This window comes from Brassica napus, chromosome C7 (assembly GCF_020379485.1).
Source record: "Brassica napus cultivar Da-Ae chromosome C7, Da-Ae, whole genome shotgun sequence".
Lineage (NCBI taxonomy): Eukaryota > Viridiplantae > Streptophyta > Magnoliopsida > Brassicales > Brassicaceae > Brassica > Brassica napus.
The window spans coordinates 24764118-24835057 of NC_063450.1; the positions used below are offsets into that span (position 1 = coordinate 24764118).

General features: G+C 34.6%; 8 protein-coding genes and 2 pseudogenes across 11 annotated transcripts; 4 read left to right on the top strand and 6 right to left on the bottom strand.

Moving 5' to 3' along the window:
* The first annotated feature begins 6153 nt into the window (after positions 1-6153).
* On the top strand, positions 6154-13724 carry LOC106369444 (annotated as a pseudogene).
* Positions 13725-15414: 1690 nt separating this feature from the next.
* LOC106371048 lies at positions 15415-16727 on the top strand. The gene has a single exon (XM_013811068.3). The coding sequence runs from the start codon at positions 15473-15475 to the stop codon at positions 16589-16591; it is 1119 nt and encodes a 372-aa protein (XP_013666522.1). The 5' UTR covers positions 15415-15472; the 3' UTR covers positions 16592-16727.
* A 19-nt stretch (positions 16728-16746) lies between these two features.
* On the bottom strand, positions 16747-22646 carry LOC106371051 (spermidine synthase 1-like). Its single transcript, XM_048762681.1, has 9 exons — positions 21517-22646; positions 21347-21423; positions 21147-21269; positions 17787-17891; positions 17628-17700; positions 17474-17545; positions 17203-17398; positions 16987-17110; positions 16747-16884 (listed from the first exon to the last, which is right to left on the bottom strand). Exons 1-9 carry the CDS (start codon positions 21668-21670, stop codon positions 16819-16821), a joined length of 990 nt encoding a protein of 329 aa, XP_048618638.1. The 5' UTR covers positions 21671-22646; the 3' UTR covers positions 16747-16818.
* Positions 22647-22886: 240 nt separating this feature from the next.
* LOC106371049 (spermidine synthase 1-like) lies at positions 22887-25313 on the bottom strand. Its single transcript, XM_013811069.3, has 9 exons — positions 25012-25313; positions 24810-24886; positions 24599-24721; positions 24063-24167; positions 23871-23943; positions 23719-23790; positions 23435-23630; positions 23234-23357; positions 22887-23146 (listed from the first exon to the last, which is right to left on the bottom strand). Exons 1-9 carry the CDS (start codon positions 25133-25135, stop codon positions 23081-23083), a joined length of 960 nt encoding a protein of 319 aa, XP_013666523.1. The 5' UTR covers positions 25136-25313; the 3' UTR covers positions 22887-23080.
* A 677-nt stretch (positions 25314-25990) lies between these two features.
* On the top strand, positions 25991-27712 carry LOC106371052 (F-box protein SKIP22). The gene has a single exon (XM_013811071.3). The coding sequence runs from the start codon at positions 26114-26116 to the stop codon at positions 27521-27523; it is 1410 nt and encodes a 469-aa protein (XP_013666525.1). The 5' UTR covers positions 25991-26113; the 3' UTR covers positions 27524-27712.
* Positions 27713-27923: 211 nt separating this feature from the next.
* LOC106370120 (uncharacterized protein At4g28440) lies at positions 27924-29123 on the bottom strand. Its single transcript, XM_013810184.3, has 3 exons — positions 28980-29123; positions 28312-28546; positions 27924-28183 (listed from the first exon to the last, which is right to left on the bottom strand). Exons 2-3 carry the CDS (start codon positions 28532-28534, stop codon positions 27996-27998), a joined length of 411 nt encoding a protein of 136 aa, XP_013665638.1. The 5' UTR covers positions 28535-28546; positions 28980-29123; the 3' UTR covers positions 27924-27995.
* A 531-nt stretch (positions 29124-29654) lies between these two features.
* Positions 29655-32819, bottom strand: LOC106370121 (beta carbonic anhydrase 3-like). 3 transcript variants are annotated; one of them, XM_013810185.3, is made up of 9 exons: positions 32766-32819; positions 31782-31846; positions 31553-31693; positions 31195-31243; positions 30694-30810; positions 30505-30558; positions 30294-30382; positions 30093-30198; positions 29655-29998 (listed from the first exon to the last, which is right to left on the bottom strand). In XM_013810185.3, exons 2-9 carry the CDS (start codon positions 31832-31834, stop codon positions 29831-29833), a joined length of 777 nt encoding a protein of 258 aa, XP_013665639.1. In that variant the 5' UTR covers positions 31835-31846; positions 32766-32819; the 3' UTR covers positions 29655-29830. The 3 variants fall into 3 exon arrangements, with proteins under 3 accessions (XP_013665639.1, XP_013665640.1, XP_013665641.1); XM_013810186.3 differs by having other exon boundaries at positions 32705-32790; XM_013810187.3 differs by lacking the exon at positions 32766-32819 and adding an exon at positions 31944-32087.
* A 3824-nt stretch (positions 32820-36643) lies between these two features.
* LOC106370122 (peroxisomal fatty acid beta-oxidation multifunctional protein AIM1) lies at positions 36644-37856 on the bottom strand. 2 transcript variants are annotated; one of them, XR_001274196.3, is made up of 3 exons: positions 37560-37855; positions 37397-37451; positions 36644-36959 (listed from the first exon to the last, which is right to left on the bottom strand). XR_001274196.3 is itself a non-coding variant. In XM_013810188.3 (3 exons), exons 1-3 carry the CDS (start codon positions 37654-37656, stop codon positions 36910-36912), a joined length of 246 nt encoding a protein of 81 aa, XP_013665642.1. In that variant the 5' UTR covers positions 37657-37856; the 3' UTR covers positions 36644-36909. The 2 variants fall into 2 exon arrangements, 1 of the variants encoding a protein (XP_013665642.1); XM_013810188.3 differs by having other exon boundaries at positions 37397-37495; positions 37560-37856.
* A 22236-nt stretch (positions 37857-60092) lies between these two features.
* LOC125590510 lies at positions 60093-61077 on the top strand. Its single transcript, XM_048764097.1, has 2 exons — positions 60093-60718; positions 60798-61077. Exons 1-2 carry the CDS (start codon positions 60093-60095, stop codon positions 61075-61077), a joined length of 906 nt encoding a protein of 301 aa, XP_048620054.1.
* A 3730-nt stretch (positions 61078-64807) lies between these two features.
* On the bottom strand, positions 64808-67331 carry LOC125590511 (annotated as a pseudogene).
* Positions 67332-70940: the final 3609 nt, after the last annotated feature.

A 70940-nucleotide genomic window follows, 5' to 3' on the forward strand; every position in this document is an offset into this window, starting at 1 on the left:
CTCATGAAAAATGAAACTTGGAATTTGGTTCTGAAACCCAAGGATGCTCAGCCTGTTTCTTGTAAATGGGTGTATCGACTAAAGGGAAAAGCAGATGGAAGCATTGATAGATACAAAGCAAGGTTGGTTGCTCGAGGGTTCTCTCAGAAGTACGGAGAAGATTATGATGAGACCTTCAGTCCAGTAGCAAAGATGACTACGGTACGCTCACTCTTATCTTTAGCTGCAAGCTTTGGATGGAAATTATGGCAGTTAGATGTGAAGAATGCTTTTCTCTATGGTGAGCTTGATAAAGAAATATTTATAGAGCAACCACCTGGTTTTGAATCACAAGAGTATCCTAACCATGTGTGCAAGCTAAAGAAGGATTTGTACGGGTTAAAACAAGCTCTACGAGCTTGGTATGGAAAGCTTGCTCAATTCCTTCAGTTTTACGGTTATATTGCATCAAGTGCTGATCCAAGCCTATTCTTCAAGAGAAGTGGAAGAGCTCAGGTAGTAGTTCTCCTTTACGTGGATGATATGATCATTACTGGAAATGACGATGCTGAACTTGCTCGTCTACAAGAGGATATGTCGGTGAGGTTTGAGATGAAGAAGTTAGGCGAGCTGAATCACTTTCTTGCTCTAGAGGTCGAGAGGATAAAGGATGGAATATTCATCGGCCAACAAGGTTATGCAAAAAGGATTGTTGACAGGTTTGGAGAACACCAAGGAAAGGTACGTTCTACTCCACTGGATACTAACATAAGGCTCAAACGCGATGAAGGATCCTTGTTAGCCAATCCTCGACCTTATCGCTCTCTTGTTGGAAGTCTTTTATACTTAACAATTACAAGACCAGATATTGCCTTTGCGGTTGGTCTTGTAAGCCGGTTTATGCAGGAACCAAGAAAGCCACATCTAGAAGCAGCAAAGAAGATATTGAAGTATGTGAAGACAACACTTGGCATGGGACTGATGTACAAGTATAATGCCAAGGTTTCTCTTCATGGTTTCACAGATGCTGACTTTGGTGGAGATTTAGATAATCAAAAATCGACTTCGGGTTTTGTGTTCTTGTGTGGAGACAAAAGCATTTCATGGTGCAGCAAGAAACAAGCAACGGTGTCTTTGTCTACTACCGAATCAGAGTATAAAGCTTCAACACTCACAGCCCAAGAATGTATATTACAGTTCAAGAATCGTCTCATAAGGTCATCTCGGACTGGCAAAGAGCGACAGTTTTTTATGAGGGAAAGGAATCTTGATCCTGTTGAACTGCTTCCTCATGGGAAGAAACATTAGATGATAATCCTGAATCTAGACATAACCTTCCCCACTTGATGAAAGAGCGGCCACAAGTGATGTTTACAGAAACCATGATAGACTTCTATTGCATCTCACTCTGTAGAAAACGTAGGAACACAATTTAAATCCTTCATAAGTTGTCAGAATAAATAAAAAGGCAATCCAAATTCCACGTAGATATTAGACAGAATAAAGTCTAATATATATATTTGGTCCAATCCCACTTAATATCAGTCTTTTTTGGGAGTAACGACCCAAAAACAAATCCGTGAAGGCTTATGTCCAAAGCGGACAATATCATACTAAGCAAGGGGTTGGACATCTGCTCTAGTTGAGCGTCTGGCCTCCAGCACATGCATCTAGTCTGTCTCTAGTAGAGCATCTGGCCCAGGAGTGCATCTGATCCGTCACAACAGATTGGTACCAGAGCCAGGTTCCTTGCTCCTCTGTTTGAGGGTAGGGGATTGTCAAAATAAATAAAAAGCAATCCAAGTTCCACATTGGATATTAGACAAAATAAAGTCTAATATATATATATATATATATCTTGTCCAATCCCTTTTAGTATGAGGCCTTTTTAGGTGTAACGACCCAAGAACAAATTTGTGTGGGCGTAGATCCAAAACGGACAATACTAAACGAGTGGTTGGACATCTAGTGATGGACGTCTGGCCTTCACCATGGGCATCCGGTCTGGCTCTAGTAGAGCATCTGGCCCATGAGTACATTTGGTCCGTCACAACATAAGCTTTTGTGAAATTGCTGCTTTGCAATGGGATGGATAGATCATGATCTGGAAACTTTCCGTGAGCTCGAAGATAGGAAGATCAAAGTCTAGAAGGTGGTCATGAAGGAAGAAGGATCACCTCAAAGATCTTAGATCTTATGATGATAATGATGATGGTTGATGATGAAGGATATTATGTTTCAGAGAAAAAGAAGAGAAAACGTATTTGATCGATTTTTCTGGCAAAACTGCCTTACATAAAGTTTTGCACAAAGATGAACCAGCTAAACTAAGACCCAAAATTTCTAGACCAAAACATAAAATTAACCAAAATAGATATGATGAACCTGAATGTATTTCATGTTACAATATTCCTTTTTTTCAGAACAGCTTTTGTCTCCAAAGATGAATCTCCCTTCAAACCTTCTATCTCTGTTTATCTTCTTTCAATTATTCTTTCACAATGCATTTCAGTTGATTCTCTGATCCATTTTTCTCTTTTTTTTTTTTTTTTTTTTTTTGCTTGGACATGACCAAAGTGTGTGGTGAGATTCATTTGTCTCACTTTTCATCATGTTAAATTCTCATTCCGAAGCATCAACTTTCATGACAATCTTAAGAAGCTCATAAATAGTCTGACAGAGTTTGGCTATCAGGTTCAACTCTAGTTAAATCTACATCTTTTGTTATACATGGTTTGCTCTGAGATATTTTCATCTAATTAATCAATAAACGTGTTGTAGGAAACCACATAGCTTGATGGGGTCACGAGACTTTTAAGACAACATTTCAGCAGGACAAAAATGGTAAATTTCTTGTGTTATTTTCAGTTTTTGCAACTCACAATTCGTCGTGTTAAAATTTGGTTTTGGGTGGTAGAATCTTTGACTGAATTTTTATTGTATGTTTATTTTTGAGAGTTTCTTATCATTGACTAAGATATTCTTATCATGTTCTAACAAATTTTACTATGTCTATTTATATACGTATTACTTCTTACGTTTTACAGGTTACCCAATGAAAAGAAAGAAATCGGAAGACATTTAACCGATTTAGTGAGATACTAATATACCTAATCGTTTGAGCCAAACAAAATGGAGTATTTCATGTTTATGTGTGGATTTGATAATTTTTCCTCATAAAATCTCATGAAAAAGAAGTGATCGATATTCTTAGACTTAGAAGAGCTAGATTCACTGTTCATCTTCACAATAGAATCATAAGAGTAAATGAGAATACACTAAGACATCCACAACTATATATGACAAAGAACACATCAAAACAACGAAGAGAAAATTAACCATTCTTTGGAAAACAAGAAGATCAATTTGTTACTCTTTTGTCGTGATATTTCTCTTGACTCTTTTCTGACCTTGTTTTGATGTGTCGAGAGCCTCAAAATGAAAAAGATGGATAATTTCTAAGAATTTACATAATTTATTGAAAGACTTGTTGTTTTGGATGAATGAAAGTTTGAAGTGGGTATTTTATTACAATTGAGCTAAAAAAAATAAAGGTTTGAACAAATTGTGAACCAATTTGTAGTCTACCTACTTTTGATATTAAAAATGTTGTTTTCTTATAGGTTTCAAATACATACCATGTTGACAGCTTGGTTTCATGCACGCAAATTGATGTTTCAGTCTATGCGGTATTAATTTCAAACATATTTTTGCATTTACTTTTGGATTTCAGATATTTAAGTGATAATTCTTACTAACTTTGTTCTCTTCTAGACATAGAGGCACTTTAAGTTTCAAGTTGCTTGTGCTTATGAAAAACCGATGTATCTTGTTTGATTTCGACAATTGATTACCACGTTTTCTTAACTTTTCCTTAAATTTTCCTTATTTTTTTCTAAATGTTTTATTGTATTAAAACGATCTCTTTATGTTCTCCTCCGCATAATAAAGATATACTAGTTAATAAGGTTAAAGGCATGAAGTCAATTCTTAGCTACTTTCTACATGCATGTAACTCTTTGTTTTTACATAATTATATGGCTTCAATTTCATCCTTCTTTTAGTAAAATCTATACAGTTACTACAAATGAGACTTTTTTAGGAAGAAACTCTTGGAAGTGTTAGAAGAAAGAGGCTCACCATTTTTATGGAGGTACAATTGAGAAAGGATTACGTCATAGATTACCAAATTTCAAGTGCCGATGAACCTCATAGTCTAAGATGAAAATTACTGGTTTTCAGAGAATCAACACACTGCAAGAAGCTTTGTCAGAACTTAAGAATCAACCAATAGGGACTAATTTGCGTCATTATACAGGACTGCATATTTCAGGAAAGCACATCTATTATGGTCCCTATTCGAAGTTCTACAATTCTTTTGTCGGGTATCATGATGTGATAATAGAGGCCCTTGAAGTTATTGATGGACAACCATGTGGCGGTTTGTAAAATGAGCAATGTTGACTATGTGGCTGATGGATGATATGTTTATGTGTCCTTAACAACGGTGTACATGCATGTGGGTGTACCTGCTGATAAAAATGATTATGTTAGGAATTCATTTGAGCCCACACACCTGCTTACCAATTTTAAGATCCCAATTTTTTTATGATGGAAAGATTGATAAAAATGATGAAGAAAAAGTGGGCACAAATTCTTCCGAGGTAGAAGAAGAGATGGAAGACGATAGAAAAAGAAAATATGAAAGACAACAAAAAAACGGTGGAAGAAAAACTGAAAGAGTCTACCGCAAAAAAAAAAAACGACTTTGTACGCCAGCCTCTCGTCATGTTAAGGTATTGATTTTAAGACTAACCGGAAAATATTTGTATACAACTGTAAGTAATAGTTATCTTAGAGAAAGAATGCATAGTAATTTGGCTTCTGCTTCCATCAACAATTCATGACTCAGATGGTTTTATCCGGAAAAGAGCTCTTGAGATTGTATCTCTTTTTGGTGAATGAGAACAATGTCAAGCAACTGATAAAGGCGCTCATTGATTATCTGGAAGTTAGCGATGAAGATTTCAAAGATATCATTAAAAAGTAAGTATTCTATCTTTGAAAAGGAGCTCATTGATTACTCTTTGGAAACTACAATGAGAAAACTGACCATTATTTGGAACATAAGAAGATCTATTTGTTACTCTTTTGTTTTGATATTTCTATTTGCTCTTTTCTAACCTTCTTTTGATGTGTGAGAGCCTCAAAATGAAAGCGATGGAGAGTTTCTAAAATTGTACATAATTTATTGAAAGACTTGTTGTTTTGGATGAATGCAAGTTTCAAGTGAGTATTTTATTCCAGCTGAGCTAAACAAAATAAATGTCTTTTTAACAATTGTGAACCAGTCTGTAGTCTACCTAGTTTTGAAGCTTTGTTCTCTTCTAGACAGAGAGCTACACTAGGTTTCAAGTTGCTTGTGCGTATGAAAAACCAACACATCTTTCTTGATTTCGACAAATTACCCCGTTTTTCTTATCTTTATTCTGTATTAAAATGATTTCTTTGTGTTCTCCTCGGCATAGTAAGGATATACTAGTTAATAAGGTTAAAGGCATGAAGTTAATTCTTAGCTACTTTCTACATGCATGTAAATATTTGTTTTTACATAATTCTATGGCTTCAATGTCATCCTTCTTTTAGTGAAATCTATACGATTACTCTAGATGAGACCTTTTTTAGTTGGTACATAATAAATACCAAATCCTTATTATACTAGCTGTCATAACATAGGGAACTTGATTTGTTTTAGAGCTTTTGTTGAGATTTCACTAGTCACAACAACTCATGTAGCAGACGAGATGTTTCCCTCAATAGTTGAGATTTTAGAGGTATCTCTTATATATATTATGTTTTTATCGATTATATATTTAGAGACTATCAACTTTATGTTGTTATTTGCTATAAGAAATACATACATGTCAAGAAGGGAAAATGTGACGAAAAAGCTTGTGATACATGTTTCATCACTTGGCATGCAAGGTATTCCTTCTAACTTATGTGTTTAGTTCCTCAACTAAGTCTTTTGTCTACCTTTTGTAACTTACGTTTTCTGTTTGACATATTTATTATGGTTCGTATGCGATGTTTTATACTTCTTTCATCTCGTATCATGATGTTATAATAGAAGACCTTAAGATAATTGATGAACAACTTGTGGCCGTTTGTAAAATGAGAAAGGGTGAAGATGTGGCTGATGGGGGATATGTCTATGTTTCCTTATCAATTGTGTACATGCATGTAGGTGTACCCGAGAGGCTAAGCACTTCAAATGATGAGAATCTCGAGTACAACGTCTTTTTGCTATGGAAATGTAATATATTTTATCATAGCTTTTATTTCCATTTATGTCAGTTGGATTTTACAATCATATATCCACAAGTTATGAGAGAGGTTGAAAATGATAAAGAAACTTGCAAGAATTTTGAGTCAACATCTGTAACGAACTTGTATGCTCTATGAGAATAAGATAAGAATGTAACACTTAAATAGGGATAGGAACCGTAAACGCGACACTGTTTTAAACTTAATTTTTATGGATTGTACAATTTGTGATCAAGTTTAATCTTGAGAAAATAAGGTTTAGCAAGTGTTAAGCGATGTCTAGAACTAAAAATGATACATAGGCTTACTTGGTATATACATTGTTAGGCTCTCTACTCCTCTGTCCTCACGAAACACAAAGAACAAATTGGCTAAAAATTGATGTGTAGAATTCTTAAAACATAACATAAAAAAAATAGCTCTGAATTCTTAAAATTAATTAAATATTAAAAAGAATATATATAAAATTTATGTATACGCTACATTCACACTGAAACAACTGATTGTATCTTGATTTCTGAGCAAATAAATCACTAAGAAATATTCCAGTCACTGGTTCCGTGAATCATGCTAAGATACTCAATCAACATATGGAACAACAACAAATGTCGAAGAATAAACTTCTGGAACATGCATAATATAGCAGACTGAAGATTAGTGGATGTACTAAGTAGGAATTAGATGAGCAACAATTAAGATAAATCTATTTGCTGATAAGCGTTGGATAGCATGGAACATATGAAATCAATTCTCCAACATCTATATAACTACATAAAATTTTTGCAATATAACTCCAGGAAAGTCAAGTAGACTTACGCTGCCATTTCAAGGCCCAAAAATATGTTTAGATATCCAAAACAACTTAAATTGTAGATATTATGGCCAAAATCAGTTTGAGCTGTAAAGTTAGAAAGGTTTGATTGCTAACTAATATTATCTCCAAAAACAATTTTATATTTTTGAATATAAGATTTTTCAATTTTTGTACTCCAAAATTAATTTTTGAACTAGATCTTGACCCCCGCAACTGCGCATGTGTTATTTTCAGTTTTATATGCATATATATTTATTTTAGATTATTAGTGGTATAATTTTTTTAATTTAATCATATAGTTAAATGTTTATATAACTATTTCAAATACAATAATTTATAGTTTACATGTTGTAAATAACCAACTGTTTAAAACTATCACATGTATTTTTTGTTTCTTATTATATATTTATCTTATTGTATTTGCATTCAGTTATTAAACAAAATAATATGTGCATGAAAAAACCATATTTGAAAATTATTTTTTATTTAATTTATGTTAAATTTTTATCTGTCCTCCAAAACTGGATTTCTTTTTAGCAATATTTTTTACGTTTATTCATTTTACATAATATATTATTGTATATACAAAAGTCTAAAATATGTTAATTTTTATACATGTATTATATATTTTCCTAATGTTAAGCCGTTCTATCATCATATTAGATTTTTTAACATAAATATTTATATTTATGAAAATAAAATTTATAAATTTATCAATTTAATATAATTTTATCATATTTAGTTCATTATAATAATTTGAACATGATTGATTATGATTATAAAATAGATAAAAGTAAGATATAATTTTTAATTTTATAAACAATAACTGAATATATATTAATGCATAATAATAGTTCATTGCAAATTACAAAATTAATGAAAATATTTTCATAAACTTCTTAAAAAATTAAGATATTGTTAAAATATTTAGATCAACATAATAATTTTTTTTAATATGATTGATTGTGATTATATAATAGATAAAAAAGTAGGATAGCATATTTATTTTTCATTTTATAAATGATAACTGAATATAATGTATAATAATATTTCAAAACTAATTAAGAAATTAGTTAAAATATTTACATATTATTTTTGAAAATTAAGATTTTGTTACAATCTTTTTAAACAGATTTAAATTTTTTTTAATATATATATATATATATATATATTTATATTTTAAATGAAAAGATATCAAAAGATATCTTATATATTAAAACAGAAGTCACAACCTTAATTTATGTGTGTTTTTTTTAAAAATAGACCTAATGGAGCTATTTCTAGAAAGTCATGTTACATTTAATATCTAATCTTGTCATTTAAATTTTGGGTCTACCAGAAATTTTTATTGAGCTATCAATAATTAGATTTAAACAATAGATGATCCATTGGATTTATAGATAGTATAAATTAAATAGATATGATTTAATGTTGTAATATTATACCTCTATATGCTAAATATTTAAATATATGTCGATGTTAACTTTTAAAATTATAAAGATTTTTTTAAAATAACAAAAATCATATTATGTAACATGATTAATCTTTAATAACTTAAACCAATGAAAACAAATTTTAAACTTTATAGTTTATTTTAAAAATTCAACAAAAACTAATTATTTAATTATTTACTCGATACTATAAATTTATGAAGCGAAAAGTTTAATTTTTCAAATCTTTCTAAATTTGTGAACAATATCTTTGAATATGACAATAAAATAATATTCTACTAATATTTATATATATAGTTACGATTTTAATAATGAAATAATAATCCAAAAATATATATATAGAAGACAATACAAATACATTTGAAAGTTTGAAACAATCTATTCAATGAAAAAAAAATATATAGTAAACTTATTATTTTTTAAAATTTGATAGACACATATATATTATAATATATACCAATTTAGAATTGAAAACAAAATATTTATATAAAAATAAATGAAAACAAAAATCCACGCGGTTACGCGGATCGAAATCTAGTTATGATTAAAGTAGTTCAAACATTTTATATATTATTAGCTTTATTAAAATATATTTAATAAAATTTCTTAAGGGTGGTCCAACTTAAAAATTGCACATGAAAAAATTGTGACTTTTATTTTAATATAATAGATTTCTGAATTTAAAATTTTGAATGATGAAATCTCAAAATTGATGTTTCTTTATTCAAAACTGTAGATTTGAAGTTTAATATTTTTTAGTCTTTTTTTTTTTGAACACCTAATATTTTTTAGTCGTACTTTTTAGATTGCCTCGTCTCTTTTACTCATCACCCTTAACTTCTCTGCTCACACATCTATTGGTACTTTTAATATTCTTGTGGTTAAATGCTAAGGTTAAATCTTCATGTGACCCTTATTGGATGCTTCTTTTTGTATGCGTGTGAAAGGTGTTGACCTTCTGTGGTTATTATTTTGTTTTCCACTGACACGTTCCTAGGTGAGACATAGAACGATGTGGACCAAGTCATTCGTTTAATAGACTTGAAGCTGCTTATTAATATTGTAGTGATTTAACCCCAAGGACCATTCAAACGTGACATAGCGTGACACAGATGAAGTCAAAGTCAATTTAATCGAATACTAATTACTACAGATCTTTGATCTTCTTTCTTCTACTGCCAAAAAAAAAGAGCTCATAAACAACCAAGATCATGAGGATGGACAAGAAGCTTAGTGTCGTCGAGCTACTAAAGCTGTGAAGCTACTCTTGAGCAATATAAATCTAGCACTAATCATCTTCCTCTGTTCTCTCCAACTGTTCTGTTTCTTGATCTTCTTGGAGCTCTCCCTCCAAACCACCCTCTCTTTCACTTACCAATTCCTCTCCAAACAAGTCAACGTTGAGAAGGATTTGCCCGAAAATGATCTGTTTCTCCAAACCACCACCAACTATCTCACTTACCAATCTCTTTACCAACAACGCAATATTTGGGAGGACTTGTCTGAAAACGATCTGATTCCATGGATGATCAAGACATTTCTTCTCTTATTCTTTCCCTACACCATTCTAGACCTCCTTACCACCACCACAATCGTTGCAGCGTCTTCTACTGTTTACATGTCCAAGGAAGAAACGTTGGGGTTGATTGATCTGGAACATAGATCTATCAAGATATGTCAGAAGAGACTAGGAAGTTGTCTGGTCACATCTCTTTATGTTCTTCTCTTTTCAACCTCTGTGTTCCTTTTCTTCCTTCCTTTCTTTCTTTTGTTTTTATTCGGTTTCTTCTCTCATTGGGCGGACACGTTAAACATTGTTAGTCTCATACACCAACCCCAAACCTTCCTCGACCTAGTACCGTTTCTGATCTACGCAATGGTGGTTCTGGTTCAAGTTACTCTCTTCATGTACCTGACTGCAAAGTTCATAAAGTGGAGTGCAGGATGGAACATGAGTTTGGTAGCTTCTGTCTTAGAAGAAGAAGGAGAAGATGGTGAAGAAGGCGTATATGGAAGCAATGCTTTATCTCTTTTAGCTTGGTATCGAAAAGGACATGAGAAGGGTGATGTCTGGATGATGTTGGTGGTCTTGATCTTGGCTCTCGCGAAGAGGATGCCATGTTTATACTCCAAATGCAGTTTAAGTTCGAGTGGGAACGGTGTGTTGTACACTTGTGTCTATGTAGGTTTGATTTGTGTAGGGAATGTAGTTAAATGGTTGGCTTGTGTTGTACGTTACCATGATTGTAAAACTAGGCCTTTGAGATAGAAGGCTGATGTTGAATAAGCTAAACCTCTAGCTACATAAGAGAGTTTGGCTGAGATCATTTCAAAGGCTTTAAATAAATGGTAGGAAGAAAGCAAAGAAACTTGTAGACAAGCTTTGCTAACATATGTAATGTGTAATGCCATTGTGGCTACAAGAAGATATCATCTAAGAAGTACTTGGCTTTGCTTGGGTTTTTTCCCACAGTGCAGGCAAAGATCTCTGGTTGCATTTGGAGGTCTGAGTTTGTCATTGAGCTTAATATGCTCTCAAACATGTCTCGTCTGATCTATCATCTCCTATATACATCACCATGTCCGGTGACCTTTTTCCACTGCTGCGCCTTTACTTACTCCCTGCATAAATAAGAAGAACTGATTCGATCACATAAGAAGGTAGGAGGAAGCTTTCGCAAATTTGTTTGCAAGCGAAGAAAAGGAGTGAAATAATCTCTTTTATCTTACATGTGCTTTTGGGAAACTCAAGCCACATCATGAATACTAACATAGTGATAGTTTTCCTCATGCCTCAATTGCTTCTCAGCCTCACTCATCTTGAGGGCTAAGTTAACTGCTTCTGCAACATCTTCTACACCCCATGGATTCACCCTGATCGCACCACTCAAAGAAATAGCCACTAAACTCAGAAACCACAAGCATGCTCGTGCATGGTAAATCATGGCTATTCCCTATGGCCTTATCCGTATGTGAAAATGATATAGATATATATTGGTATGAAACTAAGCTCATGCTGTCATTTACTGCATTCCGCAGGCAGCAGTCCGACATAGTATAAGAGGCAGCCTACTCATAGCGATCAATCAAGATAATTGGCTCATATTCAAGAAGCAATAGCGCTCATTCATAATCAAGGCCAAGCATTCTATTGCAGCATGACAAAAAAATGGTGCGCATAATCAAACGTTTGGAAACTAGCGATATCACAGTTCAACAATCATCTCATAAGGTCATCCCGGACTGGCAAAGAGCGGTATATTACTGATGAGGGAAAGGGAGCTTGATCATGTTGAACCGTTTCCTCAAGAACGTGGGAAGAACCATCAGATGATAATCATGAATCCAGACATAACCTGCCTTAGGGTTGATAACTTCCATCACCCTATCTGAAAATATCATGGTCAGGGAACATGGGAAGCATATAGTGGAAGAGCGGCCACAAGTGATGTTTAGAAAAAAACCATTATAGAACTTCTCTTGCATCTCCCTCTCTAAAAATGTAGGAATAGAATTGAAATCCCTGTGAAAATTTTTCTTTGTAACGGGATGGATAGATCATGATCTAGAAGCTCTCCTTGAGCTCGAAGATATGAATCGAGAGAGGACCGACCATAGAAACTTAGCTGAGAGTGGATCACAAGTTCGGTCTTGAAAACCAAAGTATTTCTAGGAATACCGGGGGTTCAAAGTCTAGAAGGTGATCATGAAGGAAGAAGGATCACTTCGAAGATCTGAGATTTGATGATGATGGTTGATGATGAACGATGATGTTTCAGAGAAAAAGGATGGAGAACGTAAATATTATTTTGATTCATTTTAAGGCAAAACTGTCTTACATAAAGTGTGCACAAGGGATGAACCAGCTGAACTAAGATCCAAAATAGCTAGACCTTTTTTTTGTGCACATCTTTTTGGATGACGATTTGTGACCAAAACATAAAATTACAAGATAGATAAGATGAACTGGATTGTATATCATGTTAGAATAGTCCCTTCTTCAGAGTAGCTTTGTCTCCAAAGATGATAATCTTGAAAGCTTGTAACCAAGGAATGTTGAATCTCACGGTAAGAATCTCCCTTCAATTATTCTTTCACAGTGAATTTCAATTGATTCTCTGATCCATTTTGTTTATTTTATTTACTTGGACATGACCAAAGCGTATGGTGAGATCCATTTCTCTCACTTTTCATCATGCTAAGTTTTCATTCTGAAGCAAGCAAATGTCTTGACAATCCTAAGAAGCACATAAATGATCCGATAGAGTTTGGCTCTCAGGTTCAATTGTAGTTTAAATCTAGGTATTTTGTTATACATGATTTTCTTTGAGAAATTTTCAACCATATACTTACATCTAATTAATCAATAAATGTATTGTAGGAAACCGCAGAGCCTGATGGGCCATGAGGCTTCTAAGACAATATTTCAGCAGGAAAAAATTAGTAAATTTCTTGTGTTGTTTTCATTTTTTGCAGCTCACAATTCATCATGTTAAAATTTGGTTTTGGTTGTAGAATTTTTGATTGCATTGATAGACAATCTTTTTGAGTTAATCCTAAAAAGGTGAAGATCTTTTTAGAGCATATGTAGTTTGAATGTTTTTTTAGTGTATGCGCTTATCTATGAGAGTTTCTTATCATTTACCAAGTTTTATTATGACTATTAATGTAGGTGTTACTTACTAAGTCTTATATGTTAGACAATGAAAAAAAAGAAATGAGAAGACACTTGACTGATTTAGTGAGAAGAAGTATACTTGATTGTCTATAAAAAGGTTAGACCATTCTCTGGAACATAATAAGATCTATTTGTTACTCTTTTGTCTTGATTTTTCCTTTGATTCTTTTATGACCTTCTTTTAATGTGTTGAGAGCCTCAAAAATGAAAGCCAAAGAGAATTTCAAAAGTAATTTATTGTAAGACATTTGTTTTGGATGAATGTAAGTTTGAAGTGAGTATTTTATTAAAACTGAGCTAACCAAATTAAAGGTTTATGAACAGATTTTGAACCCAATCTGTTGTCTATCTACTTTTGATCTTAAAATTTTATTCTCTTATAAGTTTCAAATACATACCATATATTGACAGCTTGGTTTCATGCATGCAAATTGATGTTTCAGTCTATGTGGTACAAATTTAATACTTATTGTTGCATTTTACTTTTGGATGTTAGATAGTTAAGTGATAACTTTTACTATCTTTACATCATTTGGACAAAGAGATATCATAAGGTTCAAGTTGCTTGCGCTTGTGAAAAACTGAAGTATTACATTTTTCTTAACTTTTCCTTTATTTTCTCTTAACTTTCTCTCCAAGTTTTGTATTAATATGATCTCTTTGTGTTCTCTTCAGCATATATACTAAAAATAAACTAGTTAATAAGATTGAAGACATGAAGGCATGAAGTCAATTTTAATTACTTTTCATGTGCATGTAACTCTTTGGTTTTACATAATTCTATAGATTCGATGTCGTTTTTCGTTTAGTGAAATCTATATAGTTACTCGACACGTGATTTTTTAGTCAGTATAGACCAAAATCTTTTTATACTAGGAAGCTTGATTTTCTGAGAGCTCTTGCTGAGAATTCGCCACTCAACACATTTCATGTACCAGACGAGATGTTTCCTTCCATAGTTGAGCTTTTAGAGGTACCTCTTATATATAGTTTATGTTTCTATCAATTATATAATTTATAGACTTATCAACCAACTTTCAATTTAAGGTTTTTGTAATCTAAAAACAATTTTAAAAATTGAATTTTAAAATTTTGATTGGTAAACTCTCAAATTTGATGTTCAATATTAAAAAAAAATTATATTTGAAGTTTCATATTTTTAGTTTTTGTAATTGTATATCTTTCAAATAATTCAAAAGCAACATTATCTTTGAGATTTGCTTGTTATCACCCTTACCACTATTTGCATCCAAGCTTCTAACGAGAAAGACAAAGATGTTTCTTCACATTGACCCTTCATCTACATTGGCCTTGTCTGGCCAATAGTTTGACGCATCACTTGGCTTTTCTGCTCATATTTTGGTCACTGTAGTTTTGCAACATCTTTGTCACACATCTACTAGTACTTGTAACTTTTTTTGGGTTAATGCTAAGGTTAATTCTACATGTAACCCTTAGTGGATGCTTCTTTTGGTATATTGCTTGTGAAAAGTATGGACTCTTCTGTGATCATGATTTGATTTTCCACTGACACGTTCCTTTTATCATATATATAGTCATGATAAGCTTTCATGAATCCTGACTTAATTTTTCTTCTACCACAACATCTCTTTTTTGGGTCTAATTGACCTCCACAACATCCATTCACGTGATGCTTTTTTACTTGGGTTTGAGTCAACTGGCTCAAAGGTTTACTTGCACCGAGGTTTGCATGAGAACGAATTGTAGCCGGACTAGTGGACCAAGTCAAGGCAGTAAAACGACCATTAATTACATAGCCGCTACTTCTTTGACAATTTGTGACCGCCCATCTTCTTCTTTGCTGAGGAAGAACAAAACTTCAAAAAAAACCATTAATTACATAGCCGCTACTTCTTTGACAATTTGTGACCGCCCATCTTCTTCTTTGCTGAGGAAGAACAAAACTTCAAAAAAAAAAAGAACAAAACTTCAAAAAGAGCAAAGAGCAAAGAGCAAAGAGCAAAGAGCAAAGAAGCTACTTGTGGCTAAGTGATCGACAATTAAAAAAGGAGTGATGTACATAAGTTTTTCGTTTAATAAACCCCAACGACCATTCAAACGTGACATAGATGAAGTCAATAAGTCAAAGTCAATGAAAGACAACGACCATACGTTTAATCGAAGACTAACTATTACATATCTTTGATCTTCTTTCTTCTACTGCCAACAAAAAAAAAAACGAGTGCTTCATAATCAACAGAGATGAAGATGGACAAGAAGCTTAGTGTCTTTGAGCTACTAAAACGAGCTGTGAAGCTACTCTTGAGCAACATCAATCTTGCACTCATCGTCTTCCTCTGTTCTCTTCCATTGTTCTGTTTCTTGATCTTCTTTGAGCTCTCCCTCCAAACAACCCTCTCTTTCACTGACCAATTCCTCTCCAAACAAGTCAACGTTGAGAAGGATTTGCCGGAGAATGATCTGTTTCACCAAAACACCACCAACTATCTCACTTACCAATCTCTTTACCAACAACGTAATATTTGGGAGGACTTGTCAGAAAACGATCTGATTCCATGGCTGATCAAGACATCTCTTCTCTACTTCTTTCCCTACACCATTCTCGACCTCCTTACCACCACCACAATCGTTGCAGCGTCTTCCACTGTTTACATGTCCAAGGAAGAACCGTTGGGGTTGATTGATCTGGTACATAGATCTATCAAGATATGTCAGAAGAGACTAGGAGGTTGTCTGGTCACATCTCTTTATGTTCTTCTCTTGTCAACCTCTGTGTTCCTTTTCTTCCTTCCCTTTTTTCTTTTGTCTTTCTTCGGTGTCTTCTCACATTGGGCGGAAAAGTTAAACTTTGTTGGTATCATACACCAACCCCAAACCTTTCTCGACTTAGTACCGTTTCTGATCTATGCGATGGTGGTCCTTGTTCAGGCTACTCTCTTCATGTACCTGACTGCAAAGTTCATTAAGTGGAGCGCAGGATGGAACATGAGTTTGGTATTTTCTGTCTTAGAAGAAGAAGGAGAAGATGGTGAAGAAGGCGTATCTGGAAGCAATGCTTTGTCTCTTTCAGCTTGGTATCGAAAAGGACACGAGACGCGTGATGTCTGGATGATGTTGATGTTCTTGGTCTTTGCTCTAACGACGAGGATGCCGTGTTTATACTCAAAGTGCAGTTTAAGTTCAAGTGGGAACGGAGTGTTGTACACTGGTCTCTATGTAGGTTTGATTTGTGTTGGGAATGTGGTTAAATGGTTGGCCTGTGTTGTACGTTACCATGATTGTAAAACTAGGCCTTTGAGAAAGAAGGCTGATGTAGAACAAGCTAAGCCTCCAGCTACTCAAGAGAGTTTCGCTGCCTGAGATCCCTCCAAAGGTTCTAGTCTTTAAATAAATGGTAAAGAGGCATAAAGAAATGAGACTTGTAGACAGGCTTTGATAATATGTAATGTGTACTGATGTTATTGTGGCTGAAAAAAAAAGAAAGGTGGTTTGCATTTGTTGCGGTGGTCACAGAAACATGCTTGAAAACAAACAGAAAAGATTTTATTTTGATAAGTGCAACGATCCTATCCTCAATTCTCTCTCTTTCAAGACGCTTTTGACTCGATCACCTTCTTAGCGAAAGAAGGTAAGCAGAACGCAGCTGAATGAATCTGAAACCGCAAATAATGAGAACATTAATTTGTTAAGAGGAATCAAGTGTCTAAACGCATGAAATGGTATATTGAGAGTTTTTTTTATATGTTTAGTTATACCTCAGCGTTGTAGAACTTCAAGGGTCCATTTGATTTGCTGGAGCTGTCATCAATAGGATTCACAGGGTTTTTGAAGTCGACATGAGGCCCTTCAGTTGAACAGAGCATGAACCCAATAACCCCACTGCAGAAAAAAACCGTGAAATGATACACATTCAGGTTAAGTTATACTCACGAAGAGTAGAGACTGAATGTTAAAAAAGTCACGAAACATGCCTAGGGTATGTTGGGACGCTAGTCCAGGCATAGTTTACTGAACCCTTGAAGATGTCACGACAGTTGGAAACAATGTCTTCGATGATGTCCATGTGAAGCCACAAGCTTTCAGCCTGAGTGCACACAACTCCACCAGGACGAAGAGCTCTCGCCACAGATTGGAAGAAGGGTTTCTCAAAAAGCTCCTTTGCAGGACCTGACACACACCAGCACGCATAATCGAAGTTAAAGGTTGCTTGTTAATAACAAATCTGATGGAAGTAGTAGGTACCGATTGGGTCTGATGAGTCAACAATAACCGCATCATATGAACCTTCAACAGCATTCTTCAAGAAAGCAACACCTGCATTGATCCACCAACCGTAACAGTTAGAATAAACTGGATTTAGAAATGACAACATAAGTACATAGTGGTAGTATTGTACCATCACCAATGACGAGGTTCACGCGAGGATCATCGAATCTAATTGCTACATTAGGGAAAAACTGCTTAGAGACCTGAAGAGTCAAAATATGTGGAAACACATTAAACCAATATGTACTCATATGAACATTCGGTTACTAAACAGAGATTAAGCACTCACGTCGACCACCATTTTATCAATTTCACACATGTCAATCTGCTCAACAGAAGCATGGCGTGCAACTTCAGGCAGGACACCTCCACCTCCTCCTCCAATGACCAAGACCTATGAAATAACTAGAAGAGGATTGATCAGAATCTAACTAAAAGCAAAGTCAGAATGATTATCACTTTCCTTCATAATATTATTACCTAACTTTATTTCATTCTGTTGATCAAAAAAAAAAACTGTAGTTCTCTAACTTTGCTAGAAGAGAACGTGAGACAATGCACCTATTTTTTTTGACAATGCACCTATTTTTTTCTTGTATATCGAAAAAGCTAAAGTGTTCATCATCATCTCTAGCCCTGGGCATTCAGTTCTCGGTTCTGGTTCCGGTTCGGTTTTTCGGTTCTAGAAGTTTAGGATCCGTTCGGATATTTAGAAAATTTGGTTCGGTTCTGGGGTGTGTTTTTCGGTTCTCGGGTTGGTTCGGTTAGTAAAGTCAGGAACCGACTAATATCCAAAATAATTTCAGATTCCATTCGGTTCCGATTCGGTTAATTTTGGTTAAAAAGTCTTAAAATTTGAATTTTTCAGATGAAATATAAAAATCGGGTTTTCGGATAAATATTTAGATAATTCACATAATTTAAAATTATTTGATTATTTTAAAACAAAATATAGTTAATATTTATAAATAATTAAATTATATTATAGAAAATTGGGTATCCATTTGGTTCTTGGTTCGGTTCGGTTATGGTTTGGTTCTAGTGATATAGGATATGCTCGGATATTTGGTAGGATCCAAATCCGAACAAAACCTCTATTTTTGATTCGGTTTGGTTCGGTTCTTTTGTTCCGGGTAAATGTGCCGAGGCCTAATCTCTATCTTTCTCTAGTAGATATTCGCCCTGTTCAAAAACGCGGCCGCCTAGCCGCTTAATCGTCCGCCTAGGCGGTAGTCGCAGACTGAACGTGGCGAAGAGGACCAACTCGGTGACTCTACGCGGGGTTGCAATTTTTTCATTACTCGCCCGCGTAATACTAAAACGCGACGGAAAATAATAAAATCGGTTGATAAATGTCAGTCCAAACTCAATTAAAATCAAAGCCGAAGAAGGCTAGACACACACTTAACACATCGTTGCTTTAATTGAGATTGATCTTCGATACCTGAAACCCTAATCGAAAAAGTGGAGACAAAATCAAGCGTTGAACTGAAGCGTGGAGATGAAATCAAACGTGGATTGAGAGTTAGAGACGAACTGATGCTGAATTAACTTCATCAACAGCAACCTTCCTCTGTTTCACGAACTGGAGGTAATTTCGTTTCTATTCTTCGTAATAACCAATGTCACAATTGTTCAGTCATGTTGTAGGAGTTCTTAAAGATGAAAAAAGACCCATTTAGATTGTTGAGTTTTTAAATTTTATGAGTTTTGTAAAACTGTTGTTGAGTTCTGAAAATTTTATGAGTATTACTGATTCTTACATGTGTTATCTCTTGTTTTAGGAGTTCTACAAGATGGAGGAAGAATCAGCTTAGGTTGTTTTACAAGTTTTGTTTGTATGGATAACTCACTTTAGGTTGTTAGTGAAGCTTTTTAACTTAGTTCTTAAACACTTGTTAAGTTCTGAAACTTTTTTAACCAATTTGATGTCTTTCTCTTCCTAGGTCACAGATTTTTAATGTTTTTGAACTTTAGTTTCACGTTTGATTGTATATTCATATGTAAAAAATTGATGTTTTTTGTTTGTCGTTGCAGGGGTACATTACAATATCTAACACATCTTCCCATTCGTGGTGATTACTTGATCTTCGACAACAAAGGATGAAAACCTTTTTTGTATGTTCTCAAGATCAAGACTATCTATTTTTGTTTATTCCATGAATTGGATGTAATGGATTACTATGTTTATCTATGAACGTTATATATATATAATATGTCTAAAAACTAGGTCCCGCGTATGCCCCGCTTAATCTCCGATTTTTCGGTAACTCGCTAGGCCCGGGGTTACCGCCCGACTAGCGCCTAGCGTAGTTCCGAACAGGGGATATTCCTATCACCATTCTGGAGTGTGATCTATTAATCATCTATGCCAGCTCAATTAGTTTCTATAAATTTCACATCCGAATCTGATAAAAAGAAGTTTGGTTACTCTGTATTTCTCTACAAGTAATTGATTAAGTCATCCTACTAAACCGGAGAAGAAAAACGTGAGCATACTAGTAGGCCCGGCTCAAACTTAGAACATACCATGTGCTAGAATGAAAAAAGAATCCCTAAAGTTTTGATGTCCATTTTAAGTCTTGTTAAGATAAAAAAAAAGTCTTGTTTAAATAACTAAGTCTCACGTGACATTTCTAACCATCACGTGGTTTTCAGCTTCCTTCTTCTAAAGAAAGACCAATCTTTTTCGGGTTCTTTTGTTTTTGACCGAGAAATAAGATTTTCCATAATTAGATTTTGGACCTTTTCTTATAAGAAAAACTACGCAAAATTTTAAGACCATGTGTTTTAATATAACCTTTCATTACATTATATTACAAAGCATGGTTCTTTGCTACACCCATTGTTCAAAAAAGCGGCCGCCTCACCGCTTTTACGGCCGCATAAACGCTACACGGAGGACGAACGTAGCGATTATCATCGATTCGGTTGGCTCAAACAGTAACACGTTTAATTTCAACCAATAACGTAGAATAAAGAAAAGCGGACGTTTAATTGTCTGAAGCCGCGTAATCAAACGCTAAATTCTTCCATGTCTGCTCCTTTCTCTGGCGTATTCCACAGCTCCCAAACGGACGATCCCCAGATTGTGAAATATTTTTCTTTTTGGTTTCTGTTATTGGAGCGTGTCTAAATGTAATTTAATGTCCGAAGCTCATTGAAGCTGAGTTCATGTGTTTGGGTAGAGAAAGCATGAATCGATTGTGCAAATTATCAAATGATAAAAATGGTTGACGGCAGAAAGAAAAAGTTAAAGAACTCAAAGTAGGTTTGGGAAAATGATGGAGCAAAATGTCATTTTTGTCCTTTACTTAAGTATAAGGAAAAAACCTGATATGGATAACAATGCCTTTTATGCCATCCCAACACCTCTTGGAAGTAAAATCACTCACAAACCACTTCACCATGTAACATATTTTGACTAAGCTTAAAAATATATTGTATATATAACATAAATATAGCAATAATAGTCTTAAAACTAGGCTCCGATTAATCCCCGTGTAATTCCCGATTAATTGATTCGGCGCTAGGCCCGGGTTGAGCGCACGCGTTACGCCTAGCGTTGTTTTGAACAAGGGCTATACCTCAACTACTTAATTACAGTTCGCAAGAGATGTAATAAAGCAATAGTGTTTGATTAGTTAACCTTCTTTGGGTTAAGAATAGAGCACAAAGGAAGATGAGTGATCATTTCCTGATAAGCGCATTCGTCTCTCTCCGTAAGTTGGATTACTCCATCCAAAACCAACACTTTTCCATATGTCGCAGACTAAACCACAGAAACCAAACACACATATAAAGATGGTTAAAAATTTAAGCAAAAGTCATCGTTAATGACTGTGTTACCTGGAAAACAATGACATCCTGGTAATCTGATTTCCCTTGAAACAAAACTTTCTCAACTTTCAAAGAGTGTGCCTCTCCTGCATCATCACATCATCGAAAAAATTCAGCTACAAGAGGATGATGGTGAAAAGAAGGCTTCTTTTACAATAAAACAAGAAAGAGGAATAGACCTGGCCACATGGGACTCATCTCGGAGAACCACCCAGGAATCACAGATGAGAAACAAGCAGGCTCCTTCTTCTGATCTCCGTTAGCTGCGGTGTTGTCATCATCCTCTTCTCTCAGTTTATTCAAATCGGTAACCGAGGCTTCTGTGTAATCCATTGCTGCTGTTGTTCTGAACAAGAAACTCAGAGAGATAACGAAATGAGAGAGAGGGAACAAGGGTTTTGAAGGATTGCGTATTGATGTGAACTGAAGCGAAAGATATAAAGAGGAAGCAGGTGAAGTGGAGATTCGTTATCAATCTGTTTTTATATTTGTTTTATGACTTTGTTATTAGAGCCATCTCCTTTCACGTACTATCATAACAACTTGTTCCCAGAAGGAAGATAAAGAATACTTATAAAACCATTAACAGTGAGCATGTTGATTTTTTTTAATTTAACAGTTTAATCAAAGCAATGGGGTAAATGGGGTAGTTGAATAATGCGAGAATGCTAGTGGATTATTTGGAATTGAAAATTTTCAACTTGTTGAAAGAAAAATATAGGTGAATTATTTGGATTGAAAGTTTTCAACTTGTTGAAAGTAAAACAAATGAATCATACATTGTCATACGTTCTATTCTCATTGGCTATTAATATTTTGTATTTTTATCTCCACTAATTTATCTAAATTCAATTATTTTAAAGTAAAACTTTTTATGAGTAAAGTAAAAATTATACCAAAATTTAACATTGTTTATAATTCATAAATTATAAATAGAAACTAGTCTGTTTTCATTTGGATATAAAATAAAAATGTTCTTTTTATTAAAAATATCAATAATAATTATATTAACACTTAAATTTTATGTTTCTCTTTTAACTACGAAATCCCGATAATTATAAATTTCCAAACTAATCGTCCAACCAACAGAAACTTTATCAAATTATTTTAAATTGTTTAACTTTTGTTATCTTGATTTTAAAACATATTTTTAATGATTATTATCTTTTACAAAACAAACATAAAATAACGATATTAGATAAAATATTGAGATAATGCGTTGAATTTTATTAAACATAACTATTGTAAATATAAAATTTGAATGTATGTTAAATTAAAATGTAGAAAAGAATAAAACATGATGTAAAGAGTTAAAAAGGGTGTTAAATAACATTCACCTTGTACATTGTTTTAATAATCTTAATAATGACCTTTCACACCCTTCTCAATTCTTGCACATTCTATAACTTCGGATGTTTTCTTTTCAAAAATAAACTTCAAATAAAATTTCTATTTCTATTAGCATTTTGGTTCTTATAATTACATATTACATTTATGATTCTTAAAATTTTGTTGTCTATCGTTTTAATGTTAAATTTTTTTCCATAAATATTTCAAATTTATTTTCATAAATTTAGTTACACATAAAATTAAATAAAATTTTTGATAAAATTTAAAATTTGTTAAAACTAGATTTAGTCAACAACAATAGTATGAGAAGATAAAAATATTTTGAGCTCTCCCTCTGAAAAAAGTTTTTATTTTGATAAACGCAACGATCCTCCAAACTACTTGAATCCCTTTTCAAGTGGCTTTTGACTCGATCACCTTCTTGGCAAAAGAAGGTAAGCAGAACGCAGCTGAATGAATCTGAAACCATGAAGATATGAGAATATACGCTATAAGAGGAATCAAGTGTCTAGACGCATGAAATGGTATATATAGTGAGAGTTTTACCTCAGCGTTGTAGAACTTCAAGGGTCCATTTGATTTGCTGGAGCTGTCATCAAGTGGGTTCACTGGGACTTTGAAGTCAACATGAGGTCCCTCTGTTGAACAAAGCATAAATCCAATAACCCCACTACAAACACATGAGATTCAGGTTATGTTATATCACCAAAACATGAGAGATTGAATAGTAAAGGTTACTAAACATGCCTAGGGTATGTTGGAACACTGGTCCACGCGTAGTTAACAGAACCCTTGAAGATGTCACGACAGTTGGAAGCAATGTCTTCGATGATGTCCATGTGAAGCCACAAGCTTTCAGCCTGAGTGCACACAACTCCACCAGGACGAAGAGCTCTCGCCACAGATTGGAAGAAGGGTTTCTCAAAAAGCTCCTTTGCAGGACCTGACACACACACCAGCTCGAAGTTAAATGCTGCTTGTTAAATTTGTTCAACATAATCTAATTACTATCTGATGGTAGTAGTGGTTACCGATTGGATCTGATGAGTCAACAATAACCGCATCGTATGAACCTACAGCAGCATTGTTCAAGAAAGCAACACCTGCAATGATCCACCGCGTAACAGTTAGAATAAAGTGGATTTGGAAATGACAACATAAGTACATGGTAGCAGTTTCGTACCATCACCAATGACGAGGTTCACGCGAGGATCCTCGAATCCAATTGCTACATTAGGGAAAAACTGCTTAGAGACCTGAAGATTCCAAAGAAGGTAGAAACATGTTAAACTAAAATACACACAGCTGAACATTCGTTTAGTTATGAGCATTCATTGAAACAGAGATGGAGGAAAGCGTGTGAGCGAGGACTCACGTCGACCACCATCTTATCAATTTCACACATGTCAATATGCTCAACAGAAGCATGGCGTGCAACTTCACGCAGGACACCTCCATCTCCTCCCCCAATGACCAATACCTATGAAAGAACTAGAAGGAAAATGATTAGATACACACTCTAGCTATAAACAAAGCCAGTTAAAACACTTTCCTTCATATTATTATTATTATCCAATAAAGTAACTATTTTTTCTTTTACATATTTAAAAAAAACTAAAATGTTCATCATCACCTATTTTTCTCAAGTGGGACATTCCTATCGACATTTTGGACTATGCCAGAACAATTTAGTTTCTTAAAGTTTCACATATGATTAAAAGGGGGAAGTCTGGTTACTCTATTTCTCCACAAGTAATGATTAAGCCATCCTACTTTACCGGAGAAGAAAAGCTGTGAGCTTAATAACCTTTCATTATAGTCCAAAGCATGGTTCTTTGATAAACCTCTTAACTACTTAATTACAGTTCCCAAGAGATGCAAAAAAATCTAAAAGTGTTTTGATTAGTTAACCTTCTTTGGGTTAGGGATAGAGCACAAAGGAAGATGAGTGATCATTTCCTGATAGGCGCATTCGTCTCGCTCCGTAAGTTGGATTACTCCATCAAGAACCAACACTTTCCCATATGTCGCAGACTAAACCACAGAAACCAAACGTACTTACAAAACAGAGACATGGTTACAAATTTAAAGAATAGTCATATTGTTTTTGTTGGTGCGTTACCTGGAAAACAATCACGTCCTGGTAATCTGATTTGCCTTGAAACAAAACTTTCTCAACCTTCAAAGAGTGTGCCTCTCCTGCATCCTCAGTTAATCGGTTTTAAAAAAAAAAAAAAAACTCAGCTTTTAATCGAAATGAAACAGAGAATGATGATGATGAAAAGAAGGCTCCTTTTACAATAAGACAAGAAGGAGGAAGGGACCTGGCCACATGGGACTCATCTCGGAGAACCACCCAGGAATCACTGATGAGAAACAAGCAGGCTTAGCTGCGGCGGCGTTATCATCCTCCTCTCTCGGTCTCTTCAAATCGGTAACAGCGTCCATTGCTGTGAAGAAGACCAAGAAGATGATGAAATGAGAGAGATGGGATTAGCGTTTCTTGGAGGATTTGTGTGTTGATGTGAAGTGAAGCGAAAGCTATAATAATAAAGAAGAAGGAAGCAGGTGAAGTGGAGGAGATTCGATATCAATTTTTGTTTCATAAAAAGTTTTTTGTTATTATTATGTGATGATATTACGACGGACACGTCACTTCTTTCCCCTCGAATATATCGTTTCTCTTTTTAATACTCTCACTCGTCTTTAACCACGTTTTTGTCTCACGTGCAACGCATGACAGGTTCGAAGCTTGACCAAAGCACATTTATATAAACAATCAATTGTATGGGTTTACAAGGGAATAAATAAACAAGATGAAAAGCAATCAAGTACAATACACATCTTCTAGCAAAGGGTGGAAACTTATGAATCATGTCACACACTTTTGTAGTTTCTAAGTATTCAACTGTTACACACTCACAGACTGACAGAACACAATTTGTAAAATTTTATCATTATATACAATCAATTGGAAATGGATTAACAAGGAATAAACAATATAAAGTCATGGATAAGTAGTCAAGTATATCTTTTAGCCGAAGTTCACTACCAAAACGAAGGAACAATTTCAGAAGGAAACATGTATGGATCTATTATATGCTACAGTTTTAATTACTGGCATCTTAAATACGTACAGTAAACTTTGTATAGTTTGAGTAATTTTTGAATTTAGGAAATTAAGAAAAATAATAATGATCCAAATGGGTACCTCCTGAGAATGAATTTATCTTTGATATTACTAAAAGCCCATCTAATCTTAAACTCAATGGGCCCAGAATACGGCTAGCTTATATTATAACCTCCATTTTCTCCGATTCCCAGAAACGACCGGATAGTCTAATCAAACCCTTTTACATCTCTTAACTCTGCTTTAGCCTCTCCGTTTTTGAGCTTAGATCGATTTCACCGAAGAAGTGTACGACAATGAAGCTGCGATTGAGATGCCACGAGACCAGAGAAACCCTGAAACTCGAATTACCTGATTCGAGCACTCTACACGATCTTCGCCAACGGATCAACGAACCATCGCCTTCCTCCGTTCATCTCTCTCTTAACCGCAAAGACGAGCTCCTCGCTCCTTCTCCAGACGATACGCTCCGATCCCTCGGCGTAACATCCGGTGACCTAATCTACTACTCCCTCGTTCCCTCTGCTTTCGCTGCTTCCGTCGAGGAGATCGCCTTAGCCTCGTCTTCAGAAGTTAAATCGCAGGATAAGACGATCGTTCAAGATTCGATGGGGATCGGATTCGCAGCGACCGATGTAGATATGAATATCCAAGATCCGGAGGAAGGATCCACCGGGGAAGCTTCGGGTCATGCCCCAGACCCGATGGATGTTGAGGAGCTCGCCGCCGCGGGAAGCAAGAGGTTGACCGAACCGTTCTTCTTGAAAAAGATATTGCTCGAGAAGTCTGGTGATACCAGTGAGTTGACTACTGTAGCGATGTCTGTTCACGCCGTGATGTTGGAGTCTGGATTCGTTCTGTTCAACCCTGTCTCCTCTGATAACAAGTTTAGCTTCTCGAAGGAGTTGCTTACTGTGTCCCTTAAGTATACGCTCCCTGAGCTAATGACCCGCGAGGACGGTGTTGAGTCTGTGACTGTGAGGTTTCAGAGCTTAAGCGACAAGGTTGTGGTGTACGGGTCTCTAGGTGGGAAGCTGCAAAGGGTTTATCTTGATAAGCGTAGGTTTGTGCCTGTGATTGATTTGGTGATGGATACTTTGAAGTCTGATAAAGACGGCTCTTCGAGCATCTACAAGGAGATGTTCATGTTCTGGAGGATGGTGAAAGACGGTCTTGTCATCCCTTTGTTGATTGGTCTTTGCGATAAGTCTGGTTTGGAGCTTCCACCGTGCTTGATGCGTTTACCGACAGAGTTAAAGCTGAAGATACTAGAGTCGCTTCCCGGGGCGAGCGTTGCGAAGATGGCTTGCGTTTGTACGGAGATTCGGTACCTGGCGACGGACAATGACTTGTGGAAACAAAAGTGTTTGGAGGAAGCTAAGCATCTGGTTGTGGATGGAGCAGGTGATTCGGTTAACTGGAAGGCGAAGTTTGCTGCGTTTTGGAGGCAGTACCAACGGCAGGTTTCCTCATCAAGGCGAACCTTAAGGAACTTTGGCATGGGTAGAAACCGCGTTCCTCCATTTCCTCGGATTCCAGACCCTGACCATTTCGGATGGATTAATGGGGGTAGCTTGCCTGGACCTGGACCATTCATTATGCACCCTGGACAACCGGCGGGACGGCTTGGGGGACGAAGATTGAGACGTGGGTTTAGTCCCAGATGCAATCTTGGAGGAAACAACCGGGAACAACATGGTGAGTGAATCGTATGGAGGATCGGTGAAGTATATGGCTTTCGACATCAGCAAATAAATGGCCTGGATACTTGTTTATATTTTTTTTATCTATAAATATTTCTTTTGTTTTGGATGTTTTTTCTCTTTGTTCTTGCCATGTTTATGCTATCTTATATAATAATAATATTGCATCATATATTTTGCTATTGCTCTTAATTCACAGATGTCTTTATGATTCGATTCACTAATGTGCATGTAGAATTTTTATATGTTTGAGAAACTCTAGCCGTATCTTATCTTAGCTTTCGACCATGTACCAAATGTTGAGATTCATCACTGCTTGTGCTCTTAACTTAACATGTAGTGCAACATAGATATCAGGTTAGTGCAACATAGATATCAGGTTAACTCTTTTTCGATGCCAACATCAATGGTAACTCTTTTATTATTATTGATCAACTGTTTTCGAAAACAAAAGTATTTTGAGAGTTTTGTTACTCTATTCGACAACATTGACGACCTCATACTCGACAAGGGACATGTTGGTGTCTTCTTTAACTTTGAAGCTCGCAGGCTCTGTGACTTCAACGCGACCCCACTTGTCTACAGCTAGCCTCATTGATCCTTTATACATGTCGATTTTCGCATTGCGTAGAGTTACAGTGGTTCCTTCTTTCATCACGTCCACTACACACATAACAATTCAATTATTCACTAACATTTGAATCACACACATTTCCTACAGTCAATACCACATACCATCAATGAAAGTTACACACAAATGTGAATCTCACTGATTGAAATAAGTCAAGTACCTTGGTCATTCCTTGCGGTGAAGACGACAACTCCGGTCTCGTCACCAACAATACATTCACAAATCCGCATCTGGCGAGCCTGAGGACCATCTGAACGACCTTTCTGCAACACCATCTTGGTGCTAACGATCTTCACGGTGACATTGTGTCCGCTAGTCCCCGGACGCAGCTGATCAACCTTTGTGAATTCTGGCTTTCTCAACCCGGGTTTGGTGTCTGCCATTTTTCAATGAGTCTGTAATAACAAGTGACAAAGAATAAAACATAAGTTTCTTACCAAAACAATTCGAAGTCATGGAAGATGAGTTCATGATAGATTATTCAGTTTCAGACAATACATTGATCAAATAGACACAAGAGTTATGGTTAAGCAGATCAGTGAAGGAACACAATATTGCCACGACAAAAGAGATGACAGAGATTCAACAAATGTTTCTAACAATAGGCACAAACAATGTATGTTGTTCTTTGCGCTTTTTAAACACACGGAAACAAAGAGAACCCGAATTCAAACATATGCATATAACTATTAACAGTGAATGGAAGCAAGAACAGTATTGAAATCCAGACAACGTTGGAACCACATTGTAGAAAATAAGAAGAACAATATAAAAAATTCTCAGAAAACTAAAAAAGAATCTGAAATTGGGATTTAATTCGAAGCTTACATTTGAATGATCGAATGATAGATCTGATTAACGTCACATTCAATGAAAGCTTTCACCGTTTTTGAGTTCTGTGGGGGTGTGAGGACACGGACGGTCGGTTTTTAAGCTTGGTCTCTGATTAAACACTAACCGTCCACGTGTACACATCGTGCTTCATTGTGCGCGGTTGTCTTGATCATCATCCATCGTGCCTAGATCAATGTTGCAACTCGACTTTTTACAACTGTTTCTACTTGGACCTTTACTTGATGGACTTTCGTTATCAAGCCCAATTATGATATAGGCCCATATATGTACACTGCGTTACAGGTTAGCTTACTGAGTTCATCATATTTGTCGTGCAACACCGATTAGTTCTTTATGCAAGATCCCGAGTTCAAAATTTGGAAAATGCGATTTACCTGATGATGTCCATTTACCTGAAATTTTGGAAGCTTTAAAAATTTTAGTACAAATCTTAATATTTTCCCCATAATTTAGAGGCTACTGGACCTATGTATATTAGTTTTTAAAAATAAATTTAGGAGCCAAGATGAATATATGATCCGGTTGCGATAGAACCCGCATTAGTTACATGTAGATGTAGTCAGATCTGCTTATTTATGCATAGCATTTCGTCATTTGTATTTAAAAAAAAAAAACATTTTGGCTGGGAGACTATTGAACCAAATCAAATGAAGATAAATGCTTGTTATAGCTTATTCATTTATTGTTAAACATAAAAGATGAGATTATACAAGAAGTTGAGTAAAAAAAACAAAAAGAGACCAGAAACTGAAGATAAAGAAAGATGATTACTGATGAGAACACACTTAGAAGCAACATAGAGAGAAAACACGAGTAGGACTCTTTTAAGACAAGGCAAAAGCAGGGGTGGTCTTGAAGTCAAGTTCCCAGAGATCAAACGTTCCTTTCACAAAATCATAGTGAGCTCCTCTTATGGCGAGCTTGTTCTTCACCACTCGCTCTCTCACGAACGGGTACGATAACAGGTTCCCCAGCGACACGTTCACAGCTTCCTTCTCGCACCACAGAGACAATCTCAGTGTCTACTTCAAAGCAAGACAGAAAAATAGAGTGAACATTGTGTTGTTTTTTTTTCTTATTACGTACCTTCTCACAGTTGGTGCACTGATCGTCGAAGCTCAGGTCTTTACAATCCTGCTTGGTCCTGTTCTTGGCCGGTGCACAGATCTGGATCCAGTCTTCTATGAATTCACTGCCATTAAAAATGTAGTTCAAACCAACCCTTAGTCTCCTGCCTGATCATATAATTGGAGGATGTTGGTTAGGTAATCCTTTTAAGAGAAGTACCTCTTATAGGGAGCCGCATCATATTCAATGGCCATGAGTCCCTTTATTCCACCACAACAGCTGTGACCAATCACAAGAATGCTCTCCACCTGAAAATCACAAAACATTACATTAAAGACTCACTTAGGGTTAACGTTAGGTCACATAAGCCTTTTACTAAGCATCTTATGCAAGACAAGAGGGGCCAATGATTAGTTATTATGGCACGTACATTGAGGACTGTGATTGGATATTCAAGGGCGGCACCAACATTAGAATGTTTTGTCTGAAAATTTTCAAAGACAAAAGCTTTTTATAGTTAGTTGTTGTTGTTCAATCAATAACAACAACCTATGAATGTTTATCTAAAATGATTAGAATGAAGTGAATAAAAAATGATATTCTCTTTGTTTGGACGAACCTTGTCATAAGGTGGCACCATGTTTGCAATGTTTCTAACAATAAAAGCTTCCCCAAGTTGGAAATTCAAGATGTGAGATGGGCAAACTCGAGAATCCGCACAAGCAAACACCAGAAACTGCAAAAAAAAAAAAAAAAAAAATCAATTTCAAATTGAATATATATTTATAATATCATCTCTAACTGTTTGGGTTATGTACGTTCAGACTATTTTACTTTGTGTAGGTTTGAATCCGATCCTTCGGAACTTTAGTTTAATTTGTACAGTTTATATGTTTTTTTTTTTTTTTTTTGTAAACTGTACAGTTTATATGTTGAAAAAAACATTTCCTCATGTCTTATTTAATCCCCGTTTATAATGTATCGTAACTTGTGAGGGTTTACTGTTTGTTTTTATTTCTTGCTCATAAAGTTACCATTATTTTCATAACTTTGGCTAATCGGAGAAAAGTAAAATCCCTAAAAGAAAAATAATGATGTGACGGACAGAATAAGTCAAAACCTTGGGGCTCTGGCTCTTGGCAAGTGCACTGTACAACGAAGGATTCTTCCTGGAAATTATTGATTTGAACCAATAATATAATGAGCAGATATAATGAGCAGATATCAAATAACCAGACAAACTATTTTCATTAATAATTTCTATAGAAATTGTTTTTTATGTATTTTACCTTTTTGATTAAATAATTAAATAAAACAAGTTATATAACTTTATAACCGTTGTTATTATATTAGAGTTGGGGCAAAAGGTTGATATCCATATAAAAAGCCCTCTCGAAAAAAAGAAAAAGGTTGATATCCATATAGAAAAAGCATTGAAACGTACGGGCGTATCCATATTAAATAAGAATACAACGTACTCATAATTATGAGTCTTGAAATGGTTAAATCCAGACTTGATCCTTTCTACAGAATCTATCTTGCTGGAATCAAGTTCCTCTAGCTCATTAGTTAACTGCTTGATCTTTGCGGCTGCGACGTTACCTAGATCCGATTTCTTGCTACGAATTAACCAATTCATATTAAAAGACAAATAATCATATATATAATTATATATAGACACAGGTTACGAGTTGCGGGTGTTTGTACGTGAGAAGCTCTCCAAGTTTTTTAAGGGCATCTTCGTACGAGTCCGTCGGCATATCTTTTCGTTCCTATAAGACAGAGAAAAAGAAGAATTTTGGATAAGGAAAGACTGATTGCATGTGAAAAGGTGCATGGTTTATATGATTATCTAATAATAGCGTTGACCTTCGTGGCTAGACTGCCTGGTAATGTAACCTTGATCACATTGAAATTCTTGACATAGGAACTACAACTTTTACGGAGGTTTCCTTATATGAATTTTTTTAATATTATTTAATCGATTTCTGTCATAAAACTATAAATATAAATGTAAAAAATATAATCATTTGCTTTACACATGCAAATCATAACTGAAAGAGATTAATAAAAATAAACATATAATCGAACTTGACCAATTACCCTCCAACATCTTTTCAGTAGCATGTTCAACGCAGGCACAGAACAATAGGATTGTTTTTTTTTCGTCTGCTAAAAAAAAAAATTAAAAGGGGAACCAATCGAGGGCCGTCACGTGTCAGTGGGGCCCGCGATCAGTGGTAAAAACAAAGAAAGATCGATCCTTATTCTCTTACTTTTGTGATCGGTTTTAAAGGTTTTTGTGGGGTCTATGCATTTAGAAACCCACTTATTACCGGCAATAAACATGGCCTAAGGCACTTTCCAACAAACTGGTCAAGAAATTTTAGATTTTAGTTTTTGGTAGAAAGAAAATTTGAATCTTTTACCAAAACATGCGTTAATGCGATAAGATTTGAATTGTTTAATAACTTTGAAACTGAAACAACCGAACGAATCGAAAAAACGATGGTTTCATTAATTTAGTGGAGAAAACAGAAACATAGATAATCATTAAGATCATCAAAATTTACAACAAAAACGAAATGGTAAAATGGTAAATATAAAGATTATGCTGGTTTAGTATTTACAATTTTACACGGGCCTTTGAAGGTATATCTGGAAACAGAAGATTTAATTAGAGAGTGGTACCTGAAGATTGAAAGAGTTTTAATTGATATATGAGAAGGTGTTCTTTAGTACACTATTTATAGCCCGAGATACGTGAGATCTTCTGACTCGGGAATATGCTTGAACTTGTCTTTTAGCGAAAAAAAAGCCTACGAAATTGGATGATTTTTGGGTGCTAAAAGCAGATGTAAAATTGCCAAAAAGGCCATACTATTTTTCGTGTTTTCACTAACCACTTTTACTTTTATTTTTAAAAATAGTAAAATATATTTATAATCCTAAGATTAACTAATTTAGATTTAGGGTTTAGAGTTGATAGGTAGAGTATGATTTTTGGAATATGTCATTTAGGATTCTAATAAATATATAAATAAATAATTAAAAAATATAATTTTTTAAAATAGTTTCAAAAAGAAATTTTGAAAAAAAAAATTAAAAAAAAGAAAAACATTATAAATATATTCGAATTTGAAAAAATATAATTTGAAAACATAATTTTTTTAAATTATTTATTTAAATTATTATTTATTATATATATATATATTATATAACAAGGGTATAAGAGTCTTTTGCATTTTAATGAATAAAATATTTTTGAAAATGTCTCTTTAGTAGTGGTAAACATGAATAATGATACCACAAAAGTGGTAAACATGAAAATTCCCCTGGGAAATTGCTAAAAATACCACATTCATAATAACACTTTTCATGTTTACACTAATCACTTTTACCCTCACTTTTAATGAAGGGTAAAAGACATTTATAACCCTAAGATTAACTAATTAGACTTAGGGTTTAGAGTTTAGGGGTGAGATATGTTTTTTTTTGAATATGAAATTTAGGATTCTAATAAATATATAAATAAATACTTAAAAAAAATATTGTTTTAAAAAATATATAATTTCAAAAATAATGGTCGATTTTCAAAAAGAAATTTTGAGAAAAAAATTCGAAAAAACAAAAATTTTTTTATAAAAAAGTTTGAATTGAAAAATATATAATTTGAAAATATAAAAAATAACTAATGAAGAAGGTATTTTTAAAAATATATCTTTATTGGTGGTAAAACATGAATAGTGGTACCAAAAAATGGTAAACATGAAAATTCCCTTTTTTTTTGTGTTGAGTAACATGAATAGTTTATGTGTTTTTTTGTAAAAAAAATGGTACTTAGTTTTATTGAGAAACATATATTTATGTTAGGGCTCCCAAATTAAAAAGTTATTAAGTTAGACTATTTTAAATGTATTTTGAGTTTTAATATTTTTTAAAAACATTTTGGTAAAACTCACTCAGATATACCTATATATATAATCATTCATCCATTTCTTACTCTAAATATAAGATATTATATTTATTATTTTAAATATAGAAAAAATATATTTTACAGAAATACATAGAAGTGTATTAGCCTATTATGATATATTTTTCTATAATAACATTTAAACGTAAATTACTAAATAATAAAGTATGTTGGAGATGTTCTTATGTTCAAGTTTTGTCTCCTTTTAACATTTTTTTTTGTAAGAGCTTATCTTTCTTAAGTTTGCTTAGGATATGTTCCGTAACTCATTGATTCAATGTAAGTCTTTATTCGAAAATTTTGTTATCTATTGTATTGGATTATCATCAAAAACACTAAAACCACAATGAGAACAATGAGTTACCATAATCCTTACAAATTCTAAATTCAAAGCGTTTGAATTTAAAAATATCTTTAATCATCTATACTTTTCCAATCTACCTTTAATGTACTTCAATATATTGGTAGGTTGGATGCTAGTTTATATGGTTGTTAATTAGATCATTTAAGTCATTTACAAGTTTGCTAGCTAGATCGAGTTTATCCCTAAAATTCATTACAATAGTTGTGACATCATATTAGACTCTTAGTCTTCCCACGAAAATTAAGATATACTGTAACTTATAATTGCTTAGTCCTAACTAAAACATTATTTCTAAACCGAACCCACTAATATTGGCTTTTTATTCTCGTTTTTTTCCTTATAATTATTGAGTCAAATGTTCTATTTTATCCAAAATTTTCAAATTTGTCGGGTATTATATTGTTTTCTTCTGTCATCAATTGGAATTTGAGAAACATGCATGTTTCATTATCATGTACTCTATCGCTAATCAAGGCCCAATTCAGAAGCAGTTGAATCTTCGATCGTCACCATCTTTAGCAATTCTCTAGTTAACCAAAAAGAAAATAAGAAGAAAATACGTAACAATGGTATACATTATTACAATCGTTTTCGGTTGAAAGACAGCAGACAGATTGGACGAAACTTAGATTAACAGGCCGCAAATAGACAAATCAGTTTTCAAAATTTGATTATGTATATAGTCTTATTTCTATATATCTAATTCATTTTTTTTTCTGAATCCAGGCACTATTAGAAGTAGACATAAAACTGATAATATTTTTGAACATTTTTTATAAGAGTTTATTTTTCCTTATAGTCATAAATTACTCGAACATTCTTTTTAACAAAACCATTACTTGTGGCATTTTATTATTATTTCCCTTCATGAGTATTGAGTCAGATGTTCTTGTTTTCTTTTTCATATTTGTGGTGGTACTACTATGTCGTTTTCTTCTATCATCAGCTGGAACTTAAGAAACATGCATGTTTCAATAGTTAATCAGGCAAGGCTCAGACAAACGCTCGCTCTGTAAATTTTCATTTTCTAAACCAAGTTTAAAGTCTGTATTTATCAAATATTAAATTTGGACTTTTTCTTTAAAAAATCAAAGATTTAGGACACTAAAACACAGAAAATTTTGAAAAACAAGATGAGACCTTGTGCGTTTGCACTGTTGGCACTTGCCTAAAGCTAAGCTGGTACTGTGGCTAATCATGGCCTAATTCAGAAGCAGTTGAATCTTAAATCTTTATCAATAATCATAGTTTTTAGGGGATAGCAATCATTAATCCAAGTACTACTTTTTTCTTAAATCCCCAATAATTCTACTACTAAAACGTCAACGGTGTCAGAGGATAGTTAACACTTAATTAGTATATGATTTAGACATATGGAAGTGGAGGAGACTTGTAATCTACTTTGGGAGATGGCGATAATATGGTGGAGGTGGTGAGCTGTAGACATAAGGAGGGGGTGGTGATTTGTAATCAGCTTTTGGTGTAGGAGAATTGTAAACTAGTGGTGGTGGTCCTGGTGGAGATCGGTGTAGGGCTCATAAGATGCAGCAACCATTGTTGCCATGATGACAAAACCTAGAGCATAAACGAGATTGGCTGAACGCCCCATCCCGGGAGAAGATGTCATTCGTAGTCTGATTGCTTCTCCAACGCCTCACTGCGTTGGTTTTTGTTTTGTTTTATTATAATTCTACATTACTTGTGTGCATGCCTTTATATAGCCTCTGTTTTTTTAATCATTTTTCTATTTGTATCCATTGCATCTCAATAGTAGTGGACGCATGTCTACGCCAAACTATCCTGAAACGTTCAAGAACGTGCATCAAATGTCTACGGCCCGCTTGCTAGTTTTATTCATTCAAGTTCGTGAAGAAAGATGCTTACTATTGCTCAATTATTTTGTCAACGATCGAAATAATATTTTTTCTTGGTCTTCTTGGAACCAATTCCAGATATTCAATGCTTGTTCTTCTACATTCGCATATGGTCTGTTGATTGATACTAACGTGTTCTGATAGCTTTTGGAACATATATAGAACGTTATTGTAACTAAATTCTGTATGACATAAAATTCATTTTATTGCATAAAATTGGATGCATTTTCGATAATAAGCGTTTAGCTGTTTACGAGACATGCTTAGAGCATGATTAACCCACAAACTCCATTGGATCTCTTAAAGAATAATTTACTAATTAAATGTAATTAAAAACCTTGTTTAAGAAACACCTTGATTCATACCCTCCAATGATAGTTTCTTGTTTAGGAGTTCTCAAAAAAATGTTATTTTTTTGTTGCTTAAAAAAACAAGACCAAACATTTGACAGGAGCCAACCAAAGTTATGCATCCAATTTGCAGAAAAACACATATTTATACTGAAGAAGGAAAACACAAGAACACACTTTACCATTTCAAGCTAAGATCAAAAGACATGGTTGGCTCCTGTCAAATGAATCTTGGTGAGGCGGAAGTAGGAAAACGCTGGAACTCGAAATGCTGCTACTCAGGGCTCTGTAAGAACTGTTGAACATCAAGCTCCATCCGCAAAACTGACATGACAACAAAAGGCTTTAGACACATAAGCAGTAGCAAAACGAGATATATAGCTCAAAACAAGTTTCAGAGTTCATGATCAGTATATGAAGTAACACTCCTGATTCATGAATATAATTCATACCCATACAATAAAGTTTACTGCTTTGATAACACCAACCATAGTTTTACAGTGCCAGGTTCATGGATATCTTCCTAACCTTAAATCTACGTAGCAACAAATCCAAAACATCGAAATTGACCTAACTATCCAAGGATCTAATCTAAGCTGAGCAAAAACCAACTTCATGAATCATACCCACACAATAAAGTTTACTCCTTGATAACATACAACCATGGTTTTACAGTACAAAGTTCATGGGCATCTCCATAACCTCTACATACTTCGAATACAATCCTAGCAAAAAAAAAAAAAACAACATGAGAAATCTACCTGTCAAGACGATGGCCTTGAAATCACTCTTCTGATTCGCATCTTGAAACTTCTCCTTCAACCCAGAAATAACCGAAGAATCCCACACAAAAAAATCAGCTAAAAAAAGAAAAAGCAAATCAACGTCGTGAATGATCAAAAAGTATTGAGCTTTTTAATATACTTGGGCTGGCCAGAGAGTTAACAGGAGGATTCGAAATGGTGATCACAACAACACCATCGTTTCCGACTTCCATCGTCACTCCAATCTTCTTCGCCATCGCTTAATAGAGATTTTCTTGTTTGATCCAGAAAGTTCGATGACAGATCAGAGAAGGGAAGAGAAAGAGACTGCTTCGATTGCTCTGTTTCGATTGCTCTGTTCAATAGGGTACAGTCTCTATGTTTCGTTTGCTCTATTCAAGAGGAAGATCGGAGAAGTGAAAAGAGACTGCTTTCGAGAAAGAGACGTCCGTTTGACAGACACGTGTCTCAAGAGACGTGTCTTAAACCTCCTAATTAAGTGACGTTCTTTTAGTTAATGCTTAATTTTTTTTTTAAATCCTAAAAACACTAAATACTCACCCTAAGAAACCGCGATAATCCTGCTCTTAGTTTAACTTAGATATTAAACTACAAGAAAACACAAGTTTAGCGAAGAAATTTAACGAGGAAAAGTAATCCTCGTAAATTTACGTCAACTTTATGAGGAACTTACGAGGAAAAATAAAATCAGCATTATTTCCTCGTAAAATAACGACGAAGTCGATGTAATATCACATGGCATTTACGAAGAATTACGATTTCCTCGTAAACTCGACGTAAATGTAGCGTGTACTTTACGAGGAAATATTTTACGTCTACCTAGCGAGGAAATTTTGTATCCGCCAACTTTGTAGTTGTAACACGTTTTTTTTCGGGCACCTAACTAAATTTCGTCGTAAATTCGTAGGAAAATTACAACCACCAGATTCGAAAATTTCCTATAAATATGGACATTTGAACATCATTTTAAACACACCAACAAGAAAAAAGAAACGTGAAAGAAAAAAAATGTCAGGCTCCGGGAATATTTTTGAGTTGCGGAGGTGGATGTATATGCATAGAGATGCTAACGGGAGGGTGACGAAAGAATACCTTGCGGGGCTGGAGACATTTATGCATCAAGCAGATTCTACACCGCTCGCCCAAGAAAGTGATAAGATGTTCTGTCCTTGTCGGAAATGCAACAATTCGAAATTGGCAAATTGTGAAAATGTTTGGAAGCATTTAATAAATAGAGGTTTCACGCCAAATTACTATATCTGGTTTCAACATGGAGAATGTTATAATTATTATCAGAATGAAGCTAGTAGTAGTAATAGCAATTTTCAGGAAGAACCAGTTGATCATCATTTGCATAATGAACATAGTTACCATCAGGAAGAGCAGATGGTAGATTATGAAATGGTTCATGAATGGTAGCTGATGCATTCGTAGCTCATGATGAAGATGAAGAACCTAATATAGATGCAAAAAAGTTTTATGAAATGTTAAATGCGGCGAATCAGCCACTTTACAGTGGTTGTAGAGAAGGTCTCTCTAAATTGTCGTTGGCTGCTAGAATGATGACTATTAAAACTGATCACAATCTACCTGAAAGTTGCATGAATGAATGGACAGACTTGTTTAAAGAGTATTTGTCGGAAGACAATGTGTTTGCTGATTCTTATTATGAGATTTAGAAACTAGTTTATAGTCTTGGGTTGCCTTCAGAGATGATAGATGTTTGCATCGACAACTATATGATCTACTGGGGAGATGATGAGAAGTTAGAAGAATGTTGATTCTGTAAGAAGCCACGATTCAAGCCGTAAGGACGGGACGTAATAGGGTACCATACCAAATGATGTGGTACCTACCAATTACAGAGAGATTGAAAAGATTGTACCAATCAGAGTAGACTGCTGGAAAGATGAGATGGCATGCCGAGCATACTCAGACGGATGGTGAGATGACTCCATCAGATACAAGAGCCTAAAAACATTTTAACAAAGTACATCCGGATTTCGCTAGCAATAGCCGGAATGTGTATCTTGGATTATGCACAGTTGGATTTAGTCCATTCGGAATGTCAGGGAGACAATATTCATTGTGGCCAGTCTTTCTTACGCCATACAACCTGCCACCGGAGATGTGCATGCAATATGAGTTTCTATTCTTGACCATATTAATATCTGGTCCGAACCATCCAAAAAGGTCTCTGGATGTTTTCCTACAACCACTGATAAAAGAGTTGAAGGATTTGTGGTCAACAGGGATGGGGACGTATGACTGCTCAACGAAGACGAATTTTACGATGCGAGCGATGCTTTTGTGGACCATGAGTGACTTTCCTGCCTATGGGATGTTGTCTGGATGGACTACACATGGGAGATTAGCTTGGCCATATTGTAATGGAACGACAGATGCGTTTCAACTGAAGAATGGTAGGAAGACAAGTTGGTTCGATTCTCACCGCCGATTTCTTCCCATTGGCCATCTGTACCGAAGAAACAAGAATTTATTTAGGCATAAAAGGGTTGTGAGAGACACTCATCCTCCATATCTAACTGGAGAACAAATTGAAGCGCAAATCGACTACTACGAAGCTAACGAAACAGTTCGTTGTGGTGGTAATTGGCATGTCCCTCGTAATATGCCTGATTCTTATGGTGTTCATCACAAATGGCACAAGAAAAGTATATTTTGGGAGTTACCATATTGGAAGGATCTTCTTTTGTGCCACAACCTCGATGCGATGCATATAGAGAAGAATTTCTTTGCGAACATCATGAATACAATATTGAATGTCCCAAGGAAGACAAAAGACAACATAAAATCGAGGTTGGACTTGCCGGATATTTCCTCAAGAAGTGAGTTACATATAAAAAGCAATGGACACGTTCCCGTTCCGATATTCAGATTGTCTTCAGAAAAAAGTCGGTGTTGTTCAACTGGGTGGCATCAGAAGTGAAGTTTCCCGATGGGTATGTTTCAAATCTCTCTAGATGTGCTGAAAAGGGTCAAAAGTTCTCCGGGATGAAGAGTCATGATTGTCATGTCTTTATGCAACGACTACTTCCCTTTGCATTTGCGGAGCTACTTCCAACAAACGTACATGAAGCACTTACAAGTAGTATATTATAATGCAATATTTTATAATAGTTTAGTTTGCAATAATATATGACTAATATAATGTGTTTAATTTTTTTTAGAGTATACAAGGCATTGGGGCATTTTTCAGGGATCTGAGCACACGCACTCTTAAAGAAGAAGTCGTGGAACATCTTCAGCAGAACATTCCCATCTTATTGTGCAACTGGAGAAGATATTTCCTCCGGGATTTTTTGACGTCATGGAGCATCTAGCTTTCCACCTCCCATATGAAGCATTGCTTCGTGGACCTGTACATTCCGGATGGATGTATCAGTATGAGCGAGCCATGAAATATTTGAAGGGAAAAGCAAAGAACCTCGCAAAAGTTGAAGGTTTTATAATTGCTGGAAGTTTGACGGAAGAAACTTCTCACTTCACATCGTACTACTTTGCGTCAAAAATACGTACCCGGAAAAGAGCTCCAAGAAGATATGATGATGGTGGTGTAACATATGCAGTTGCTGGTGTTTCATACATTTTTAGCCAGATTGGGCGACTCGGTGGGAAATTAAAAGAGGTTTGGTGGTCGAGTCGTTCACAGTGCACACACCATATTCTACTCAATTGCGAGGATCCATTGATGCATTATTTTGAAATGTAACATATATAGACACTTCTAAACACCTATAAGTATAAATTATATAATTGCCAAAGATTAATAAATATAAAATATGATTTTACAGCCTATTTGTTTTTCAAGTCGAAGAAACATTCTCAGGTATATCCACAAGTGACGTAGACAAAAGGAAAGATCAACACTTAATTAATTGGTTGAAGTATCATGTATTAACTCAAACCCTTAATTTTTTCAGGTCGATCAAACTCTTTTTTCATACATGATCTGTATTTCAACGTTCTCTTTATTTTCGCAGGTTGATTATGACGACGATGCAGATTATCCTAAGTGGTTACACGAAGTAATTCAATCTCCACTTGTAAAGGTCACCACATCACAGATGTATTTCACACGAGGCTATACTTTTCACACATATGAGTATGTTAGACAGCGGGCGACCAGTAACTATGGAATATGTGTGAAAGGGGAAACAGATTTCTACGGGATCTTGACGGAGATTACTGAAGTCGAATTCCCAAGGATATTGGAGCTGAAATGCGTCATGTTCAAATGTGAATGGTTCGACCCCGTCGTCAACATAGGTGTTTGGTTTAACAAATTCGGTGTAGTTGATGTCAATGGTGGACAAAGGTACAACAAATTCTTTTTTTGCCATACATGAGCAAAATAAATTAATTTCTACGTTTTCTATATTTTTGCAGGTACAACAAATTCGAGCCTTTCATCTTAGCTTCACAAGCAGACCAAGTTAGCTTCCTTACATACCCTCGGATGAGAGAATCGAGAATAAATTGGTTAGCCGTGATCAAAGTTACACCTCGAGGACGAATCATCAGTGGAGAAGAACCACCATTGCAAGAAGAACAGATAAATGAAGTCAAGGAACCTGAACAAGAAATTGATGACATCCTTCTCATTGATCCGCATAATCATGAGTACGAAGATCTTACCAACGATGCCACAGACGATGTGTTGAAGACGAGTTTAATGAAAATGATGATGTTTCTAGTGATGACGAGAATGTTGATGTATCCGATTGATGTATTTGTTTTTAAGAAGATTGATTTTTAGACTTAATGCATGTGATTTGATGGATTTAATCATGAAAAACTATTTATATAATTTGACTTTGTGTAAGGTAATGGGAGTTTGTATTAGAAATAAGAGATTGAGATTATAAGTTAAGAAATTGTGGTTTTAAAATTTGGGGTTTGGAATGGAAAGAATAGATTGAGGTTAAAGGGAAGATGGGTTTGAGGTTTGGAATATATGAAGTAGAAGATAAGGAAGATGGGGTTTAGGGTTTCGGATTTTAGGGATTTAAACATAATCTTCGTAATTTCCTCGTAAGTTAACGAGGAAATAACGACGAAAAGAACGTGAGACTCGATAATTCCACGTAAGCACAATTCGTCGTAAACACCTCGTAACCGGAAAATGCGGGCCTCGCTATTTCCTCGTAAATAAAATCACGGGCCTCTCTATTTCTTCGTAAATGAACGACCAATAAAAAAGAAGAGAAAAAAAGAAAGATACCGGATCTTTCTCCTCTTAAGTCTAGCCTTGTATCCGCCCACATGTGTTCCCGTATCTTTCTCCCATTCTTTTTTTTCAAATCTTTCTAATTTGAGAAGCAAACTGGTGAGTAATTATCTCTGATTTGAGAAGCAAATCGGTGAGTTTATATTTGATTTGAGAAGCAAACTAGTGTGTATTTATAGGAAATTTCGAAAGGTTTTACGACCAATTAGCTTTGGCTCCTTCCTCGTAAATAAAAAAGCGGGTCTCGCTAATTCCTCGTAAGTGAACGAGGACATTACGAGGAAACCCAACACGGGCCTCGCGAGTTCCTCGTTAATTCTACGTAAGCACAATTAAAGACCTCGTAATAGGAAAACGCGGGCCTCGCTAATCCCTCTTTAATCAACGAGGACGTTACGTGGAAACGAAATGCGGGCCTCGCAAATTCCTTGTAAGGAAAAACACGGGACTCGCTAGTTCCTCGTAAATTTACGAGGAAATTACGACGATTACTAATTTCTTATATAAACACGCGAACTGCGCTCTCCCATTTCCTCTCCACTTCCTCTCTCTTTCGTAGCTATGGTACGTTCTCTCTCTATTTCCTCTCTAAATTGATTAGTTTAGGGTAAATTAGGTGGTTAGTGTAGGGAATTTAGATAGGTTTACTGATTTTATGTTAATTAGTGTTGATTTGGTGGTTAATATAGGGAATTTAACTAGATTTATAGAATTTGTTAATTATTGTTGATGTTAATTTTAAAAATTAATTTTGTTTCCAGACGATTCGAAAGAATAGACTTACTTCCCATTACAGACAAATGTTCGGTGAGCCTGGTAGTCGTTTAGACCCGTCGTCCTCTTCAGCTCCCGGTTCTTCTTCAACTCAGTCAGCTAGGCAGAGAAGGTTTAACAGTCATAGACCCCGACCGATCGGACGGAACTTTGTGGTATGTTATATTATTTTTTTTATTCTTTTAAAATTCTTCTATAACATTAATAAATAAATTATAGTTTAAATTTGTTTTTTTTTTCAGGTTTGGGGTTGACGGATGTCTTGCATCGGACGTAACCGGCACGATGGAAGATTACTTCTCCATGGCACATCCGAATTAGAAAAAGACGCCGATCTACGTCAGAAAGACGTGGTTCAAAATTTTCGCTGTAAGTTACTATTCATTAATTATATATACTTTAATTTTTTCATGATTTATATTTTTCTTTTAAAAACTAATTATTAATTTAATTTTTTTTACAACAAAAATATCATTGGTCCATGGGGTCAATGATAGGGTGAGGAAAACGTTTTACGCGAAGGCGAAAGTTCGCTTGTTGGACACGATCTCCAACTAGAAGGGTGACTGGATCGTGAAGGGATATGAGCGTGGCAAACCCGCTGAGCTCACCACAGATGTGTGGGATGGCCACATACGTTATTGGCGGGATCCTGAGTCCATTAGAATCGCCCAGTCTTGCTCTGTCTCCCGTAACACGGTAGATGAGCACGGCCACATGCCGATGCTTCACTCTACGGGCCAAAAACTCCACGCCAGTGTCCATTTTGAAATGGTAATTAAATATTTTATTTAATTAATTTTTTAATATATATATATATATATATATGTCTATTCTAACTTTCTTAAATGTTTTTTAGGCTAAAGAGACGGGACAACTCCCATCTCTTATGCAACTTTACGAGAGGACCAACAAGAATAAGGCGGACCAATTTCTAGATGGTAAGTCCGAGCAAATCTTCAACGACTTGGTTGCTCAGGTTGACGACCGCCAGACCCAGCTGACCCAGTAGTCCACCGACGGATTACCCGTCACCTTATCCACACTTGAAGTGGATAAGATTTACGAGGAGGTAAATTTTTAAATTTTTAATTTTTTTAATTATTCTTTAATTTAACTTTAAATTTTTACTAACAATATTTTTTTTTTTTTTTTTTTTAAGGTTGTTCCTAAGAAAAAGGGACGTACGTTGGGGATTGGTTCCGTCAACGATGTTCCGAGAGCGACATCGTCTTATGGTCAGACACGGGAAGATGAAGTCACTCAGCTGCGTAGAGAGTTCGCTCAGCTGCGTAACGAGTTGGACTCGACGCGATCTGTGTTCACAACTCGTGTGGGTGGAGTCGAGGGCTTCTTGGACGTTATAGCGGCCAAAAATCCGGAATGAGAGTCCTTGTTGAGGAACATGCGACGACAAAATCCCATTCCAGGCGAGTCATCATCCGACACACATGCCGAGGCGGATGTAGAGAGGAAGAATTATGAATTCTATCGGGCGATGAACGACTCTTAGGTTTTTTTTCCGGTTGTTGTATTTATAAATTCAAAACTTATTTATATAATTTTTTCGTATTGATTTTGTTTTTAAATTTTAATTTTATTAATAAATTAAATAATTTTAATTATTATTTTTAATTATATTTTTAAATTCTGTAGAATAATAAAACGAAGTGAATTCGTAGCTAATTTACGACTTATTTGCGTGGAAGTGTACGAGAAATTGACGAGGAAGATTGAACGAGTACTTTACGAGGTATTATTTTTGAGGTATTTACGTTTACTTTACGAGGAAATACTTTCGAGATAAATACGTGTAGTTTACGAGGAGCTACTTTCGAGGTATTTACGATGAAATATAGCAACATTCTTACGTACGTGGAATATTTACGTTGTCTTTACGACGAAATATGGTACTTCGTCTTTACGACGAAACGTTTTTCTCGCTAAGTTACGACGAATTGGCGAAGAAATATGCGTTACAACGAACGAGTAACGACGAAACGTGTTTCCTTGCTAATTCCTCCTAAACCCTTTTTACGACGAAATCACGAGGAATACTGCCGTCATTAAACTTATGTTTTGTTGTAGTGTTAACACTTGTGAACATTTGAGATTTTGAAAAAATTACTTATTTACATTTTATTTGTTGTAGTTGATTATTGTTCAATTTTTTTAAGCTTTTTCCGTCTAGAGATTTTCTTATAAAATAAACCAAAATCGATTTTTTAGTAATCTAAATATTCATATTTGCCATGCTGGACGTACTGTGCCAAATTACCATCATAAGACCATGCATTCTTGCATTTGGATCACTGATATTTTTTATCAATAAAAACAATTTTCCACGTTTGTAAATAATACACAGCCAATGGCTAGGTCAAATTGTGGGTGGCGGTAGCCAAGCCTTAAATAGAGTTAACGAACTAAATACACATTTTGATGGGCCTACGTACACATGTTAGGCCTATTATGCCTAATAATCTGTGCATATATGCTGTGATACCGTCATGGAGTGCCTTAACCGATGTATTTTTTTTTTTAAATTGCATCTAGTGGTGAGTTATTGTCATTTCTGTACATCAATGTAATTTCACTTTCAAATGAACTGCAAGCAAGTAAGCAACTTCAAACAAAACATTTTACCTCAGATTGTTTTTAAGAGCTTAATATGTAGACTCACAAACATTAATGTAAACAAATACCCTAGTCATAGTACTGCTCTGAGCCCTTGGGCCAGAGCGTCTACTCTTGGGTATGTTACTCAGGGTAGACTTCAACATTGCCAAGAAAGAAGAGTGCCTACTAATCTACTCAGAGACATGTGGTCAAGCTAAAAGATGGCGAGGTCTTTGGTTCAAATCCAAGATAGTCTGTCTGCGCAAACAAAAAGTATATAAGAAGATTTGACTTCTTCATGCATGTTCCATTTGGTTTGGGAGATATAACTCGATTGATTGAGCTCTGTTTCTGCAACTTAATGCTGCGATTAGCGTATCTCTAACCCTACTCCATTTTCTACTCTAAACATTATTTTAGAGTAAAATACGCTCTAACCTCATTCCCTTCTCAACTCCAAAACGGAGTAATAGCTAGGGTTATTCCATTTATGGTGTAACTTTACACATTACTCCATTTTGGAGTTGAACTTTTTTTATTTATAGAATAATTCTTAAATCTTATATATTTTTATTTCATACTTTTTTTTCATTTTTATTTAATACTTTAATATTTAAAATAATACAATAACATGAAAATATGATTTACATAAGAGAATATTTAATAATTTTAAATAATGATGCATAAACTAATAAAAATATCAAAATTAAACAAAAAATGTAAAATAAATAAAATAAGTGATTAAAAGATCCGGTAAATCATTTCTGGAACTGCCTAGAGCGGTGAAGTATTGTCCAAACAATAAAAATTATTGATTTTAAAATTTTCTTACTCGATTTAGGAAAGTTAAAGATAAAGAAACTCATTGTTCATTATAAAATGCATTAGTTGACCATTTGTGGAAAAATATTATAATGTTCATTATAGAGCCAAAATATTCTATTTTATATATATTTATGATTATTGTAATTTTTAATAATAGATGTTTAATTAAAATAAATTATATTTTTATGGAAGTTTTTTAAACATAAAATAGTTGAGGTTAATTTGTAATTTTTTATAAGTAGAAGGTATTTTTGTTTGAATTGAATGTTAAATTTAATTCAAAGAAAAAAGACCTTGTTACATCAAGTGTGTCCTAATTTTAGTTTATGAAACTATCCTCTCCTATCAAACCTTTGCATCATCAGTTTTGAATAACTTTTTAACTAGATCCAAATCAGAAAGCCATTCCCCCCATCAACTCTTTGTTTCCCTTCCTCTGCAAAATGGTAAATCTGTTCCTCATGTTCTTATCCAGCCTCTTGATTAGAACTGCACTTGGTGATGGGAGCTCATTATGTCTTCTGCGATACCTTTCCATCCAAATAGCATATACTGTAGACTGCAAAATATAGCGAGAGATAAAAGAGTTTTACTTTTCTCCAATTCGCATTCTCAGTAATGAGCCTAATGAGACTTTCCCATTCCACTGTGAACTGACTTCACATTACCCCTTTCATTAACGCTTCCCACGCTTGTTTTGAGTAAGAGCACTTAAAAAATAGATGATGGATGGTCAAGGGGTCATGGCATAACACGCATGATGCATCAACATTTATAAGTAGAAGATATTACTAACAATTATTAATTAAATAAAACATATATTATCTTAGAATTTTTTTTTTTTGAGTAAAAATGGAGTAATACATAGAAGTAAAACTTAACTTCATTTTGGTGTTACATTATTTTAGAGTAAAAAATGCAGTAATACATTGCAGATGTGTTCTTAGGTATCTAACTGTCCATGTGGTAATTATGGTATTTTGTACATTCAATATTATATTCCAGTCTACTTTTTTATAAATTGGAAATTACTGCTAATATTCAGATTCAACGAAATCGTAGTGGAAAAAAACTTATACATATTTGCATTATATAGCATATAGAGCAAATAAGGGGAATAAAGGTTGGTGATATAAAGCGATCCAAATACAATAGTGAAGACTGACCACAAGGTTCACAAGACCAGAACTAATACAACATACAAGTGTTATAACTTATAACTAACTATCTTTTGCAGTTACTGACCACAACTAAAACGACCCATATAAAAGAAATGGTAATATAAGTTTTTATAACGATCTTCATAGTATTATACTTCGTTTACAGGTAACTGATTATATATTTCTCTGATTAAAAGATCGAAGGATTTAATTTTACAAATATACAAGAGTAACAAAATAGATGTAAATAACTAACAAAATCCACCTAATTGCTTCTTTTTTGTTGTGAATGAAGAGGGGAACTTGTGTTATTATTACTGTCGACCAGAAGGTCCATATATATACAAGGTATTAAACCGTCATAAGGTCATGTTTATCTTAACAAGATAAGGATAAGGATAAACAGTATGTTACAGATATACATGAAATATATACTAGATAAACTCATAGTCTCTGGTTGTCTTTATCATGTCCCGGATTGGGCCTGCAGTACGGGCTGGTCCATGGTCGATCATCATTTGGTTTATAACACTCCCCCTTGATCGACACATCCGGTACAAGTTCGTTGCATGCTTAATGTTGCCTCATTAAAACCTCTCCTGAAAAACCCCAAAACCAATGTGGCAAAATGGGAAACTAAGGACAGGAAAAAGAGTACAACACATGAACTCCCCCAGATGAATGCATCACTGTAGTAGACGCATTCCCATCTGGTATCCGAGTCTTCTTGAACGTTGAAGTTGCCTATGACTTGGTGAAGATGATCAGCTGGATTCTCCTTGAATGAACTTGTAAGTCTTGGACGTTGGTATGTCTTTTGGAACTCCATTAAGATGTGGTCAGGATGTACATCTTTGCTGCTGATCACTCCATGTCTTGGTTGAATTGATGGTGCTTCAAACGGTGCTCGGATGGACTTTATAATCTGCAATAAAACTTTACTTGCAGGTCCTTTTTCATGTCCCACGGATTCTCTTTGGTTATATGGCTTTCCCAAAATGTGGACATTCAATATATATTGAGTCATAGACCCAGAACACATACGAACAACTTTACTTCATATCTTTCGTTCATTCGGACTTATATCTCTTCGTATGTGCCAATGACTTTATCCATTGTAACCAATTATTCTTTATTTTCTTTTGTCGATCCATGTTGAGCTATAGACCTTGTCTATATTCGTTCATAATCATGAGTATCTAAGGTCATACCATCAATAATTATTTTCTGCAATGAAACTCATCACACAATGAATTCGCAGTCATACACTCATGTCCTTTGTACATGGTTATCGATCTTTTCTTGCTTTAGCAATGCTTATAATCATTAAGACACGACCAGACATCCTTCTGGTCACTATCCTGGTTTATGGTTCTCACTTAGGCGTGCTGACTTTATCATACACACACACACACGGCTATGATTTTTCTACAGACTTTCCATATGTAAAACATAGCCTGTTTAATCAATCGATAACTTGTATCATTGAACCTTTGAACCATTAAACCTTTTTCTCTCAGTTGGTCTTTATTATGATCACAAGGAATTATAATATTTTCTGTATGGACTGACTGCACTAAGTAAATACTTAGTCTTTCATATTACTTACAGCTGCTGTATATTACAATCCATAAACAACTTAGGAACAAAGCTTGTTCTATGAGAATTTCTTTATCATATTTCTATGGTACGTTGATACCTTTATCCAGTGATCCATTTGCTGCCTACTACACCATTATTTCTTTAGTAAATATCCAGACAAAATCAAACTTGATTTTCTGTAGTAGCATCCACCATATAGGAGCATATCTCTTTATAAATTGTTCCTTGGTCCTTGTGAGTATCCTTGTGTAATCAAGCTATACTTGAACGTTATTTAGAAGGAACATGGACACACTATACCATGTGGTCATGTCCTTTAATCTCACGGAAGTTCTTATCTCACAAGATCCATTCACTGGTTTCTTTCTTAGATGGCTTTTCTTTATGTACATGGTTACTACGCCCATCTGTCTTATAATTACTTTGAATTCTTTGAACACCCCACGTCCCTATATAGGTTTTATGAGTACTCTACGTGGGTTCATGATCCTCAGGTTATATCCTTCAAATCCAAGTACTACAATCTTTTTTGAGCTCTTATGTATGTAAATACATCTTTGGTGTTAACACTCTTTATCTTCAGTTTCATACTGTTCCAGACATGATCTAATTAGATTTTGAGATCTTATTATCCAAGACCTTTATACCTTGCAGTTTGGCGTCCCAAACTACATGGTCTGGTACCTTAGATGTGTGGTTGCGCAACCTTATTTCTCTGTCTGAACTGGTTTCTCTTATGAACTCGGATTTGTACGATTCTGAGCACCTTTCATTACTCTCCGAGGTTCCTTATTATTTGGAACTTATTTGTCTATCTCTAATAGACATTGTAGCAACTTGATTGTGTCTCTTAGACATCAAATTCGTGGTGCTTAAGCTGGTATGACATAGTCATTTTTTCTTTTCGGGTCTGTGTGTCTGGCATATATTTCTGCTAGCTTTTATATCTTTTGATCATATTCTTTTAGAACGTCTAGATCATAATCTTTGGCCTGAGGATCTTGCCAAGACAACTATGGTTGATACCATTATATTTCTCTTTTACTCTTTACTCTTTATCAGCCTGATAACTTTCTCCTTTCAAAGTTGGATAATTAGATTACTATCTTTGTAATCTGTGTTCTTGGCCACTTGATTAAATCATCCATGTTTGGCACAAGATACATTATAGTTTCGTGGAGGAAGTCTTATTTATCTAATATATATTCCCAATCCTCATCTGAGGTTCCATCTTAAATGGCACACATATATGTGGTGGAATATTCGTATTTTCTTAAGATGGTTCGTGTATATGTCTGGTTTATGACCCTTAATCATTCAGAGGTGGGAATGTCTATGCTTATATGTATGGCCTGATGTAAATCAATATTTATATACATAATGTCCTTAAGCTTTAGGCAGGACGTGGGTGATGTACCATTAGTGAGAGCTTTAAAGCTTTCCAGCCGTGTATATTATGGTTGTAAACCATGGAATCCGAATTTATGATATGATCATGGACTGTGGGTTTTAGTCCTCTCTCCCCCTCATGAACATACTCATAATTTTGTAGTGCTTAGGACAGTGGAGCCTTAATTATTTTAGTGATTTTCCCTTTTGTGTACTTATAACACATTGTGAGATTTTATGGGATCACTTTTGTGCCTTAATTAATTTTTCACCGTGTTTTGGACCAAGATGGCTAATCTGGTCATGCCATTAGTGTTTATTTCGTGGTGAACCATACTGGTTACCATGGCTTTATGCCTCTTTCATACTGATCCTTAGCATAGAATAAATCAGTAGAAAATATGGGTATAGGCATTAATTGATTTCTTTATAACTCAATGGGTCTGAATAATGTCGTGTCTTTTGCCATTGTCAGTACCAATTAATTGATTTCAAGTGATTGTAGGAAGGTAAAGTTGAACCTATACAATCAAGATGAAGTTAAATCTATGCGATAAATCAATCTATCAGTGAACTGACTCATTAGTCTACACCCAACAATTGATTTTATGTGATTGCAGGAAGGTAAAATTAAACCTATACAATCAAGGTAAAGTTAAACCATGCTTGAAATCAACTATCAGTGGACTGATTATCCTTTTATTAAAGTTTTATTTGTTATTTAATCAAGAATCATCAAGCAAGACCAAGCAAGATAATATATAAAAACAAATTCGTGAATCATCAAGTAGGTCAAAAGCAAATCACAAAATTATAGACTTAAAATAAAATTATCATGTCAGGATCTTTCTTTTAGTCAATGTATAAGCCGGCCTCACAATCTATATTACTCCACACGGCTTTCTTGGATTCATCCTGATCCAATGCCTCAGGATATCTCATCTCACTGTTTTGTTCCTCAATGCATCTTTTCTGAAGTTTCTCAAATCTGTCAATGTTATCTTTAATTTTCTGCTTTCTTTGCTCAGTTGCCAATAGGTATGACAATAGGTCATTATAGGTTGTGAAACCTTTAGCTGTATATGATAGCAACCGATCCTTTAGATTGAATGTGGAATATGTTTTATACAGTAGATCATTATCTGTAACCACTTCATCACATAGTTCAAGACTATGGGCGATTTTCATTAGAGCAGAATCGTATTCTTCCACCGATTTACAATCCTGGAACCTGAGTATCTTCCAATCATTCATGGCCTTTCGCCATAATTCCATTGAGTATATGGATTTTAGTTTTATCCAAAGATCATAAGGATCCTCAATACTTTCGTACTTATTTCTCAGTTCCTCAGTGAGATGAGAGCGCATAATTGTTATGGCTCTATGCTTTTCACTTTCAACTTCATCATTTCTTTCAATGATACATTTCCCGAGTCCTCTAGACTTCAGGGCAATTGAAGTGTTCATTTTCCATTCTGGATAATTATCTCCAGAGATATCTAGGGCAGCATAATCCGAAGGCTCAAATCTCGACATCTGAAATCATTAATAAATTCATGATGTAGAATTCTTGCAACCAATTCAAATAATTAGTGCATATGATTTCATAAGTCTATCTATAATACTTTAGGCTACACGGCTCATGTTTTGTGATGCTTAGGCCTTACGGCTTTAATCTCAATCAAGGGCACAAGGCCGCATGTATGAACCAATGCATTATGCCTCACGGCCATTCAGTATGATTGATAACAAAAACACAATGCCACACGATCTATATCAATCAAATAATCTAGCAACCTAACTCTCATTCAATATGTAAATTCTTTAAATCAATCTTTCAGGTTTTAAGTAATTAGAGATTTAAGGTTTCAAGGCCTTTAGGAATATCAATCAAGATTAAGGGTTTCAAGGCTTTAAGGATTTCGAATCTTGAGATTAGATTTATTAATCAATTTATCAATCCTAACATCTCAGATCATCAATCATCAAACAAAGACATTTTAAAACCGATTTAAACTTTTAGGGTTTCAGTTTGAGTGATTTAGATTCGAATTTAAACAATCTTATCAATAGCTCTAGGTGATCAAACAATCAAAGTTTAAATCAAACAATTTAAAACCGATTTTCCAAAATTAGGGTTTTTAGGAGATTTCGAAAAACTTTGATCTTTGATCAAGGGGATTTGATTTGAGATTCAAAATCATTAAGACTTTGATTTTAATTGATCAATGGATCAATCTCGAATTATGGTTTAGGGGATCGGACTTATTCGAGCTCCGATTTACTCTTTAGGGTTTGATCTATTTTCCCTATGGCTTTCATCTTTAGAGTTCTGATTTTAGGGTTTCAATCTTTACAAAACAACCATGTTCAATTCATGTTCTCAGAATTAGGATTACCTTTGTTTTGCATATTGTAGAAACCGGACCACCAAGATGAACCTCGAACGGACGCGAGCTGGCTGCTTCGGGATCGCGAGCTGAGAGGATGCGATCGGGTTAGGTTTGTTAGGTCGCGATCGCCTTGGTTGTCTCTCGCGAACGGGTTGAGGCTGATCGTCGGATCGAGCTGAGGCAGTGACGGGAACGCGAGACGGGATTGAGTTCAAGGGTTCGTCTGAGCTGAGATCGGGATGAAGCTGAGACGGTAATGCTTGCTGGAACGGAATCAAGAACGAATTAGGGTTCTTCGGGATTAGGGTTCCAAAAGACCAAGGCGGCGCCGTCTATTGTTTCTGCGAGTGTGGGCGTCTGAGATCGGATTGACGAACGGTTTTCGCTGATAGATTCGTCTTGTCTAGAGCTTCAATTTGATATGTGGCTCGTCGTCTGGTTCCTCGGGGTTTGAGAGATAGATTGATTTTAAGTTACGCCTGGATTAGGGTTTATGTGTGACGGATTTTTGTTTAGGTTTTGTCTCAGGGTTTTGGAGTCTATCGTGCTGATAACGTGTTGTGAATGAAGAGGGGAACTTGTGTTATTATTACTGTCGACCAGAAGGTCCATATATATACAAGGTATTAGACCGTCATAAGGTCATGTTTATCCTAACAAGATAAGGATAAGGATAAACACTATGTTACAGATATACATGGAATATATACTAGATAAACACATAGTCTCTGGTTGTCTTTATCATGTCCCGGATTGGACCTGCAGTACGGGCTGATCCATGGTCGATCATCATTTGGTTTATAACATTTTTCTTTTACTTACAAGTGTTTTAATACAAGTCAAAAGCTCTTCCGCATCGTACTAATTTCATTTGTTTTTCAATCAAACCAAAAACAAAAACAAAAACAAAAACTTTCAATTTTCAATTTTAATTTTCATTTTTTGATTTATAATTTTATATTTTACTAGTATTATCACCCGTGAATTTTTGATTGTATTTAAAATATTATATTTAATCTATTCAGATTTATTTATATTTTTATTTAATAAGACTTTTCAAAAATATAATTTTTTAATGATTAATATAATAAAAAAATGAACAGTAATATTAAACATGTATGTAAAATAGTCAAATTTTTATTTAACAAAAAAGCGTAAGATAGTTGAATATGATATACTGTAAAGAAACAGATTTGTGAAATTATAACCAATACCCAATTTTGTTTGTAACACCATAGTAGAAAATGCTCTAATACTCTTTATAAAAAAGAATATGCTCTAATACCTTTTTATTCGGTAAAGTGTTAGGTTTTTTTACCAAAAGAAGTGCTAGTTTTTTTTTTCTTTCCACGTTTTTAAACAGCATCACATCACTATCTGTTAGCCACAATATAAGATTTCTTCAAAGCTACAAATATTTTTTTTCAAAGAGTAACATAAGAGAGATAATCCAAAAAGAAATAAGAATACACTTGTTTTCGGATTATGTTGGTCCTGCTCTTGTACTATGTTGCACAACAAAAGCTATATTGTGTGTATCCATCAAAAGTAAACAAAACAAGCACATAAGGAAGACCAACGTGATTAGATTAGGTTTTATCTAGACAGTAGAGGAGTCTTTTTGGTTTCCCTATCACATGAATTTCTTAAGCCTCATTTGTTGCTTTCCAATTATTGTAACTTTTTTTTCTTCTTGTGGCATGTCTCAAAAAATTTAATGGCCTTGTACGTTTGCTTTAAGGTAAGTCTCTCTTACTCTTCTTCCCTGAATTATCAGCACAATACAAAATAAGAATTTCCAGCAAAATGCAGAACTGACCTAATTCGGTTTGAAAAAGTTATTGACTTGTTTGGTTTTCACCCACTATTTAGTTTTTGCTTATATCTATTAAGCCAAAAGAAAATGAAACCAGTTAGTAGATTAGAAGAGTTTGAATGTTTCTAGAGTTACTGACCAGGACTTTAGGTTCTTTAGCCTACTATGGAGTACGCTCAGTAGTCTACCCGTCCACATCAACTTGTGATTCTTTTCTCAATTCATGAAAGGAATTTGAAGACTATACTTGTGCCACATATTGACCAGAGATTATGTTGATATGGATCCAGAGTTATGGATTTGATATTGTGGTTACCGTTAGTTGAAGTTTTCGATCCACCTGCTTAAAAATTGAAATTTCATCGTATTTTAAAGAGAGTTTGTTACAATAAATTTACGAACTAAAATTTTTTGAAAGCAAGTAAAAATTTACATTATCGGCATTTTGAGTTTATGCAGAGAAAGAGTAACTTTTCCGAAATTGTGGGTTTATGGGTGTCACAATGTATGATGTGAGAAATTTCAGGAATTTTCTAGTTTATATTGATTTTCTTTTAAAAACAGCTGAGATAAAAAGACGAAATTGTTTTTGCATTATTATTATTATTTTTTTTGCATTTATGCTTTTACAAAATTGTAAAGCATGTATCAGAATTTTATTGTTTTCTAATTGTTTGTCAAAAAATTTCACATGGCAATTGTTTTTTTTTGTTTTCTAATACTTTTTCCGTAGCAGTTTCTGATTTGCTAGATAATTTGAGCTTTAATATATAACTAGATTTTAACCCGCACTTCCGTGTGGATATTTTTTCATTTTATAAATATATTTGATGTTATTAAAAATATTTTAAATATATAATTTCTATTTTAGTATTATATTGATATATGTTATTTAAGTTTTCTTTTATTTTTAATTAAAATTTCAAAAAATTAGATTGTTTTAATTTTTACAACATATATAGTTTGTTTTTCCGTGATGCATTTCAAAAAGTTATTTTTTATTATCTATGATTTTATTTTTATAAAATTTGAAGTATTATCATTTTGAGTTGAATATTTATTTTAAAATTTTATATTTTGTCAAAAAAACTTTGAAAAATTACACTATTATTTTTGAATTTTGAAAATTACTGGAATTTTGAATTTTTTTGTTACAACATTAATAAATCATTTTATAAAAAGTAACTGAAATTTTGGTAATATTTTCTAAATTTTTCTCAATATATTTTATTATAATTACAATATAAAATATTGTAATTAAAATTTGATTTGTCATTAATATTTCAAATGAATTACTAAAATTTTATAGTTTTCTAATAACATATATTTTAAATATTATATGAACAAAATGTTGTTATATACTATTATATTTTTGTATATAATTTTTTTAAAAAATATACTGTTGAGAGTTTAAAAAGATAATATATAGTTGTAGATATAAAAGTTTAACCTATGTTAATAAATTTGTTTTTTTAATATTATATAGTTTACAAATTTTAACCCATTTTAATGATGTGTGATAATTTATTTAAATGAAAAAAAAATTATAATAAATTTTGTTAATTTACCTATTTAATATAATTTTGTAATATTTAATTCATATAGCACTTCTATTTTTATATAATACAAAATATAATTACAGAATGTGTGAAAAATAGTATATAATTTTTATTTACTTGTTTATAATAAAATTTTAGTTAACATTGATTTATAATAATATTATATTTCTAATTACGAAATTAAATAATATGTTATTTTATAAAATATTTAAATGTTTAAGTAAGATTTTGTTAGATTCTTTCTCAATAGATTTTGTTATAATTAAAAAATAAAATTCAAATTTATAGTTGGTTTATTATTAATTTAAATAATTAAATATTTCATGTTAAATAGTTCTTTAAGTGGTCCTACTATGACTTGTTAATGGTAGAAAAAATAGGACCCTAAATTAATAGATTAGATATAAAATATTATAATTAAAATTTAATTTGTCATTAATATTTTAAATGAATTACTAAAATTTTATAGTTTTCGAATAACATATATTTTAAATAGTATATGAACTAAATGTTATTATATACTGTTATATTTTTGTATATAATGTTTTTTTAAAATATACTGTTGAGAGTTAAAAAAGATAATATATAGTTGTAGATATAAAATTTTAACCTATGTTAATAATTTTTTTTTTAATATTATATAGTTTACAAATTTTAACTCATTTTAATGATAAGTGATAATTTATTTAAATGAAAAAAAATTATAATAAAATTTGTTAATTTACCTATTTAATATAATTTTGTCATATTTAATTCATAGAGCACTTTTATTTTTATATAATACAAAATATAATTACAGAATTTATAAAAAATAGTATATAATTTTTATTTACCTGTTTTATAATAAAATTTTTGTTAACATTGATTTATAATAATATTATATTTCTAATTACGAAATTAATTAATATGTTATTTTATAAAATATTTAAATATTTAAGTAAGATTTTGTTAGATTCTTTCTCAATAGATTTAGTTATAATTAGAAAATAAAACCCAAATTTATAGTTGGTTCATTATTAATTTAAATAATCAAATATTTCATGTTAAATAGTTCTTTAATTGGTCATACTATGACTTGTTAATGGTAGATAAAAATAGGACCCTAAATTAATAGATTAGATATAAAATATTATAATTAAAATTTGATTTGTCATTAATATTTTAAATGAATTACTAAAATTTTATAGGTTTCTAATAACATATATTTTAAATAGTATATGAACTAAATGTTATTATATACTGTTATATTTTTGTATATAATGTTTTTTTAAAATATACTGTTGAGAGTTTAAAAAGATAATATATAGTTGTAGATATAAAAGTTTAACCTATGTTAATAATTTTTTTTTTAAATATTATATAGTTTACAAATTTTAACTCATTTTAATGATGAGTGATAATTTATTTAAATGAAAAAAAAATTATAATAAAATTTGTTAATTTACCTATTTAATATAATTTTGTCATATTTAATTCATATAGCACTTCTATTTTTATATAATACAAAATATAATTATAGAATTTATAAAAAATAGTATATAATTTTTATTTACTTTTTTTATAATAAAATTTTAGTTAACATTGATTTATAACAATATTATATTTCTAATTACGAAATTAATTAATATGTTAGTTTATAAAATATTTAAATGTTTAAGTAAGATTTTGTTAGATTTTTTCTCAACAGATTTTGTTATAATTAAAAAAATAAAATTCAAATTTATAGTTGGTTTATTATTAATGTAAATAATCAAATATTTCATGTTAAATAGTTCTTTAAGTGGTCCTACTATGACTTGTTAATGGTAGATAAAAATCGGATCCTAAATTAATAGATTAGATGGATATCACTAAAGATGTTATAAATTAAGTGATGAATGTCCATAACCGGCCCGGTCCATAACCGGCCCAAACCCTAGAAGAAAGAGACATAGCTTTAGAGAGAAGGAAACTCTATTTCCTTTTCCTTGTATATGTAATCTTTTCATTTATGCATTTAGTAGTTATCCTAAATCTAGTTGGATTATGATTTGTACTCTTTCCTTTTATCTCTATCTTGTAAACCTTATATAAGGGATGTCTTATTCATTAATGAAAGATATAGAATTCCCATTATTTTACAACACGTTATCAGCACGATTGTTCTCTGCAATCTAAGCTAAAATCGCCAATCCCTTAAACCTAACCTAGGCGGCGACTTTAACCTAATCCCGACGAACCCTAATTCGTCCTAGCTCGCGTTCCAGCTCGTGAGGAACTGATCAGCTCCATCCCTAAGGTGTTCCTGATCCTAGACGACCTCAGCTTCCGTTCGCATCACAGCCAGCTCGTGTTCCTGATCAACCAGCTCGCAATCCCGATCAGCCGCTTGCAAACCCGATAGGAAGCAGACTCGTCCCGTCCCGTTCAGCTCGCATCCGACGACAGCCAGCTCGCGTCCGTCAGTGTGCAGCTCGAGGTTCATTCGTTCTCTTTGGTGGTCCGGTTTCAACCCTACAAACAAAGGTATACCAATTAATCTAAGAACATAATGATCAAACCCTAAAACCCTAATCCATTATTATGGAAATCCAATGTTCTTGATAAACCCTAAAAATTGGTATAACCTAAAACTGATCATCTTATAATCACTAGATTGAAATCGATTCCATTAGAACATGTTGATTGATTGTTCTGATATGAATTATGAAAACCCTAAATCTTGGAATCAAAACCCTAAAACCCTAAAGCTTGAAATCGATTTTAAATTGTTCTTGCTTGATTGAATGATTGATGATCTGAGTTTTAAGATTAATAGATTGATTGAATCTCGAAACTAAAATCTTAAGGCCTTGAAACCCTTAACCTCATGTTGATAAAATCGGCCACTTAAATGTTTGAAACTCTAAATCTCGTTTTAAATTCCTAAAGGCCTTGAAACCTTGATCTCATATTGCTAAAATCGAATTCTAGTATTGCTTAAATCAAAACTCTAATTTTCATAATAAGAAACCGATTGATTAGGGTTGTTTGCATAAACATATAAAACTGAATATGAATTGCATTCGTTTTGTTTTAAAATATCGACCAGCATGACATATAGATCGTATAAACTTGAATAGTTTGCATCATAGAATTGTATGGTCGTGCGGCCTAATATAGAATCTATGATTGATCGCACCATGGTCATTTTAGATTGTTTGAAAACATGATTGTATAAGACTTTCTTGTGGCCGAGATTATTGATTGTCTTGCGGCCACATGATCACATTGTGAAACCCTAAATTTCGAATGATAATGTGATTCAGATGTCGAAAATCTCAAACCTAGACTATGCTGCCCTTAATCTCCCCGGAGACAACTATTTGCATTGGGCACTTGACACAAAGATTGACTTGTGGTCAAAGGAACTCGGTGATGCTATCATCGAGGGCAACAATGAGACTGATACGAATCAGTACAGGGCTATAAGTATTATACGCCACCATCTCATTGAGGGTCTAAAAGATCAGTACCTCACCATGGAGAATTCACTAGACCTTTGGACCGCTTTACAGCGACGATATGATCACCAGAAAACGGTGCTATTACCAAAGGCTAAACATGTGTGGAAGAATCTCAGATTCATGGACTATAAGTCTGTGGATGAATACAATTCAATATTGTTTAAGATAGTCTCAATGATGAGACTTTGTGGTGAGGAAGTAACCGAGAAAGAGTTGCTTGATAAAACATTCTCCACGTTCCATTCGACGAATGTGTTGCTGCAACAACAGTATAGAAAGAGAGGCTTCGCCTCATACACTGATCTGATCTCGTGCCTACTCCTGGCCGAGGCTAATAATGAACTCCTGATGAAAAACAGTGAGATGGGACCCATAGGAACAACAACATTACCAGAAGCCAATGAGGCTGAAAAGAAAGATCCCAAAGAGTGCAACCACGTCCATGATGATAAGAGATCACACGGCAAACCGGCAAGGAAACCACAATAACCGTGGTCGTGGTTCCAGCTATGGCCGTGGCCGAGGCAGTTATGGCCGTGGTCGAGGCGGCATATCCAAACCGTCTAACTCGACCAAATCAGCTTGTCACAGATGCAGGATGAGTAACCATTGGGCCAAGAATTGTAGAACCCCTAAACATCTATGTGAGCTCTATCAAGAGAACCTTAAGAACAAGAACCCGGAAGCCCATATGGTTCATGATACCGGGTATGATGCTGATGTTGATTCCGACCTTGAAAAGGACGACCTCTTGGATTTTGAGACTTCTGATTGTCTCAAAGACTAAAATCGACATCTTGTCTTATTATTTTATGAAATGCTTTGAGTTTATTGTTATTATATCTTGCCTGATTTTGCTTGATAATGTGAATGATTTTATTGATAAAGAAATTGCCTAAAGGGCATTATAGTACGGTTATAGTAGCCTGGTAAGAAATCTATGGCTTAGGCATTGCCTAAAGGGCATTATATACACCCAAGAATGTATGACCCATTGAGTTAATATGGTTTCCAAATAGAAACAATGGGCAAAAGGAAACAAGTTCCTTCAGATTTAAGAAAGAAAGAAAACGCCTAAGACCCTTTTAAGAAAGTGGTCAAGACTATACTTATGTAATCTACTGATCTAAACTATGCTACAGATCAGTATGATAAGAGGCAAGAGCCGTGGTGATCATACTGATATATCCCAAGAAAATTATACACTTTATGGCAAGACTGGATTAGCCATCCTAGTCTAAACTTGATGCAAAGATTGATATTGAGAAGGCACAAAGAGTTATCCCATAAGATCTCACGTTGTGAAACATGTACACAAAGGGAAACTCATTAGGCTTTATTGTCGTAAGCATCACGAAATTATAGTATGTTCATGAGGGGGAGAGAGGATAAACCCGTGATACATGATCAATACTACAAATTCGTGAACAAATTCGTGAACCATGGTCTATGACCATGATATAAACGGCTTGGCCGTGCAGTCCATTACCTATAAGGATCCATCATAAAGCTTAGGGACATCATGGATTTACATGTATATAAAGTAAAAATATATCAGGCCATATAAGTGAGCATAGATATTCCAATCTCAGATTGAATACGGGTCATAAACCAGACATACACCATCTTAAGAGACTTTGAATAAACCACCACAGACATATGTGCCGTCTAAGATGGAACCTCAGAAGAGGATTGGGAATATATGTTGGATAAGAGTATGAATTTCTCCCACGACTTCTAAGAGACCTTGAGCCAAATATGGGTGATCAGAAAGTGGCCAGGTACACGGATTGCATGATCAATGAATCCGACTATCCAACATTAAAAGGAGAAAGCTATAAGCTGGTAAAGAGTAAAGAATGATAAGAAACAGAATGGTATCAACCATCATTGTCTTGGCAAAGATCCTCGGATTAGAATTATAGACGTCCAAAGAAAGAAAAGATTATACATAGCTAGCTAATCGAGATGCCAGACTCTGACCCGAAAAGAAAAGAAAAGAATGACTAAGTCATAACCAGCTTAGCACCAAACGAAATCTGATGTACTAGAAAGAGACACAGTCAAGTTGTTACAGAGTCTATACAAGATAGACCAAAGTGTTCCATAAGATAAGGAACCTCGGAAAGAAAAAGAGAAAGGTGCATAATACAAATCCGAGGTCATAAGGAAACAAGACCAGACATTGAGAAAAGGCTGCGTAGCTAAACATCTAAGGTACCAAACCATGTAGTTTGGGACGCCAAGCTACTAGGTAACAAAGGTCCTAGATAATGAAATCTCAAATCGATTAGATCATGTCTGGAACACAATGGAACCATATATAAGTGTCGACACAGAAAGATATATTTGTACATAAGAGAGTAGCACTTGAACATTAAGATATAAACGAGGATCAGAACCCACGAAAGAGTACTCATAAAGATTAAAGATTAGATTGAAAAGATAAACGTGGGGTTTAAATTATCTATAAAGAAGAGATATGCGTATTGGCCATACGTACATATACAGAAACACCATCTGATATAAACCACTGAAATAGATGGGTCTTGTGAGGGAAAAGAAACCGTGAGATATGGTACATGATCACGAGGTCTAAAGGTGTTCATGTTTCCTACTAACAACATATAATCATAGCTTGTTACACAAGGATACTCACATAGACCATGGAACAAATTATAAGGAGATAAACTCCTATGTGGTGGATGCTGCCACACAATTTCAAAATTGACAAAGGTCTCGTCATAAAAAAAAATTAGATTGACATATAAAGATGTAGTAAGCAGCATATGGATCACTGGATAAAATACAACATTGTTCCTAAGCTGTTCATGGACTGAAACAAAGCAGCTGCATATAGTATGTAATACTAGTAAAGGAGTTCTATAAGAACGATCAAATTCAGTTCATATGTAAACTAATAAAGAAATTCGAATTCTTTGTGTTTATACTAAACCAACCTAAAGAGACCAACCTAAAGAGAGGTTAAAATGTTTATACAGATCTGTGACACTAGCATGGACCGACTAGATTGTAGTACGGGCTAGTGGAAAAGAAATATCATCCCAAAGAAAGGTAATTCGGATTGCCTCAGCTTGCTACCTCAGATAGTATGTTCTCCGGATAGAACAATCCAACATCAGATCCCTTAGATAAGGATCCGGCATAGCAGAACAGTCTGCTGCCGGTGTGAGGCTGAGAGGAGACATTAATCTATCCTTCTCGATCTGATACCAATAGGTTGCAGTCCATAAGAATGTGTGATCGAAGTCCATGACCTAATGTATATTCAGTGTGTGATATGATCCACAGCAGAGAGGTCATGGGACGCCATCAAGATATGGATAAAGGACTGCAATGTCTGATATATATGGCATTACCGAATGCAAGAGAGATTGATAACCGAGGTCCACAAATGTATTTGGCCGCAGAGCCATAGTTTGATAAGACTATAAAATCCTTGCAGCAATGATCTTGGACGCTCATGGAACGAGTTGCGGACATATATAGACAATGTCTATAATTCAAAACATGAATCGATCAGAATACAGTATGGTCGATTGTAGTCCGCACTTTATCATCATAACCAATCATAATAGCCAAGGTATTCGAGAGCTTATGTGGTTGAGATCTATGACTCAACATGATAATAGAGAAAGATCAATGGACAAGATATTGGTACACATCCGTGTAGAAGATACACCGGATCATAGGTTTACAACCTGAGATTATTAAGTCATGGAACCATGCTCGGTATATTGTCCATATACACACGATTTGTAAAGACTCATGCACACATGAGTTTCCAAAGAACCGACAGTGATCTTCGAGTACAATGCAATCCGCATTGCTCAGCACATCTACTTTACTAAGACACACGATGTCAAAGGACATGAGAAAAGGCCGAAGAGGTCGAATTGGTCCAATTACGATTCAGTAATAACTTGACCGATTTGTTTACTTCCCACCTGCACGTTCAGGAAGATCACACATCAGATGCGTAAACTAAAGAACTTCCACTGAGGTTCACATCAGGGGAGTAGTACGTGTTGTACTATTTTTCCTTCATCATGGTTTTGTCCCACTGGGTTTTTCCTGATAAGGTTTTAATGATGCAACGTGAAGCGTATTACAATCATGTATGGTTATGACATCAAAGGGAAAGTGTTATAAATCAAGTGATGAATGTCCATAACCGGCCCGGTCCATAACCGACCCAAACCCTAGAAGAAAGAGACATAGCCGAAACCCTAGAGAGAGGAGAGAGAGGCGGCTGCATGCCTTAGAAGAGAGAAAGAGGCGGCCACAAGCTTTAGAGAAAAGGAAACCCTATTTTCTTTTCCTTGTATATGTAATCTTTCCATTTATGTATTTAGTAGTTATCTTAAATCTAGTTGGATTATGATTTGTACTCTTTCCTTTTATCTCCATCTTGTAAACCTTATATAAGGGATGTCTTATTCATTAATGAAAGATATAGAATTCCCATTCTTTTACATCAAAAAAGACAAATATTGTCAGAAAGGATGAATATTTCTGGTAAGACCATTCACATTAGTGAAGAATCCAACTTGCTTGTAGGGAAGATACGATCTGTGTTTCCCTTCTTCCTTCATTGTTCTGTTCCTCATGTAAAGCTTCTCGTGCCCCGACTTTGTCCTCTTCCTCGACGACGTTGTTTCCTCTTTTCCCTTTGCTGACTTATTCTCCGCCTCCATTTACTTCTTATCATCTTCACTGGTCAACTTCGCCGCCGCAGAAGAAGAAGACGAAGACTGGTCCTTGTCCCCACCGCTAACGTTACTGTTCAAGAAAACAAACGCGTTTCTTCCGTCGCTGTTGCTTCTCAAGACGAGATCCCTAAACCTCCATAGCTTCGAGAATCCCGTGGAGTTTCGGCAAGTTTCCGGCGACGCTTCCGCAACCGTTCCGCCCGGCCACGATCAGTACGGTCCCAAAGGATCGAGTTTTGAACCCTCCTCCGTGCTCTTACCGTCGCCGTCTCCGTCGCGATCCTCCACAAAGAGTTTTCTAAGACGCGGCCGGACAGTCTCGTTGCTGTCATCGGTCGCTGAAACGCCGTCTTTTTCGTAATCGAAGAGGAGGTCGCTGTTGAACAGAGGGTAAGCAGGACGGATGTGACCGTCCTCGAAAGCTTCTTCCGCGGCGATTGGATATCCTTCTGCGTTTACATAAGCAAAAGAGAATTCTTCTTCATCATCATCTTCTCCTTCTTCTGGAAACCTCAACTTCTTGCTGAAATCCTCGGTTAATCGGCCATCATCGATGCCTTTCTCCGGCGGAGAATGTTAATTTATTTCTTCACCAAGACCTAATTTAGATTTGCCTTGATTCAATCCTAACATGTTTCTAAACAAAGCAGAAGCACTAACCTTGATCCATGCTTAGATGCAATCCCACCAATTGATGTTCTCCTCTTTCATCTTTTCCTTTTGGTGATTTTCTTGATGGACAAGAAATCCCAAACCTTTCTTAATCTCTCTTGTTGATAATCAGTATTATTATTATGTGTTTTGAAAGACTTTTGTTTTCTTCCGTGTGCAAAAGACGATGCACGAGATCTTTTATATTAGTCAAAGGGTTGTGTGTGTTAAGCAACACAACTCTCCACAATTCCAACATAACTCTTTGATATAATAACCGTACCACAATGTATACTCATATATGTTATATACCATTCTTTAATATATATAGCATATATGTATATAATTATGAGATTAAGGACATTTATAAATATAAGGTAAAGTAGGAAGGTTATCAATACACCCGGATTCTAATTCATTAATCGAAACCAATCCATCACGGTATAGCCTTTTATATTAGAATCTAAAAACATTAATATCAACTTGAACTTTATATTAAACCAATAGATACATATGTCATATAGAATATAAAATATTCTTACATTCTCCCACTTGACTTTTGTGTCGACTTAAGGGTTCAATAACTTTAATGTGCACTTTTATATCAAGTTCACTTGATCTTTACTAAAATTAAAACTGATCGAATCATGGCGGTTGTATGTCATTTAATCGGCATAGTCTCTTCCATGTACCACAAACCAATTCTAACTTTATATTATCCTTACATGAGAAGAACCTTTATTTCTCAAACCAACTATATGTTATCTACGAACCATAAGTGTATACATATACTTTAATGATAACATGATTAATAAATCAGAAACATAACTTTATGTGAATTCTCAGTGTCAAATACATAATGAGCATCCCATAACTAAATAGCAAAGCCTTATCTATAATACCCATACGCTCTACATGGCCATTGAACGCCTTGGGTGGTAAACCTTTAGTTAGCGGATCCGCTACCATCATGTCCGTCCTTATGTGCTCGAATGACACTCTCTGTTTCTGAACTTCTTCTTTAACAGACAGGTACTTCAACTCCATGTGCTTAGCACCCTTCGAGTACTTGTCGTTCTTGGAAAAGAAGACAGCTGCAGAATTATCGCAGTAAATTCTCAGCGGCTTGGCTATAGTGTCGACAATCCGAAGCCCTGAGATAAAGTTCCGCAGCCATAGTGCATGAACTGTGGCCTCAAAGCATGACACAAATTCAGCCTCCATAGTGGAAGTAGCAATGACAGACTGCTTTCCACTCTTCCATGATATTGCTCCCCCAACTAATAGGAACAAGTAGCCAAAATTTTCTGCTATCAACGCATCCAGCATAGTTTGAATCTGAATATCCAATGACTTCCAGCTGATCAGATCTCTTATATGTAAGCATGTGCTCTTTGGTGCCTTGCAAGTACCTGATAACCTTCTTTGCAGCTTTCCAGTGGTCCATTCCGGGATTACTTTGATATCGACCCAACATTCCAATAGCAAAGTTGATATCGGGTCGAGTACATGTTTGAACATAGTTCAAACTCCCAACCACCGATGCATAGGGAATTCTTTCCATTTTCTTACGCTCCAATTCATTCTTAGGACATTGCATTTTACTGAACTTATCCCCCTTCTGAATTGGAGCTATTCCTGCAGCGCATTTTTCCATTTTATATCTCTTTAAGATCTTATTGATATATCCTTTCTGAGACAAACTCAACAGTCCTTGTGATCATACTCGAAATATTTCTATCCCGATCACATAAGATGCCTCACCCATATCTTTCATTTCAAAGTTCTTAGAGAGATAATTTTTCACATCATGTAACATACCCATGTCATTTGCAGCAAGCAAAATATCATCAACATATAGGACTAAAATCACAAACTTACTCCCACTGATCTTAATGTAGATACATCGATCAACGATGATCTCTACAAATCCATATGACGTGATGGTATCATTAAACTTTATATACCATTGTCGAGAAGCTTGTTTTAGTCCATATATTGACTTTCTCAACTTACACACCAAATTCTCTTTTCCTGCGACCACGAAACCTTCAGGTTGGTCCATATATACTTCCTCCTCAAGATCTCCATTTAGAAAGGCGGTTTTCACATCCATCTGGTGAAGCTCAAGATCATAATGAGCCACCAAAGCCAAAACAATTCTAAGAGAATCCTTCTTTGAAACTAGAGAGAAGGTCTCTTTATAGTCAATGCCATCTTTCTTGGTGAAACCTTTAGCAACAAGGCGAGACTTGCGTCTTTCAGGTTTACCGTTCGAGTCGCGTTTAGTCTTATAGAACCATTTACAACCAATGGTTTTGAAACCATCGGGCAACTCTACTAAGTCCCATACATGATTATCATCCATAGATTTCATTTCTTCTTTTGAGGCATCAAACCATTCTTCAGAATTGTCACTTTCCATGGCCATTTTGAATGAGATCGGATCATCATCCATGCTTAAGTCACATTCATTTTCAATAGTGTAAACCACATAATCGTTTGAAATGGCAGATCTTCTTTCTCTTCCAGATCACCTTAAAGGTATTTGTGGTTCACTATTCTCTTCTTGAATTATGACATGTTCATCAACAATATCTTCAGCTAGTGGGACTGGCTCATCATTATGTTGTCCTATTGTGTCATTAGAGTCTGATGCAACAATAGGAACAACTACTTTAGGTGGAACTACATGTGAAGAAACTTCAACCTGTACTTCATTAATGTCCACTTTTCGTGGTTCACCACTCCCACTAGTTTCACCGTTTTCAATGAACCTAGCATTACCCGAATCAACTATTCTTGTACTATGGTTAGGACAATAAAATGTGTACCCCTTTGATTTTTCAGGATAGCCAATGAAAAATCCACTAACAGTCCTAGAATTAAGTTTCTTTTCATGTGGATTATATAGCCTTACTTCTGCTGGACAACCCCATACACGTAAATGTCTTAAACTAGGTTTCCTTCCCGTTGGAACTGCCTTACTAGGAACCCGGTTCAGCACATACGTTGCAGTTCTTAATGCATATATCCACAAAGAAAGTGGTAATGAGCAATTACTCAACATGCTCCTAACCATCTCTATTAAGGTATACGGTTCCGCCTCTCAGCTACACCATTCTGCTGAGGAGTACCGGGCAATGTGTATTGTGCACATATGCCCCTACTTTCAAGTAACTTTGCAAATGGACCAGGACATTGTCCACTTTCATCGAATTTTCCATAAAATTCACCACCTATGTCAGATCTCACTATTTTAACCTTTTTATCTAACTGCCTTTCCACCTCGTCAATGAATATTTCTAGAACATTCACAGACTTAGACTTTTCATGCAGTAGATATGTATATCCATACCGTGAGTAATCATCAATAAATGTAATGAAATATTTTTTGCCACTCCATGAAGGAGCATCGAAAGGGCCACAAATGTCGGTGTGTATTAACTCAAGAAGCTGAGTGCTTCTTGTGGCTGGTTTCTTTAAAGTATGTTTCGTTTGCTTTCCCTTAATGCAGTCAATGCATACATCTAAGTCACTGAAATCCAACTGAGGAAGAATTTCATTCTTTATTAACCTATTAATCCTTTCTTTGGAAATATGACCTAGTCGTTGATGCAACAAGAAAGCAGAACTTTCATTAATTCCGCTACGCTTAATGCCTCGACTTTCAACATTAAATAGGGATTCAGAAAACTTTGCATCAAGGTTGAACTTATAAAGTGAATCAAATAAAATACCACTACCATAAAAGTAATCATTTCGGTACAATGTGAAAACACCATGTGCAACCTTAATACTAAAACCTAAATTGTCCAACCTACTAACAAAAACAAGATTTCTAGCACACTCAGGTACATAGAGACACCCTTCAAGATCCACATGACTTCCGGTGTCCAAGATCAATCTATACGTCCCAATTCCTTCTATTTGTGCCTTCATTTTGTTTCCCATGAACAAGTACTGTTCAGGTCCTCTTATGGGCTGGATCGAACTGAATCCCTGTTTAATATGAGACACATGAGTAGTAGCACCAGAATCTAACCACCAAGTATTATTAGGAACTTCAACAAGATTCATTTCATAGCAAACAAAGCTGTAATGTTTACCTTTCTTGTCGAACCAACTCTTCCTTTTAGGACAATCCTTCTTGAAGTGTCCTACTTGCTTACAAAAAAAACACTTCTTTTCCTTTTGGATTTGACTTTGAGGTCCTTTCACGAAGTTTTTAACATTCCTTTTGTCCTTCCTACTTGATGTTCTTTTGCTGCTACTGGCACTTCCAAGACCTACGAGGTTAGCAACTTGATCTTTCATCTTCCTTAGTCTCCCCTCCTCTTGAATTAGCATAGCCTTTAATTCCTTAAAGTTCCATTTATCCTTAATGGTGTTGTAGTTCACCTGGAACTGGCTAAATTCAAGAGGTAGAGAATTCATGATGAATTGGACCAAGAATTGCTCATGTACCTCCATTCCCAAGGTTGTTAACTTTGCTGCCAGATTAGACATGTGCGTCAAATGATCATGGATTGGCTGAGACCAGTCAAACTTCCTTGTAGTTAGCTCATTCATGAGACTTCCTACAATTGACTTGTCAGCCAATTCCGATTGTGAACACTCCTCAATTTTCTCTATGAATTCCCTTGCTTTCTCTGTCTTAGGCATTGATGGCTTAATACTTTCCGCCATCGTCAACCTCATAAGGTTCAAGCTCAGCCTGTTAGATCGCTCCCATCTCTCATAACGAGACTTTTCAGATTCGGAGCTATCTACTGTAATAGTTGATGGTTCCTCATCAGTTAGTATGACAGAGTCCAAAGCCATTACACCCAGTGTGAACCGTATTTGCTCGAACCACTCACCATAGTTGAGGCCATTAAACTTTACCACAGAGTTAGCAGGTGCAAACACATTTGATGAAGCTGTAAGCATTCATATATGTTTACCCGTTAGTGCTTTGCAACTTTAATATATATTCAGACTAATATAAACTTTAATACTTGTATTTTAAATAACCTTTGGGCAATATTTAAATACAAGTACTTTCAGTGATGCTAGTAATAAATACTTTAATATTAATCAAATCAAACCCTAATCAAATAAGTATGTTATCTTTGGATATACATATTATCGACTATAGTAAGAAATGACTAATTCTTTTATTATTATTAATCATATTCAATGATCCACCTTTGGGTGATCTCCAAGAATATAAATAATAAATTAATTGATCTATCAAACTTTTATGTCATTTAGCATCCTTGAA

Bases quoted from the DNA above. Each gene is read 5' to 3' on its own strand.
- LOC106371048 (XM_013811068.3), top strand. From the start codon at position 15,473: ATGAAGATGGACAAGAAGCTTAGTGTCTTTGAGCTACTAAAACGAGCT.
- LOC106371051 (XM_048762681.1), bottom strand. From the start codon at position 21,670: ATGGATTACACAGAAGCCTCGGTTACCGATTTGAATAAACTGAGAGAA. The intron at 21,424-21,516 runs GTCTATTCCTCT...GTGATGATGCAG, and splicing joins GATGAGTCCCATGTGGCCAG to GAGAGGCACACTCTTTGAAA. The intron at 17,892-21,146 runs GTTAACTAATCA...GTTATTTCATAG, and splicing joins CTATTCTTAACCCAAAGAAG to GTCTTGGTCATTGGAGGAGG.
- LOC106371049 (XM_013811069.3), bottom strand. From the start codon at position 25,135: ATGGACGCTGTTACCGATTTGAAGAGACCGAGAGAGGAGGATGATAAC. The intron at 24,887-25,011 runs GTCCCTTCCTCC...CTGAGGATGCAG, and splicing joins GATGAGTCCCATGTGGCCAG to GAGAGGCACACTCTTTGAAG. The intron at 24,168-24,598 runs GTTAACTAATCA...GTTCTTTCATAG, and splicing joins CTATCCCTAACCCAAAGAAG to GTATTGGTCATTGGGGGAGG.
- LOC106371052 (XM_013811071.3), top strand. From the start codon at position 26,114: ATGAAGCTGCGATTGAGATGCCACGAGACCAGAGAAACCCTGAAACTC.
- LOC106370120 (XM_013810184.3), bottom strand. From the start codon at position 28,534: ATGGCAGACACCAAACCCGGGTTGAGAAAGCCAGAATTCACAAAGGTT. The intron at 28,184-28,311 runs GTACTTGACTTA...TTATGTGTGTAG, and splicing joins CACCGCAAGGAATGACCAAG to TGGACGTGATGAAAGAAGGA.
- LOC106370121 (XM_013810185.3), bottom strand. From the start codon at position 31,834: ATGCCGACGGACTCGTACGAAGATGCCCTTAAAAAACTTGGAGAGCTT. The intron at 30,559-30,693 runs GTTCGTCCAAAC...GAAAATTTTCAG, and splicing joins TGGTGCCACCTTATGACAAG to ACAAAACATTCTAATGTTGG. The intron at 30,383-30,504 runs GTACGTGCCATA...TGTGATTTTCAG, and splicing joins ATCCAATCACAGTCCTCAAT to GTGGAGAGCATTCTTGTGAT.
- LOC106370122 (XM_013810188.3), bottom strand. From the start codon at position 37,656: ATGGCGAAGAAGATTGGAGTGACGATGGAAGTCGGAAACGATGGTGTT. The intron at 37,496-37,559 runs GTATATTAAAAA...TTCTTTTTTTAG, and splicing joins TAACTCTCTGGCCAGCCCAA to CTGATTTTTTTGTGTGGGAT. The intron at 36,960-37,396 runs GTAGATTTCTCA...TTGTCATGTCAG, and splicing joins CAAGGCCATCGTCTTGACAG to TTTTGCGGATGGAGCTTGAT.
- LOC125590510 (XM_048764097.1), top strand. From the start codon at position 60,093: ATGTCGAAAATCTCAAACCTAGACTATGCTGCCCTTAATCTCCCCGGA. The intron at 60,719-60,797 runs GTGCAACCACGT...TCGTGGTTCCAG, and splicing joins GAAAAGAAAGATCCCAAAGA to CTATGGCCGTGGCCGAGGCA.